This window comes from Ceratotherium simum, chromosome 24, assembly GCF_057802395.1.
Source record: "Ceratotherium simum simum isolate JZ-2026a chromosome 24, ASM5780239v1, whole genome shotgun sequence".
In the NCBI taxonomy this organism is placed as follows: Eukaryota; Metazoa; Chordata; class Mammalia; order Perissodactyla; family Rhinocerotidae; genus Ceratotherium; species Ceratotherium simum.
In genome coordinates this window covers 12622237-12672952 of record NC_141923.1, presented here as the reverse complement: position 1 = coordinate 12672952, position 50716 = coordinate 12622237, and the positions used below count along the sequence as shown (strand labels likewise).

The window sequence follows — 50716 nt, the reverse complement described above, 5'->3', positions numbered from 1 at the left end:
GGGTGAGCTTGGAGGGTCTCCCAAGAGATGGCCACAGCCCTGGCCGACACCTCGGTTGCAGTCTTTCAGAGAGCCAGAACTGCCCAGTTAGTCCCTCCCAGATTCTTGATCCACAGAAACTGAGAGATAACAACTGTTTCTAAATTTTAGGGTAATTTGTTGCACAGCAATAGAGAACAAATACAATAGCTGTTTATTGCGTACGTAGCAGGTACAGTTCTTAGCACTTTACATTATTAATTCGTTTGGTCTTCACAATGACCCTATCAGTAAGTGCCATTATTGTCCCCATCTTCAGTTGAGGAAACTGAAGCATAGGAAGGGTTAATAAACTTGCTCAAAGTCGCAGAGCTGGAGAATCTGAATTGAGGCGTCTGGCACCAGAGCCAAGCTCACATAAATAATGATAAAAAAATAGCTGCTCATGTTTCACTGGATAGAATTGCATTATTTGCCCATGGCTGAAACAAGCAGTTTGGCAAAGGTTACTGAATCATCTTAGACTAATCAAGAGTTAGCACCCCCACTTCCTGCCCAGCTAGGGAAAGGCTGGGCTTCCTCTAAAATTCACAGTTTTGTAAAGCTGGCGAACAAATCTGGTTTTAGCTACAAAGGAGGCAGAGGGCTAACGGTCGCTGGGTGGTGCTCACAGTGTTGTCTCTTCCAGCATGAGCTGGGTTGTATTACTATCATTTATTTTTGGAGGGAGACAGCGGGGAGTGGTGATGGATAGGGTTTCAGGCTATATGGTCAGAACTATTTCGCTAATGATTATTTTCATGTATTCAAACTCGCTCTTGAAGTGGTGCTGATTTGGTTCAGAGCCAAGATGCTCCTGGAGGCTGTCTGGCACAGTGGTTAACGTACTGGTTCTGGAAACAGACATATCTTGGTAGCTTCTAGCTGCGTGAGTCTGGGCAAGCCACTTTACCTATCCAAAGGTCTGTTTCCTGATTTGAAGTTAGGGATGGTAATATACCCACAAGGGTTGTGGTCAGAATTAAAGGAGGTAACATAGGTAAAGCATTTAGCATCACGCCTGGCACATAAGAAGCGCTTAACAAATGATAGCCATGATTATTATTACATATGATAAGGTACAGCCGAGCACGACTAATTAGTTAAGAAATATTTATCGCCTTCCAAGTATGACACACCATGTTGGCTTATATGGGGATATAATACCTTGATATCAAGGGGAACATAGAATCTAGTTGGGGAGTTAGAAAGCACATTCATCAAACGATATCCTGATAATATTGGGGAACACATGTTATGCGACAAATATTAGGCATGTTAAGAACTTAGAGTCAATTTTTAAATTAAGGATATTCACATAAAGATAATTAGAAGATCTTTTGTGTCACAGTTTTAGAGCTAAAAGGGACCATAGATTTTGGAGGTTAGTAAACCAAAGTCCAAGAGGAATTAAGCACCTTTATTTCAGGTCATAGAGAAAGCTAGAGGCAGGCTCAGATTTGGGTTCAAGTTTGGGCTCTGCCACTAACTAGCTATGTGTCCTTGAGAAGCCACTCACCTTCTCTGAGCCTCACTTGCCTCATCTGCAAAATTCTATTATTTCAGATCCCTGCCTTATGACTCCCAACCCACCTCTCAGGGTGGTGACTAAGAGCCTTATGACCCTACTTGACACTGAATTATTTGATATACTGGTCCAGTTTATATGGTCATCCACATGTACATAAGAAAATGAACACCTCTAAAAACAGAGAGTTAGGCTTGCTGGTCACAGAGGCAGGAGAGTGTGTGGGAAAGCCATGATAAGTAAAGAGTACTTTTGACCTAAATGTCATTTTCTTTAAAATAAGAGACTTTCAGAAGTTGATCTCTAAAACCATCTAGTTTCCAATTTAATGAAACGATCTGGCTGGCAGTGAAGTGGAATCACTAAGGATGTTCTCACTTGTAGAGACGGATCAGTCCATTTTCCAAGGCCAGGCCTCTCTGACAAGCTAATTAGAAGATTCTAGAAGTGTCATGGACCTAGAGAGGAAGTCACTGTCCCAGATTGAGTGAGGTTTGAGAAATTTTCCAGTCTTTGAGGTGGGCAGGGATGACGCAGTTTATCTAAGAAATAATCCCTTTCCCGGCTTTGGCCTGGCGGAGGCCTAACCTGAGTGCTTACCGCCACCTGGTGGTGTTCGGATGAATAACCGTTTTTAGGAAGGGCGGGCACTCCGGTTATGCACACCCTAGTGACTTATTTCACTGGTTGGCATTCCAGGTCACTTGGTATTTGCTTGGGTATGTGTGTACGTAAGTATCTATGTATGTATTTCAATGAACATTTTACTTTTGAATAGTTTTCGACTTACAGAAAATTTACAAAGATGGTACAGAGAGCTCCTGTATGCTCACCTAGTTTCCTTGTATTGTTAACATCTTACATTACCGTGGTACATTTGTCACCTTCAAGAAACCAACACTGATATGTTACCATTTACTAAACTCCAGACTATATTCGGATTTCACTTTTCAGCTAATGTCCTTTATCTGTTTCAAAATCCATTCAGAAAACCACATTACATTTTGTTATCACGGCTCCTTAGTCTCCTCTGCTCTGTGACAGTTTCTCAGTCTTTTTTTTTTTTTTTTTTTTGGTGAGGAAGATCAGCCCTGAGCTAACATCCATGCTAATCCTCCTCTTTTTGCTGAGGAAGACCGGCTCTGAGCTAACATCTATTGCCAATCCTCCTCCTTTTTTTTTCCCCCACAAAGCCCCAGTAGATAGTTGTAGGTCATAGTTACACATCCTTCTAGTTGCTGTACGTGGGACGCGGCCTCAGCATGGCCGGAGAAGTGGTGCGTCCGTGTGCGCCTGGGATCCGAACCCGGGCCACCAGTAGCAGAGCGTGCGCACTTAACTGCTAAGCCACCGGCCGGCCCTCTCAGTCTTTTCTTGCTTTTCATGATCTTGACAGTTTTGAGGAGTGTTGTTCAGGGATTTTGTAGCAAGTCCCTCAATTTGGGTTCGTCTGGTGTTTTTCTCATTATTACACAGGTCATGGGTTTTAAGACCATGGAGGTGAGGTGCCCTTGTCATCACATGGTATCAGGGGAACATGCTATCAACGTGACCTGTCACTGATGCTAACCTTGATCACTGAGCCAACCTAGTACATGCCAGCTTTCTCCACTGAGAAGTGACTATTTTTCCTTTCCATACTCTATTCCTAAATTCAGCCCAGACTTAAGGGGGGAAGGGAATAAACTCCACCTCCTGAAGGGGAAATATCCACACAAATGATTTGAAATTCTTCTGTAAGGAAAATTTGACTCTTCTCCCACATTTATTCATTCACTCATTTATTTATATTGCATGGATATAAATATCATGGATATTTTGTATTTTGTGTTATAACCCAATACTGTGCCATTTGTTTGGTTGCTCAGTTATAGCTTTGGCCAGTGGGAGCTCTTTCAGGCTGGCTCCTGTGTTCCTTTGACATGCCACCTGGCTTTTGCTTTTTGAGCACTCCCTATGCATATTTATTTTTCGTTTAAAAAACAACACATTTAGGAAACAAAAGAAAACTAAATTACCTTTATAGTCCCATCATCCCAACACAACTACAGTCATGTGTCGCTTAACGACGGGGATACGTTATGAGAAATGCATTGTTAGGCGATTTTGTCGTTGTGTGAACATCATAGAGTGTATTTACACAGACCTAGACGGTATAGCCCACTACACACCCAGGCTATCTACTAGTGCTAATCTAATGGGATCACCACTGTATATGCAGTCTGTCGTTGACCGAAACGTTGTTATGCAGCGCCGGCCCTGCAGTTAGTATTTTAATGTTCTCTTTGCGGTTCATGATTTTGAAACATACCTTTCAAAGACCATACATTTTTATTACTTCACATGATTTCATAAACATAACTGCCATTTTTCACAGTTAAGTAGTGTTTACCAGAGGTTATGTCAGAACACCTTAAGAAAAGCTTTCCAGGGGCCGGCCCTGTGGCGTAGTGGTTAAGAGCGTGCGCTCCGCCACTGGTGGCCTGGGTTCGGATCCCGGGCGCGCACCAACGCACCGCTTGTCAGGCCATGCTATGGCAGCGTCCCATATAAACTGGAGGAAGATAGGCACAGGTGTTAGCCCAGGGCCAGTCTTCCTCAGCAAAAAGAGGAGGACTGGCATGGATGTTAGCTCAGGGCTGATCTTCCTCACAAAAAAAAAGAAAAAAGAAAAGCTCTCCAGAGTCAGACTACAGGCCCTTGCCCCTGGCACTGAATCTTCTGAGCCTCAAGCCTCTCGTCTGTAAAACGGGGGAAATGATAGTATGTTTCTCACAAGTTTCTGCGAGGATTTAACAAGGCAGCATAGAACAGAGGAAGAGCAAGGACTCTGGAAATAGAGGCCTGAGTGTCAATCCTGGCCCTGCCACTCATTAGCTGGGAACCCTGGGCAAGATGTTTAACTTCTCTGTGCCTCAGTTTCATCTGTAAAATGGGGACAACAAAAGGACTTACCTCTCAGTATGGCTGGAGGACCAACCGTGTTCAGTGGTGCTCAGTGCCTGTCCCATGGCAGGTGTTCAACGTCAGCTATTATTATTGACTCTGGATAGACCTCCAAGGCAGGGAGTCTCCCAGACTCCCCAGCTCAGTGCCTTGCATATAAGAGAGGTGCAATGTTTATTAACACCTGTGTGTGCACACCCACAGTGTCTATCAGCAAAATGCAGCAAAATGCTTCCCACTACTAAGGTGGCAAATGACTATACACATATAAACAAGATTGGAATTACACCTTCAAATTTATCCAGAGTCCATATGTTATCACATATCAGCTTCTTTTTCCTCATCTTTAGTGAAGTATAACTGATGAGTAAAAATTATATATATTTAAGGTGTACAATGGGATGGTTTGATACGTATTTAGCTTTCCATAGTGGAAGAACTTATGGAAACTTGTAAAGAATGAAACCATGACATTTAGTCATAACAGAAACATTAGACTCAGCCTTTGAAACTAAATCAAACATGTACATCCCCAATTTGGTTCTTTTGGGTATTTTTATTAAAGATAAAAGACTTGATCCTACATTTCAGCAATTTTCAAACTTTCATGCTGACTTTTTTTTTTTTTAGGGATCAAATCACTAATCCAGTCTCACCCTCCCAGCTGCCCCTAGGTCTTATAGGTTCTCATACTCCCATTTCTTTTTTTTTTTTTTAAAGATTTTATTTATTTATTTTTTCCCCCAAAGCCCCAGTAGATAGTTGTATGTCATAGCTGCACATCCTTCTAGTTGCTGCATGTGGGACGCAGCCTCAGCATGGCCGGAGAAGCAGTGCGTCGGTGCGAGCCCGGGATCCGAACCCGGGTCGCCAGCAGCGGAGCGCGCTCACCCAACCACCAAGCCACGGGGCCGGCTCCATACTCCCATTTCTAATAGAGTCTAGTTTGCAGTAGTGATTCTGCATAATGCACTTCACACTAATGCATTCAAGATGTGCATTTATGAAATGTGGTTAACATCAGCTCTGCCTCCCTTGTGAGGCTGTTGGGTACAGATACCCTTATGATTGCTTCTCTTTCTTGGCAGTGGAAAGAATATGGGCCTTGCAGTAAGGCAGAGGATAGAACTCTGAAACTAGCTGTTTCATCTCGGGCAAGTTCTTCTTAACCTTTCTGTGCCCATATCCACAAGTGAGAAACTGAGTTTTCCTATATTGCAGAATTTTTAAGAGGATTGAGAAAGTACATGGAAAAATGTTTAGTCCAGCCTGCCATGCAGTGGAATGCAACGTCCATTTCCTTCCTTTGACCCTCCAAATTCAATGCACTGATGCATCTGGACCCACTGCTTGCACTAATTTGTGTCTGTCTTGTTTCATTCCATGTACTTGAGGAGAAGGTCCCTCCAGCAATCTCACTTAGAAAACTACTTCCTACCCCCTGGGCATCATGAGGAAAAGGGTTCAAGAGACTAAGATTGTGTAAATTCAGCGGTTTTCAGATTCATGCTTTTGGCACCCTTTGTTCAAAGGAACTCTCTCTTGGAACTCTGATATAAACAAAACAGATAAAAGAGGTCATTTTAGGGCCGGCCCTGTGGCTTAGCGGTTAAGTGCGCGTGCTCCGCTGCTGGCGGCCCGGGTTCGGATCCCGGGCGAGCACCGAGGCACCGCTTCTCCGGCCATGCTGAGGCCGCGTCCCACATACAGCAACTAGAAGGATGTGCAACTATGACATACAACTATCTACTGGGGCTTTGGGGGAAAAATAAATAAAATCTTTAAAAAAAAAAAAGAGGTCATTTTATTAGCATTCCTTTATTTTATAAGTTCACACCTATAGTTTTACAACACTTATAAAAAACGATATTCAGAACTAGATGTCCGGATGACACATATCAGAAATCCGGGTGTTAGAGATAGCAGCTGCAAACTTATCAACTTCAGCATTTAATTCTTGTTTTGATTGAACAAAATCAATAAAATTCTGATTCACACAGAAAATAACTTAGTATCTTAACCACTGCTCACGATCTTCATGATAAATGGAGGGCAATACATAACTAAAAACTATCTGATACAACATTATCATATCCGACATGCTACACTTGCACCTGTTCACACAGCTGAGATCTCAACGAGATCCAGTGAGCCTCTGCACCTGAGCCTCGTGGTCCTCTCAGAGCATCACACATATGTAGTGACAGACCTTTTGTACAATTTCGTATGATAAAAAATTCACGGGGGTGAAAATAAATACATTAATACCAGTGCAGAACTATAGCCTTCCTAGTCAATGACACATTTAAGAGACATTAAATAGGCATAGAAATGACAAAGAATTTATACTGAGAACTGTACAAAAATGAGTTATTTGGCAGCACAAGGTAGGGACTGGGTAATGTCTATCACTGGAGTATATGGACCGTTCTACCTCCATGCTCTGCTCACCGTCCGATACCCCTTCCTGGTTTCCTAAGATTCAGGTGAAATGCCCCTCCAGTCCTGCCTGGAGAAGGGCCGCCTCCTCCTCAGCTGCCTCTTGATCCCTTATCAGTGTCAGTAACTGCAATAAGCCAGGGGCTGGGCCCTCCTCTGGCAGAGCAAGCTTCCTGCGCAGCCTTCTGTGGACTGCTCCAGCAATGACTTGGTCCAGGCGGGCCTGATTCACAACTTCTCTCTCAATTGCTCCTCTCTCTACCAGCTTTTGTAATAAAGGCTCCAGCCTTAGTACATAAGCAGACAATTTTTCTTCCTCCTGGTAAGTGGTTAGATATTTGACCTGCAACTCCCTAGGATTATCAGTAACCCCAAATACCTGCTCAAGAGCCTGCAGGCATTCAGGGACCGTAATTAACGGATTGTTTATCTTGAGGACACGAATGACATCAAATGCTGGGCCTCTAAGGCTCTCCAGCAATCACCTTCTTTTCTCTGCATCTGAAACCTGCCATGCCTTCATCATTTGAGTAGTATGAATCAGCCAGGATTCAAATTCTTCTTAGTCTGGTTCTGGAGGATCACTGCCCGAGAATATTCTCAGCTTTGTGTATTTCAGGTACTGCAGGGCAGGCTGAAGAGCCTCAAGTAATGCCTGTGCCAACATAGGGGCCCGTATTTCTGGGCTCATGTCCTGGTCTAGGTCAAAAAGGTCGTTTCCATACCCAAGAGCTCTGGTGAACTCACCCAATGTCATGCCCTCTCCCTCTAAGAATTCATTTAATCTGCTTAAAAATGCATCATCTGGGTCAGGGGGCTTAAAGATCACTCTCCAGACACGCCCTTTCCCGGGTATCTCCTTAGGGACCAGAGCATGACTAGTCTCCTGAGTAAGACCTATTAAGGCTACATTTCTGTTCTCGTCCCTCCTAAACATCCTGCCGAGCAGTCTGTACTCGCCCAAGGGAGCTAGGCCAGCCCGCAGGGCCTCCTCGATCTCCGCCACGTTGCAGGTCTGGGGGATGCCGGCGATCAGCAGCGCTTTCCGAGGGCTCACATCCATCTCCCTGCACCAGTCTTCCAAGATCCTCAGCGTCATGGTGCCCCAAACAAGAGACTGAAATGTCGGGGCACCGATGCCACCGCACTTCCTCCGCGGTACCCCAGGTAAGTCCCGCCAGCGTCCTGAGCTCGGCGGCCTGCGGGGACAGCGCGGCCGGGTTAGTCGCAGGGGTCCAGGCCCGGGCCCGAGAAGCCCCGCGCACCGCGCCGGCCCCACCGCGGCCGGCAGCCATCTCACCCGCTCCTCGGCCTGGGGCGCCCGCAGCCGACGGCGGGGCCGCGTCCCCTCGCCGGTGATCTAGTCGCCGGTGTCTGCGTCCGCCGGCGGCCAGGCCCGAGGAGCGGGAGCGCGGCGTCTCCTGCACTCGACGGACACTCGAGAGGCTCCCGGGGCCGGGCAGAGGCGCGGAGGAGGGCTGGTGCTCTCCGCGGCGAGGAGCGCCGGGCGATCAGGGCGGCGAGCGAGGCACCAGGGGGCGAGCCCGAGGAGCGCCGAGGCGGCGGGGCGCACCTGAGGGGAGGGGCCGCCACCCGCGCCGCCGCAGCGCCCCCGCGTCCCGACCCGCGCCGCCGGCGGAGGCCCGACGTCACGACGGGGCGGGTCTTTCGGGGCGGGGCGCGCGCTTCCGGCTCGAGCCGGAAGCCCCGACTGCGGCAGCGTCCGGGACCGCGGGCGGGCGGGCTAACCGGGACAGGAAGGTGAGATCCGGGACCTGCCAGCCCTGCAGGCTCGGCCGGCGGCGGCCGCCCGGCACGGGGCTCCCGGCGCTGCGAGGCGGAGAGGCTTGGGCCTGGCGCCGCCCGCGCAGCCTGTCGCGGCCGGCCGGCGCTGCAGCGCGGCAGGGGGCGGGACGGCCGCAGGGAGGCCCGGGTGGCTGGGGAGCGTCGGGCCGGGCCGGGTGACACGGGCTGGGGCTCCGGCGGTGGCGGCGGCGGGGTCCGGGCCGCCGCGTGACCGGCCGCAGTCACGCTCTGCTTAATCACAATTAGCTTGTGCTCCAGGCTGGCCGCGCTCACCTTTCTCCCAGCCGGTGACCCCGGAGATTTCTTTTATGGTGGCTTTCTGTGAAATGCCAAAGCCACCCGATTATTCAGAACTGAGTGACTCTTTAACGCTTGCCGTGGGAACAGGAAGATTTTCGGGACCATTGTAAGTGCTTAAGAGTTACTGTCTTAACTTGGGGGCCTTGACGTTGGTTTGACTTGTAGAACTAAGTGTTCACGTTTGAAGCAATACTGTTCAAGTATTTTAACTGTAAAAGTGAATTGTTCCATAGGAAACTAGTTTAATTCCAATTTCTTAATGGAAGATGTGCTGGACCTATTAAGCTGGATATAGTGATTTATTTATTCTGTGGGATTCACATAAAAAGCAGACTGAATACTAAAACTTTACTTCCTCTTATTACATAAAACAGCAATCTGTAAGTTATTTACATTTCTTTGTAAATGTAATTTATTTTAAACCTTAAATGCCTTAGTGGGGTACTTTAGAACTCCTTGGACATAAAGCAAGTACATTTGGAATAGTTGCCGTGACAGCATTACTAGATCCTAACTTTTTTTTTGTTTTAAAGGCACAGAGCATGGAGAATGATGAACTTCCGTCAGCGGATGGGATGGATTGGAGTGGGATTGTATCTGTTAGCAAGTGCAGCAGCATTTTACTATGTTTTTGAAATCAATGAGACTTACAACAGGCTGGCCTTGGAACACATTCAACAGCACCCACAGGAGCCCCTTGAAGGAACCACATGGACACACTCTTTGAAAGCTCGGTTATTCTCTCTGCCCTTTTGGTTTTGGACAATTATTTTTCTGATACCTTACTTACAGATGTTTTTGTTCCTTTATTCTTGTACAAGAGCTGACCCCAAGACGGTGGGCTACTGTATTATCCCCATATGCTTGGCAGTTATTTGCAATCGCCACCAGGCATTTGTCAAGGCTTCTAATCAGATCAGCAGACTACAACTGATTGACACGTGAAAGCAGTCACAGTTTTTTCCTTATGATTACAAAACTGCCATATGGAACTTGATCACAAGACTGCACTTTCTTCACAGATCTCAGGAAGTTGTGGTGGGGCAGAGGCTTTTTAAAAAATGCGACTAGGGGGCTATCTTTATCTGAATAATAATGAGAATTTTTAGGTAAAGCCTGAGATACATACTACAAAATCATGTTGATGATTTCAGATTTTGGAAGTAAAATCGTGTCTGTTATTTGCATTCTTTAGCAACTTGAATAAGTACCTGAACTCATATTTTTATTCTACTGTGCAACATAGTGATGGTTCAGAAATTTTTCCTTTGGGGAAAAAATGAGTATGAACATTTCCATTGTGTTTAATGTAAAAAGGTCCAAACATGGTGATAAAATTTAAATTTTATACAATTACTTGGCTTGCTTTAAAATTCTTCAGACTAAAACACCAACTATTTATGCTTGCTTGCTATCAGCTTGTGAGAAATTGGTATAAAATTACTGAGGTGATAGCTGTCTGGATAAGCAGAATTGGTTCCTCCTTTTGGTAATGCTACTGGTATTATTAACTAGCATTATTAATGCTACTGGTTTAAAAAAAAACTACTTGGGAAGAGACTGTTTGCAAGTTGAGAAATCTGACACAGAGGAGATGGAAACAAGGTGTCCAGTGAAAATATTTAGTCCAGTCCCTGTCAGATGTGTGATCCTGCTCTAAAAGATACCAGCAAGTCATCATCCTTCCGATTCTCTTTTCTGGCCTAAGGTCTGGTCTTCAGACAACAGGTTAATTGCATGAAGATGTGATCCTTGTACTTCCTGCTTTGCATTTGTACGTACTACCTCATGTCTGGTGCCAATACAAATAACTAAAAAATGGAAATATTAGATTTTAGGATTTTTTTTCTTTTTTTCTGGTTGAGCTCAAGATATATTTTTATACAGTTATGTCATTAATATCAGGGAAATGTTTTACAGTGATAGGTTTTAATAATAATCATAATATTTTGGGAGGCTTACTCTGTTGGGCCCTGTTCTAAGAGCTTAAATGAATTAATTCATTTAATCCTCCCAACAACCCTATGAGATAGCAGTTATTATGCAGATTTTACAGATAAGGAAACTGAGGTGGAGAAGATAAGTAACTTGCCAAAGGTCACACAGCTGGTGAGTAGCGGAGCCAGAGTCATAACTAGGCATGTGACTCCTTTGTTCCTAACCACTGAGTTGTTAGTGCTTCTCGCAAATGACAGATGTTTCAGCACTAGGTACTGTTTGCCTAGCCATGTCAAAGAGTGGAAATGGCAATAGTATTGAGAAGGCTTTTCTCAATTTGTAAGAGCTACTGAAAATCTGAAAGTTTTCTGGCAACCTCAACCTTTAAGTCTGATTTGACCAGAATGGAGGGCTGAGCATTCCACAGCAAGCTTTTACTTGAAAAATAAAGCAGGCATCTTTGTAACTGAAAAGGAGCACGATTAAATCCTCCAATTAATCTCATTTCTTGAATACCTCCAAAGGTCTAATTACTGAAATGATACTTTTCGCTACAATACACTGAATCTTCAAAGTAAGCAGCAGTTTGAAATACCTGTGTTTCTGCGAGGGTCAGATAACCAAATCCCTTGTATCTTTTGGGTACTTAGTGATAGTAGGCACGCGGCAGGAAACATTTTCTGAATGGTTTGCATTCATTCCCAGCATCCTGTGAGGCAGGCTGTACTGGTCCTGGTGCCACTTTACAGAAGAGGAAAGGTGGAAACCTGAGGCACAGGAATTAGTAACTTGCCCGTGGGCACATAGCAGTAAGTGGGAGAGCCAGGATCTGAGCCAGGACGTCTGGCTTCACATCTCCAGCTCTGTCATTCCACCATACTGCTTCTCAAAAAGAGAGGGTAATTTGAGGAAAATCATGGAGCAGTTTCTTGTATTTGATTAGTTCTGAGGCAGTGATAGTTTGGAAATTAAGAAAATTATTTCAATTATTTTTTGTTTTGTAAATGCTTGATGTATTGCGAGGTTGGTGACTTTGCCACTTGTAAAGTAGTAATTCCTTTTTATGGAAGTAGACTTTCTCTCTTATACTTCAAATTCTAATATTTGGGGATTTGGTGAGTAAATGCTCAGTCCCTCTCTCTTTCAAGATCAAACTGCCTTGGTAGAAGAAATATTAAAATAATTAGAGTAGGAGTAATGCAGTATTCTCAGATGTAATTACTGAATTTCAGATTGCAGCGTTAATCTATTTTTTGATTCTTTAGGAATTAATTATCCAAGTTGTGGATTATTCTTATTTTGTCTATGGCTATTTAAAAGTTCATGGGGGGCCGGCCCCGTGGCTTAGCGGTTAAGTGCGTGCGCTCTGCTACTGGCGGCCTGGGTGCGGATCCTGGGCGCACACCAACGCACTGCTTCTCCGGCCATGCTGAGGCCGCATCCCACATACAGCAACTAGAAGGATGTGCAACTATGACATACAACTATCTACTGGGGCTTTGGGGGGAAAAAAAAGGAGGAGGATTGGCAATAGATGTTAGCTCAGAGCCAGTCTTCCTCAGCAAAAAAAAGATTAGCATGGATGTTAGTTCAGAGCTGATCTTCCTCACAAAAAATAAAAAAAATAAAAAAAAGTTCATGGGGCCGGCCTGGTGGCATAGCGATTAAGTGCGCATGCTCCGCTTCGGCGGCCCAGGGTTTGCGGGTTCGGATCCGGCGTGCACACCAACGCACCGCTTGTCAAGCCATGCTGTGGCAGTGTCCCGTATAAAGTAGAGGAAGATGGGCACGCATGTTAGCCCAGGGCCAGTCTTCCTCAGCAAAAAAAGGATTGGCAATGGATGTTAGGGCTGATCTTCCTCACAAAAAAAAGTTAAAAGCACTCTTTTGGTAAAGAGGGAAAGGTGAAATTAACCTCCTAGCTCTGTTAGATTTGAGGAGGAGGTTGAAATTGATGGATAGGAGACCTGTGTATTATAGCAGATCATCACTTATTTCATGTTCACATCACAATACAAAAAGCAGTGAAAACAAGACTAGGTAGTGAGATAAATGGCAAATATAGGGAGTGCTTTAGGGATTTTAGGGAAGGGGCAAGCATCCTAGGATCCATAACTAGTCAATGATATTTGCTTCCATATATGAGAAAAATAGTTATATCCCACAGTGGTTTAATGAGTCATTTTACTTCCAGCTACACTTGAAGTAATCCTGTTGAGTGTTTTTCATGGAAACATGCCAGATATTTTATTTTTTTAAAAGTGCCAGGATAGGGAATGGATAACTGAATCACAGAAACAAACATCTAATTCATAGAGCTTTAGTCAGCACGTAAATTTTCTGGTTTTAAAGATGTTACCAGTTTTTCTTTTTTTAACATTTTTCCCAGTTTTATTGAAAAAAATTGACATACATTACTATATAAGTTCAAGGCATACAGCATGATGGTTTGACTTACAGATATTTTGAAATGATTACTACAGTAGATTCAGCTAACATCCATCTTCTCATACAGATATACAATAAAAAGAAAGAAAAAGAAGAAAATTTTCTCTTTGTGATGAGAACTCAGGATTTACTCTCTTAAAAACTTTCCTATATATTATACAGTAGTGTTAGCTACAGTCTTGTTGTACATTACATCCCTAGTACTTATTCATCCCATAACTGGAAGTTTATCCCTTTTGACCACCTTCCTCCAGTTCCCCCTCCCCCTACCCTCTAGCTCTGGTAACCACAAGTCTGATCTCTTTTTCTATGAGTTTGGTAGTTTTTTTTTTTTTTTAGATTCCATATGTAAGTGAGATCATACAGTATTTGTCTTTCTCTGATTTATTTCACTTGACACTACCAGTTTTAAAGTAAAAAAATGTGATTCCCTAAGTTTAGAATTTGATTCTACTTCAAAGCTTTTATAATTAACAAAAGCTTCTCTTTGGGGAAATGGAATCATCAGATAAAGTGTTCCTATGAGAGTAACTGCACCCATAAAATAATCAAACCGGAATGTTTGTTCACCATGAGTAGCGTTCAAGTCTTTATTAAGATTATCTAGTGTTGACTTCCTTCTTGATGGATTTAACATTCTCAATGTCCAAATCACTGGCAGAAAAGCTTACCACAATACCACAACTCATTTTTGCATCAAATATATGCTATCACTTTATAAATTCTGTGACACATTTATAAAGTTCCATATAATTCTGGACCATGATTGGGAATCATCATGCATTAGTATTTTCGTTTTTTTTTGTTTTTTTTTTAAAGATTTTATTTATTTATTTTCCCCCCCAAAGCCCCAGTGAATAGTTGTGTGTCATAGCTGCACATCCTTCTAGTTGCTGTATGTGGGACACGGCCTTAGCATGGCCGGGATCTGAACCTGGGCCGCCAGCAGCAGAGTGGGAGCACTTAACCACTAAGCCACGGGGCCGGCCCAGTATTTTCGTTTTGGTCGAAGGCAGTGAGTGGGTCTTGAACTGTGGCTGTATACTAGAATCACCCAAGGAAATAAAAAACAAAGCAAAACTCACATAAACAATGCCAGGGTCCCTTCCCAACCAATTACATCAATCTCTGAGGGAAGGGCCCAGGCAATTGTATTTTCAGAGCTCTTCAAATGATTCTATTAGGGTTGAGAATCACTGGGCCATGGGTTTTTAGGCACCACAAAGACTCAACTGTTAGTCATGAGAGCTGTGTTTGCCTTTGGAACAGCTTCAACAAATATTTTGTGGTAAGTTCACCCCAGCTGTTTGAATTGCAAATCTTTAAAGAGATGTCTGTATTTTCTTTCTTTCTTTTTTTTCAAGGTTTAAATAGACTTTATTGTTACAAGGGGGGCCCTCCTGAGCAGGGCCTTATAAACCAATATACGTAGTCCCAGGATGTCACCCTGGAGAAATCAAGAGGGTCATGATTGCAGAAGAGGTCACTGTAACTGAAGGCCATGATCTAGGGGAGACCAGCCAGGAATGCAGCAGACATGATCAGGACAGGCCAGGAGTGGTCAGGTCACAAGGTGAGGCAGAGGACAGCCTTCACTCCCCTGCTTCTGCAGCTCTCCAGGTGTGACAAAACCCAGCCCCATGGCAGAAGGAAACAGGAAGCAGGAGGTGAGCACAATGGCAACCTTCATGGTCCTGAGCTGCTCCTGCAGCCACTTGAAATGGATCTGGGCACGCAGCACCAGGAGCCCCGGGCTGCGCCTGTCAGGCCCCCAGCAGCGGCAGTGTCAGCGTGGACGTGACCAACACGACCTGACCACACCAGAAGACTGCACACAGCTGCCAGGCGAAGCCCACAGTTGCAAACAAGGTGTCTATATTTTCTGATTCCAATTCCTCTCCTCCACTTTATCCTGAATACACTTCTATGAGGCTTTTGTCTCCCACTCTACCAAAAACTCTCTCTCGTCAAGAGGTCGTCAGTTACACATACCTAAATCCAACCGCCACGTCTTAGTCATCAAGTTACTTCTCAGCAGTTTTTGACACACTCCCTGTCCCTGAGATCTCTTCTTCAGTTGGCTTCTAGATCAGCACTGCCCAACAGAACTTGAGCAGTGACGGAAATGTTCTATGTCTGTGCTGTCCAAATCAGTAGCCACTAGCCACATGAAATGAGCCCTTGAGATGTGGCTAGTGTCACTGAAGGACTGAATTTTAAATTTTAATTAACGTAAAGAGCCACATGTGGCTAGTAGGTACTATGTATTAGCCCGGTTCTAGATGCTTTCCTGGTTTGACGCTGATGCTTCTTCCTCACCAGGTTCTCCTGTCTCCTTTGCTGGCTCCTTGGGGATCTGCCCAATTTCTAAATGTTGGCATGGCCAAGTTCTCTTTTCTACACTTACTCCCTTATCTCATCCAGGCTCATGGCTTTAAATGCCCAAATTTATATCACTACCTTGCATCTATCGCCTAAGTCCCAGACTTGAATACCTAACTGCCTACTTGATATTTACTAAGATGTCTTACCAGGCACCTGAAATTCAACCGGTCCAAAACCAAGCTGCTGATCTTCTCTCCATCCACCAAAATCTGCTCTTCAAGTCCCCCAAGTCTACTAGCAAACAAGTGGTGAGGGATCCTTTAAAAATATTATTCCTCTCAAAAATCCTCCTATAGTTTCCCTTCTTAGAATAAAAGCCAAAGTCTTAACATGGCATACGAAGTCCTAAATAAGTGGCCCTTGACCTCTACTTCGTTTTCTAGTACTCTTTTCACCCCTCACTCCACTCCAGCCACACTGGTCTTCTTTCTGATTCTAGAACACACCAGAAAAACCTGTTTCAGGGCCTCCGCACTCGGTGTACCTTCTGCCTGGATGCTCAGCCCTGGCCTGCTCCATTCCCACCTTCAGACCTTTGCTCAGCTGTCAGCTTAGCGAGGCTGCCTCTGACTACCCTGTTGAAAATGGAGCATCTTCCTTCCCTGCTGTTCTCCACAGCACTCACCATCACATGACATGTTATATATTCTGTCAGACTCTAAACCCCACGAGGGGAGAGATTTTGTCGTTTGTTCACCACTGTATGCCCTATGCCTAGAGGAGTGCCCAGCATATACAGGTGCTCAGTAATTGTTTACTGCATGAATGATTCTTATTGCCACTGAACACCTCCCTCAATAGACTACAAACAAGCTAGTTCACTCTCCAGAGATGACAAAAGTTAAAGTTAACATTTACTGCTAAGTGCACAGCATAATCTGTCACATGTCCAGATAAGTTTGGTTATTAAGCTCTTTCAGGTTTCAGCATGTAGTGATGTATTCTTTTCAAGGCCAAAATTTAAAATGAGTCTCAATTTATTTTTGCCAAAAGTTCTTGTGATGTTGGTTGTCTTGGGATTTTCCTTACTGATGCAAAAAAAAACATATACCACATTCACAAACAAGGTTTTAAGTGGTGGTGACAGCCTTGAGAAATTCTCAAGTTACAAGCATGAAGATTATGGTTTCCTAAGCTACATAACATATGCCCCAAGTGCCATGATGACCTCTTAGAGCTACAGCACACAATTCAGTACTCTGATGTTCAAGGCAATACCTTGGCCCCATAAAGCACTCATTTAAACTAGTAATGTGTTTCTAGAAGTTAATTCTATCCCCAGCAGAATTTTTGACATCAGAGTAAATTTCTATTTAAAACCATACCCCAGTGGCCTTGTTGCTGCCCCAATGTGAGCTGCTACTTTTTAGAAGATTTAAATAGAAGCTTACTGACTAGCATTCACTATTTCCTGGGCCATGTCTTTAAATAGAGCAATTCTGATCCCAAAGGTCACCTGAGAACTGGAATAGTTATAGCAACACTGTGAAATTCATTTTATACTTTGAGAATAATGCACTGGCTAGAGGGCAGTTTTTTCAAGGTTAAGGCTACATCAGTTTTAAAAACACCTTCTCCTCTTTTTATGGTACCCTACCTCATATTTAGCTCAGCTCTCCTAACCTCCTTAGAAGTCGCATTCTACTCTTCCTTCTGACAAAGTATTAGTCAGATGGGAAATGTGCATGTTTTGTTTTTTAAGTCTGGATTGGTTAATTTTTGCCCTGAATTACATGACAATGTTTTAAACTGTTAATATGGCTGATTTGCTCTTATTAAATTTAAAGCATGACTTTTTAAAATAAAAAATTCTTTGAAAGTTTCACTTTTTCTGTATTTGTGTTGAAAAATATATAACATACAATTTTTAATATTCCATTGTATATATATACCACATCTTCTTTATCCATTCATCTCAATGGACACTTAGGTTGTTGCTTCCATATCTTGGCTATTATAAATAATGCTACAGTGAACAGAGGGGTGCATATATCTCTTTGAATTAATGTTTTCATTTTCTTCAGATAAAACCCAGAAGTGGAACTGCTGGATCATATGGTAGTTCTATTTTTAATTTTTTGAGGAACCTCCATGCTGTTTTCCATAGTGGCTGCACAAGTTTACATTCCCACCAACAGTGCACATGGGTTCCCTTTTCTCCACATCCTTCCCAACACTTGTTCCTTTTGATAATAGCCATTCTGACATGTGTGAAGTGATATTTCATTGTGGTTTTGATTTGCATTTCCCTGATTCCCTGATGATTAGTGATATTGAACATCTTTTCATGTTCCTGTTGGCCATCTTTGTGTCTTCTTTGGAAAAATGTCTATTCAAGTCCTCTGCCCCTTTTTCAGTCGGGTTTTTTTTTTGATATTGTTTTTTTTTTTTTGAGGAAGATTGGCCCTGTGCTAACATCTGTTGCCAATCTTCCTCTTTTTCTTTTTTCTCCCCAAAGTCCCAGTACATAGTTGTGTATCATAGTTGTAGAGTTGTAGCTCTTCTATATGGGATGCTGCCTCAGCACGGCTTGATGAGAAGTGAGTAGGTCCACGCCCAGGATCCGAACCAGTGAACCCTGGGCCGCAGAAGTGGAACACGCGAACTTAACCGCCATGCCAGCAGGCCGGCCCATGTGAGTTCTTTATTTTGGATATTATCTCCTTATCGCATGTATGACTTGCAAATATCTTCTCCCATTCAGTAGGTTGTCTTTTCATTTTGTTGATGGTTTCCTTTGCTGTGCAAAACTTTTTTCGTTTGATGTGGTCCCATTTGTTTATTTTTGCTTTTGTTGCCCTTTCCTTTGCCCAATTCTATTGTCTTTCTCTGACTGGTACACATGAGATTTATAAAAGAAATTAGTTCTTAGTCATTTGTGCTGAAAATATTAAATACTTTTCCCCTCTTTGTCTTTTAACCTTATTTATAGAATGTTCAGAATTTTCATTATTATGTAGCTGTACTTACTAATCTTTTCTATCATGGTTTCTGGATTTTAAAAATCTTGCTTAGGAGCTTGCCTGGTGGTGTAGTGGTTCAGTTCACATGCTCTGCTTCGGCTGCCCAGGGTTCACAGGTTCAAATCCCAGGCATGGACCTATGTACCACTTATCAAGCCACACTGTGGCAGGCCTCCCACATATAAAAAAAAAGTAGAGGAAGATGGGCACGGATGTTACCTCAGGGCTGATTTTCCTCACACAGACACACAAAAATCTTGCTTAGGAAACCTTCCTCACTCTGAGACTATAAAAACTATTACTCCATTTTCCTTTAGCACTTTCATGGTTTTGTTTTGTACACTAAAAATCTTGAATCTACCTGAAATTTATTATGTTCTAAGTAGTGAGAAAAGTATCCAAATTCATCACAAAAACTATCCAACTTTTTTTTTAAAGATTTTATTTATTTATTTTTCCCCCAAAGCCCCAGTAGATAGTTGTATGTCATAGCTGCACATCCTTCTAGTTGCTGTACGTGGGACGTGGCCTCAGCATGGCCGGAGAAGCGGTGCGTCGGTGCGCGCCCGGGATGCGAACCCGGGCCGCCAGCAGCGGAGCGCGTGCACTTCACTGCTAAGCCACAGGGCCGGCCCTCCAACTTCTTATTTGTTAAAATAAAACCAAGTGTTATTTTATAAATATTCTCTAATATCTGTAAGAATTTTACACTCTACTCTTACTATATACTTAAATATCCAAGAAGTAATGATCACAAAATGATTGTAGTGTAATTAATTTCCCCAAACATGCTAATTTTATTTGTAATTATCACCAGCTACATTTATGGTAATAGTTTTGAACTTTGCTGTGCTCAACTACCAACCACAATAAGTTCAAACAGGAATTTCTTTTTTTTTTTAAGGACATCGATTTTATTTTATTTTATTTTATTTATTTATTTATTTAAATTTTTTCCCCCAAAGCCCCAGTAGATAGTTGTAGGTCATAGCTGCACATCCTTCTAGTTGCTGTATGTGGGACGCGGCCTCACCATGGCCGGAGAAGCAGTGCGTCGGTGCGTGCCTGGGATCCGAACCTGGGCCGCCAGCAGCGGAGCGCACACACTTAACCACTAAGCCACAGGGCTGGCCCAGGAATTTCTTATAAACACAGGGCTGGCCCAGGAATTTCTTATAAACATTTTATCACAACAGAGTGGTTGACAATTGAGTTAAAAAGCCTAGGTTTTCAGGACGTCTTATGCATGAATCTTACTGCAATATATTATATAAGAAATGATATTCTACATTTTTTTAAGAGGTTTATTATTATTATATTATTTTTTGTGTGTGTGAGGAAGATCAGCCCTGAGCTAACATCCATGCTAATCCTCCTCTTTTTGCTGAGGAAGACCGGCTCTGAGCTAACATCTATTGCCAATCCTCCTCCCTTTTTTTTCCCCCAGAGCCCCAGTAGATAGTTGTATGTCATAGTTGCACATCCTTCTAGTTGCTATATGTGGGACGCGGCCTCAGCATGGCTGGAGAAGCAGTGCGTCGGTGCGTGCCCGGGATCTGAACTCGGGCCGCCAGTAGTGGAGCGCGTGCACTTAACCACTAAACCACGGGGCCCGCCCAATATTCTATATTTGTACAGCTTGAACAATTCCATTGAGAAATAGGTGTATCTTTAATAGACTAAATAGGAACTAGATTAAAAGTACTACATAATAAACTGAGAGCCACAGATGTCTCCAACTATTTTCTCATTTGGAAGAAAACATAAACTTCATTTCCTTTAAAAGTACAAGCCTTCTCAATAAAAGTTAAAAAAAAATTCTGAGGAGCTGAAGAAAAAATTCTAATCAAGTACATTTTGTAATATGAGGGGGGAGGCAGGTGCCACAGAGACACAGCACAAGGACCTAACTTTGTCTAGGAAGCCGAGACAGGTCCCCTGGAGGGAAAGTTTAACTTGAAACCTAAAGGACGAGAAGAGCTAAAGACAGGCAAAGGAGGTCACCAGGATTCGAAAGGCAACTAGTTGCAGAAGTGTAAATCCTCTGTGAACACTATCCCTAAACTGGGGGCAAAAACTGATTTCCTCCCATACTTTTTTCCCGTATATTTTTTTCAAGGTAAATTTTTTTCCCCAGGTGATTTTTTTTTAAATGTTCAAACTTCTTAACTAATATTACAGCCAAGCAACAGCAACCTATTATAAAAGAGTAAAAGTTCTTGTCCTTGGCCACAGAACTCTACTAAAATAAGTATTTCTTAATGTGACACAAAAGCACTTACTTCTAGAAAAGACATCTATCTTGCATATGTCCGTTTATTTCACATTTTAAACTCCATATGTTTCACATTTTAAAAGATTATTTATCTAACTCTAGTGTCAAGTTTATTTTTACGTAGGATTGTTGGGTTGCTTTCTTGTACAAAACGTAAAGTTGGAGCTGTTTCAGAGATTAATTGTGCTCTGCTTGCCTGTGGCTGTTTGTACCCTTAGAAGGCAGATTAGAAAACCAGGCAAGGCATTTCTTTTATACTAGTCTTTAAAACTGATCCTTTTTGTCACACATGTGGCTCACTTATGAAGAAGACAGTATTAGAACTAGAATCAGTACTAAAATTAAGGAAAAGATCTATCAAACTTATAACCCAGACCTCAAAACACTGGACCACAAGCATGAATATCTTGAAATTTCTTCTTTATAAACACGTGTACTAAACAAAGATGGAAACAAAATGTTCAGGAGCAAAGTTCAGCTATTACTTTAAAAATAAGAACTGTTTTAACTATACAAGTTTTTTTAAGGGTTGTATAAAAAGATTATAAATCAATAACCGAATTGAAGTCCCAATATTAGAGACACTATCACAAACTGAACAAACAAGATAATTTCTGACCATTTATAAAACTTTTTTAGTTGGTATTGTTTTGATTACATAAGAGTACTTAGCGGAAGACTAATGTTCCAAGTAAAACAATTCTTTAAAGATATGAAAAGATGTGTAAATTCAGTTTCCTTAATAGCATGTACTTTGTTAAGCTATAGATTTCAGACTGTGTAACTGGGAGAGTACTACAGTAATCTTTTACAGGCTACGTGTATAACCCAACTCTGCCAATGGCTGCTCTGTAACTCTGGGCAAAGACCTATTCTTTTTTTTTTTTTTTTAATAATTTTATTTATTTTCCCCCCAAAGCTCCAGCAGATAGTTGTATGTCATAGCTACACATCCTTCTAGTTGCTGTATGTGGGACGCGGCCTCAGCATGGCCGGAGAAGCGGTGCTTCGGTGCGAGCCCGGGATCTGAACCCCGGGCTGCCAGCAGCGGAGCGCGCACACCTAACCGCTGAGCCATGGGGCCGGCCCAAAGACCTATTCTAAGATTCAATTTATCTCTGAAATAAATCATATAAGCTGTGGAGTTACTTCCAACTCTAAAATTCTATGACTATTTGTATTTCATTAGGTAAATGCTACTTGATTGCTTTCTATTTTAGCTATCTCAATGAACCAGGAAACATGCACAGTAAAAAAAAGCCTTAGTCCCACTGACGAGCAGAAAGGAAGACACACACACATATTTTAGGAATATATATTTTAAAAGATTCAATAGTCCTTTGTTAAGCAAAATCACTACTACAGGCTACAGGATGAGAGAAGACATCTAAGTTATAGTTAACAGATTGTTTACTTAAAGACTTAAATTTGTGTTTATATAGATAACATATCACAGCATAAAAGCACACCCCATCTGGCTGTGCTTTGTTGAGTGGTATCATCTCTGGATGTCCGTATATTGAGTGTGAGTTTGGACTCAAGGTTTCCTTGGGTCTCTCTCAAGGGGTCTCCTTTCTCTTCAGTATTTTTATTTCTATCTTCCTTTCACTTATACAGAACTGCCATTCTAATTTTTTTTTTCCCCTTTTTCTCTCCAAAGCCCCAGTAGATAGTTGTATGTCATAGTTGCATGTCATAGTTGCACATCCTTCTAGTTGCTGTATGTGGGACGCGGCCTCAGCATGGCCGGAGAAGCGGTGCATTGGTGTGCGCCCGGGATCCGAACCCCGGCCACCAGTAGCGGAGCTCGTGCACTTAACCGCTAAGACACGGGGCTGGCCCCCTGCCATTCTAATATTTAATACCCAATTTTCACCACTTGCTTAAGTCAGTTCTTTGAGATGTTACTGCCCCTGAACCATGACTGTACTTTTTATAACAGAAGCAGAAGCTGAAAGATGTAGACATCACACAATTTAATTCAAAGATTAAAAAGTAGAAAACAATAAAAATTCAGTTGCCAACTTAAGAGGATTTTACACATTAAGTATTGTATTTTATTTCCATGATCTGAAACTTATTTCTCACTCAAGAAAACAGATACATTTCTAAACATTTATTATATCTTTTTTTGATGGAAATAGACGAGACAGTTCCTTGACAAAACTGTCCCAGGAGAACAAAACAAATGCTTTTCCAAATTAGAGCACAAGTCTTCTTTAAATGTCAGTATGAGATAACTAAGTTATAGTAGCAGTCTTTTAAACTTCATAAAAGCTATTGTTAAGATGGTGGTTTCGGCCGTTTTGCAGATGGTCCATCTGAGTTAGTTCTGTTATCAATGTTATTTTCATCTTCCACATCATCTTCATCATCACCTTTTAAAATAAATATTTGTTGTATGACAATATGTTCAGTGCTTGAAAGAAATATAGATAGCTAAAATGGTTGATAATGAGACCATTTCACTTTAGGGATTAATAAAACCATGCATATATCAGATCTGAAATATGTATGGTTAAAAAGATTTCAGGAATTTTGGTGTTTAAAACCTTTCTTTTCTATCACTGTTTTTGGCGATATAATTCATATACCATAAAATTCACTCTTTTAAAGTATAAGGTTTATTGATTTAGTATATTCACTAGGTTGGGCAACTGATCACCACTAATTCTAGAACACTTGCATCATCCCAGAAAGAAATCCCATACCCTTTAGCAGCCACTTCCTATTCCCCTCAGCCCTTGGCAACCACTAATCTACTTTCTATCTCTACAGATTTGTCTATTCTGGTCATTTTATATAAATGAATCATAAAATATGCGGGCTTTTGTGTCTGCCTTCTTTCACTTAGCATGTTTTCAAGGTTCATTCACATTGTAGCAGTTATCAGTACTTCATTGGTTTTTGCTGCTGAATAACATTCCATTGTATCAACATGCATTTTGTTTATCTACTTATCAGCTGGTGGACACTTGTGTTGTTTCTACTTTTTAGCTATTATGAATAATGCTGCTATGAACATTCATGCAAACGTTTTTATGTGAACGTATGTTTCCAGTTCCCTTGAGAGAACTAGGAACGGAATTGCAGGGTCAGACAGTAACTTCATGTTTAACTTTTTGAGGAACTGCCAAACTGTTTTCCAAAGAAGGTACATTTTACATTTCCACCAGCAATGTATGAGAGCTCCAATTTCTTCACATCCTAGCAACACTTATTGTTCTTTTTGATTATAGCCATCCTAGTGGGCATGAAGTGGTATCTTATAGTGGTTTTGATTTTCGTTTCCCTGATAGCCAATGACGTTGAGCATCCTTTCATGTGCTTATTGGCCACTTGTATATCTTATTTGGAGAACTGCCTATTCAAATCCTCTGTACATTTGGTAGATGGATTATTTGTCTTTTTAGTGTTGGGTTCTGTCACTTTTCTTTAGTAAGTCTTATAATTTTAAAACTTGGTATATTCATATAAGATAAAATTCGTCATTTTAATCTCTGTCACTTTTAACAATGGAAATCCAAACCTAAGCTTTATGGGGACTTCTTTAAAGATACAAAAACATGTCCATCTATACAAAGATATTACACCATTAACAGAACAGGTGGCAGTTATTTCTGCAGTAAGTAATGACAGAATTTTTTTTTAAATGGCTCTAACTATATTCATTCTCATGCCAATGGTAATATTTTCAACAGATTAGGAGAGGTATTTTGGAAGCAAGAAACAGGATTTCACTCTCATGGAAACAACCTATTGTCTGAACTTGGTGTAATGTTCTGAATTGGCTCCTTCAAATTATCTGGAACTATCAAGATGAAAACAAGATGGAAAGAAAAAGTACAGTACAGTTTAAGCTCCTCTACAAAAAAGCTAAGTCCTGACTCCAATATTCAGTTTTTAGGTTCTTCAGCTCAGGGCAATCAAATGTCCCTATTTTTGTATTTAAGATGAGACTTAAAAAAAAATTAATGCAGCTAAATTTCCCGCTTTGACTTTCAAACTGCACAAACAAAACTGAGAAAGGAAAGGAGTCCCTGCGAGTTCAGACTTGCTCAACTGAAATCTGTTCCAATCTTCGGAACCTGCTCCTATTCTGCGATAGATGGCAGCCTTCCAAACATGTTTGTAATTTCACACCTGGGAAAACTCCCTGTCATCCTTCAATAGCCAGCTTAAAAGTCACGCCCTCTCTGAAGCCTTCCGGGGTTCCCTGGGTTTGCAACAGTTACAGAAGGCCCTGGGGTCACACTCGCCCTTTTTACCCAGAGTGTCTACCTGTCTAACCGCTCACCAGAGTGAGAGTTTCGCAGGTAAAGGAACTGAGTCGCCTTCACCTCATTCTTCCTCCAGGGCTCAGCTCCATGCCTGACACCGAGCAGGAGGCGTGCAGCACGTTTTTTGTGATATAAATGAAGAATCGCGAAAACGCTTGGGTAAGAAGCAGCCCAGATTAATCAGCCCAAATACAGCGGAAAGTGCCAACGTCTTTTAGGAAAAACTTCTTCCCCTGAGGCTCACTTTCTCCAAATCTGCCACTCTCCACGGGCGCCCCTGCCCCGCCCTCCTGTCGCTCCACACCGTCTCAGAGCTCACCGTCCAAGGCCTCGTCCGGTGCCACCGCCTCCCTGCCCTGCGCTTCCCGCTGTACCAGGGGGCCGAAGAGCTCGGCCACCAGCTCCCTCATCTGGGCCACTCCCGACAACAGGTTCTGGAAAGGGTCGGCGTCGCCGGGCGCCTCACAGGGCACCCGCAGCTGCCGCTGCTGCCCGTCCTGCCCAACATACTCGCCCAACAGCTCCATGGCGACTGCTGAGTTTCCAGAGCGCGTCACAAGGATGCGCCACCCGGAAGCGGAAGCCAGCCTGCGGCGGGCGCGGGCGGGAGAAGGGAGGGGAGTAACTTCCGTTCGTCGGAAGTCGCTCCTCCCCCTCCCTTCACCTCCTTTCTTTGGGATTGGTTCCTGGGACTCAGGCCCCGCCTCCTCCGGCCACGCCCCCTCGAGGCTGCTTTTCCCGCCTCCGCAGGGACAGAGCGGCGGTCCTGGTGACAGTTGAGCATGGCCGGAGCGGAGGGGCATGCTGGGCGGCAGTCGGAGCTGGAGCCCGTGGTATCGTTGGTCGACGTGCTTGAGGAGGACGAGGAGCTAGAGAACGAGGCGTGCGCCGTGCTGGGCGGCAGCGACTCCGAGAAGTGCTCCTACTCGCAGGTGGGCGCGTGGCCCGGGCGTGGTCTCCCCCGGGCTCCGCTGAGCCTCCTTTTCCCGACCGGACTTGCCCTGTTCCCGCCTGCCGCGGCCCGGCTCCCCCGTGCTGGTGCGGGGCCGCCGTTCTTCGTAGGCTCCCCCATGCCAGGCCCAGCTGCCCTTTTACCCTCAGCCCCTGGGCCCCCTTTCTCAGCCTCTGTCCAGCAGAAGCCCCCTCGTCCATCGGTCTGCCTCCGTCCGGCCCCTCAGGATTCCCGAGGCTCTGGCCCTGGAGCAGCTGCTCTGTCCTTCCTCTCCCGTCTCTTCTCGGCGCCCGGCTGCTTTTTACGAAACCATCCCCGTGACCTCTCAAAATTCAGACATCTTTGTCCCTACTTTTCCCATCCTAAGAGTATTTATTGGGAACCGAATGGGAGAGTGAAAGCAGAGTTAAAGGAGAAAGGTCTGGATTTGAAAATCTCCCTGTGTGGGCTGGGCTCCTTGACAGCTAGTTCCTCTGCAATTTAGTTTGACAAGTGCTAGCTGGTAGCTTTTTGGCGAGACGACGCAAGTACTGTGTCTGGCTGCCGTCTGCCCCCCATGGGGATGGACCTGAACCAGGACAGCAGGTGGCACTGGCAAAGGAGGAGAGGGGAAGAGGGAAGGAGCTACTTGAAGAGGAAATTTGGCACTTGGAAGATGTGAACAAGGATTTGAGGGGGTGTCATGTAGTGTTTGGTGACTCATCCGATATTTCTAGGTACAAAAATGGAGAAAGGTGGGTAGAAGAAAACTAACAAGGGATGAGAATTGGTAGGAGGAAGAATGTTACTTTCCAGGGGGGTGGAGTGGAACATTGGGGGATGAGGAGAGAGACTTGGGGTCATTATGTGATGTGGACTGAGATCATAATACCAGTTGTCACCGTTGGCCAGTCAAGCTTACACTGCCAAATGGTTAGATTTTTGAAAGCACCTGGTATCTAGAGATAGTCCCAGGTGTTGGCTGGTATTTTAAAACGTTTGGTCACCACCAAAACAACGTTTTCTCTGCTTTCCTTTTTTAAAAAAAGCCTGTACATGAGCTATTTTTGAAATGTAGTTAGCTTTGTAAAACAGACTTCCTTAACGTTTTCGTTTTTTATTGTAGTAAAATGTATGGAAAATTACACAAAACATGTGTAGGGCTTGAAAAACAAACACACACATGCAGTTACCTACCACCCAGATCAAGAAATAGAACATTACTGGCATTCCAGAAGCTTCCTTGTGTCTCCCTTCTTCCTAGAGGAGGGTAACCATTGTCAAGATTTCTAAAAGTTTTGCCTGTTTTTCCTTCAGCTTTTTATTTTGAAACATTTTAAATCTACAGATAAGTTGAAACACCTTTGTACCTCTTACACATATTCACTTTTTAACATTTTACCACATTTGTTTAATCTTTCTCGTCTTCGTAATATACTATTTCCTGCTGAACCATTTGAAAATAAGTTGCAGATATCATGACACTACACTTCTAAATACTTCAGCATGCGTCTCCTAAATATCAAAGGGATTCTTTTTTTTGTGTAAGATTAGCCCTGAGCTAACATCTGATGCCAATCCTCCTCTTTTTGCTAAGGAAGATTGGCCCTGTGCTAACATCCGTGCCCATCTTCCTCTATTTTATATGGGATGCCGCTACAGCATGGCTTGACAAGCGGCACCTCGGTGCGCACCCAGAATCTGAACCAGCAAACCCTGGGCCGTCGAAGCGGAGCACTAGAACTTAACTGCTACACCCTCAGGCCAGCCCCTCAAAGGGATTCTTTTAATGCATTGACTTTCTCTTTGGTGGAATCACAGCATTTTCCGAAATTAAAGTGTGGTGTTACTTACATAAACCTACACACATTCTCCTACATTTTCATGTGTTACAGTGACTAAACAGACCTGCTTATTCATAGCTGACTGAGAATATTAAACTTCCTATCACTTTAAGAAAAAATTGTATGAAAACAAGCACTAGTGTAGTAAATATATAGTGATCTGAAACATGCAACAATGTTTTGGTACTCTCTCGTGTAAGCTTTCTTATTAGTCTTAGTGGTTTTTACAGGAAGATCTTGACCACACATAATCTGATTTCAGTTATTTCTCAGATCAGATTATGGGTATTAGGTAACCATGCCATATTTAATTAATTTATTCTCTCTCTTTTTCCATTTTGGGGCTGTCTTTTAGGGCTCAGTAAAGAGACAAGCACTATATGCCTGTAGTACTTGCACTCCAGAGGGAGAAGAACCGGCAGGAATTTGCCTAGCTTGCAGTTATGAATGCCATGGAAGTCATAAACTATTTGAACTATACACAAAAAGGTAAAGACAATTAGAGATTGGTGCTGAATGCTTTTTAAATGTTTAGATTCTTTCCAAGCTGCATTTTTTTCTTAATCTTGCTTTTCCATTCAAAGTAATTGTGCATGGGTAAAATTTAATGTAATTGTTTTATATAATATAACTGGGCAGAAGAGTTTTTCCAGAGGGCTTTTTAAAATACAATTATGGAACAAACTGAAACTACTCATCCTTCTATGCCATTATTTTACTCGTGTAAGTTACAGATATTTGTCTTTATGCATGTTAATTTCAAGAATTATTAAATCTTTTATCGTTATGTGCTTGGAGAAATTCCAAATTGGATACATGAACAGCAACCAAGGCCACTTTTTAGATCCCAAAAATGAGTTGAAAGGGAAGAGGCTATGATATGAACTTAAAGAGTAGGTCATTAGATTTAAAAGAAAAATTAAAATTGGCTCTTCCTCCTTTGTTTCAGAAATTTTCGTTGTGATTGTGGAAACAGCAAGTTTAAAAATTTGGAATGCAAATTATTTCCTGTAAGTAAGCACTGTAACTATAGATGCATTGAAAGTAGCTGAGATTGATATTTGCCAGAGTGGGTAAAAATCAAATATTTTCCACAAAGGAAGTTCTTATGCTTATTCTTGGCAAATGGGCAAATCAATATTAGACTGTATTCCAGTTTTTATCCTGTTGGGAAGCTAAGTAACCTGTTCAGAGCCTACAGTATAGATTGTAATTAATATGAAAGGTTTTTGGGCGAATGTTCTTTGAAGTGATTCAGGTTTAGTTATGTTGATTGTACTCATGCTCTAAGACTTTTAAAGCAGAGGGTATGACTAAAAACTGAATAAATATGGGACCAGACCCGTGGCTTAGCGGTTAAGTGTGTGCGCTCCGCTACTGGCGGCCCGGGTTCGGATCCCAGGTGCACACCGACGCACATCTTCTCCGGCCATGCTGGGGCAGCATCCCACATACAGCAATTAGAAGGATGTGCAACTGTGACATACAACTGTCTCCTGGGGCTTTGGGGAGAAAAAGGGAAAAAAAGGAGGAAGATTGGCAACAAATGTTAGCTCAGGGCCGGTCTTCCTCAGCAAAAAGAGGAGGATTGGCATGGATGTTAGCTCAGGGCAGATCTTCCTCACAAAAAAAAAAAAAAAAACTGAATAAATAAAATTTGATAATAATGAATATGGGCTAGTTGCACACAGGAGTTTTTACTGCTTTTTGGCTAATAAAAACTATGCTTATATGATAAGTTTTAGTGAAATAACAGAAATGAAAGAGAAAGTAAGGGATTTTGCATTGTTCGATCATAATTGCCAAAACTGTCATGCTTTTCCCCTCCTTTGAAAGTTATTTTTAGGCAATTTTCTTGCCCGCTTTTTACCTCCTGGTAACCTGGGAGCTTTGGCTTTCACAGCTGGGCATTAAGAAGCGCTTTCAAATTCTAGGCCAACATCAGTTTACATAGGTTGATAATTAATTAATACTTATAGTTAACTTGTGTCACCATTTTATTAAATGGGTGTATTCGGTTTCCCCCAATTGCTACAAAGAAGTTACAAAAAATAAATTTTATTTTTGCCCTGTATCCTGGAAAAAGTATCCCTTTAATAGGCGTGAATTTTTTGTACTTTGAAAGTTAAAGACCAGCTCCTGGGGGGAAGATATTTAATGCAGAAATTTACTGAATGCATAAATTTCATGATGCCTGAAATTATAGTTAAAATCAGAACATATTATATATTGAAATTAATATCTTACAGGACAAAGCAAAGACAAATTCTGGCAATAAGTACAATGACAACTTTTTTGGATTGTACTGCATTTGCAAGAGACCTTATCCTGATCCTGAAGATGAGGTAAGAGCATTGGGGGCTGACACCTGGGACTGTGTCATCTCTGCCTTTGCTCCACAGCACCTTTCATTTCTGGGCCTCTGTAGCTGATCAGGAGGGATTTGGGGATTGTGAAAGGATTGAAGGTTTATTCCTTCCTATGAATCGGGGCTGGATCTGTAACTGGTACAGATCTCAACTGTTCTCATTCTTACATCACGAGAATAAAATATTGGACAGTACTTGCCCAAGGCTAGGAGCTTTTTCCTTCCCCTCCCTGTTTGCCTGCCTGCCTGCTCCACTCCTCCAAACACTTTCCCAAAAATGACCTTTGACTTCTTGCGTCCCTGGAAGAAAAGCAATGGAGTGTGCAAACTGGATCCTCTTAGAAATTTCAACTAGAAGTACACACAAAATTTAAAAAGAGTTTTTCTTCTTCCTCACTGCTGCGCCTTCTTACCTCCCAGGCGTAACCAGTGTTAATACGTTTTGATGTATATATTTTTAGACCTTTTTCTGTACACATATAAGTGTTTGAGTGAATGTGTATTTCAATTTGCAGTTTCCTTTTAACAAAAGTGAAAATTCTATACATTCACTTCTGCAACCTGCTTTGCTCACTTATCAGTATATCATAGACATCCTTCCATGTTAAACAATACAGTCTACCTTGTTCTAATCAGAGTATTCCGTAATTTGACATGCCATAAGTTAGTTACCTGAGTGTTCTTCCATAGCAGAATGGTGTTGTCTGATTTTTGAGTATTATAAAGAAAGCTGCAGTGAACATCCTTATACAGTAATACAACTGAGTATACTCCTGCAAGTATTTATATAGAACAGAAACCTAGAGGTAGAATTGATGGATCAATGGATATTTGTATTTAAAATTGTGATCTGTGAGAAGCGTTCAGCCACCAACAGTATGTGATAGTGTTTTTTCCCCAACACTCTTGTCATCCCTATGTATCCCCATTCTTTTAAAATTTTGCCACTCTAGTTGATGAAGAACGGTATTTTTAAAAAATTTTCCTTTCTCTGATCATGAGTGAGGTTATGCATCTTTTCATGAATTTATCGGACATTTGTAATAACGTTCTATCTGAATTGTCCTTTCGTATCCTTGGCCCATATTTTGATTGGGTTGGGTTTTGTTTATGTATTTACTGATTTGAAGGAGTCTTTTTGTATTTAGAGAAATTAGCCTCTGTCTTCTTTCTTGCTTTCTAGTTGTCTTGGAATTGTAATTATTGAACCAAATTATGTAGAGGAACAAATTGAAGATATCTTTGAGTTAACAAAGATAAAACCTTAAAACTGGATATTTTAAGGTATGGGGTAAAGTGTTATAACACTGTTGAATCAAAAGACAGAAAAAATAAGATGGTGAATAAATTGATCAAGGCAGAAGAAAGAATAAAACTGCTATTTATATATATATATAAAGCACTTTTTTTCCTTTAAGAAACCATAATAGCGAAAGGACAGAACAAAGTTGGAATGTTAATCAGTAGATATGAAAGCCTTGGAATAAAAGGAAAATCATTCTAAAAATAGTCTATGCCTTTTGGTATATAATTTTCCTAGGGCCAGAATCTTATTAGTTAATTAATTAATTCAAATTAGGGAAGTTGTTTTGTCCATATTATCAAGATTTTGCTTGTAACATTTACTTTTCAGTTACTCAGCAGCATGGTGTGGTAAAAAGTCCCAGTTGTCACATTCTGGATTGGTCAATTCATATTACCTCCCTGGGCCTGGGTTTATGTATAAAATGAGAATATATTACTTATTTATGAAGTTTTGTGAGAATCAGATATTAAGTAACTGATGTGAAAGAACTTTGATAGTTGCTTGCAAAGTGCTTTTCTCAAATGTAACACCAGTTCGTGTGGAATGAACTTCTTTGGCCCCTTGATCCACTGTTTCTCCCTGTCCCCTTGACTGCTGACATGTGGATAGTGTTCTCACAGATTTGGTAGAGAATTATTTAATATCTAATTCTACTGTGTGCCAGATTTACTTCTGTGTCCCAGGATTCACTGTAATCATTAACATACGAACTGCTTTTCCGTGTTAGATTCCAGATGAGATGATCCAGTGTATAGTCTGTGAAGACTGGTTCCATGGAAGGGTAAGGAAAGCTTTTCCCTTTTAAAGCCGTTGTCTTCACAAGAAGAGAAAAGATCTTTTTTTTTGTATTGTGTTATATTTTACATTATAATTACTCTTCTAAAAATCAATTATAAAGATGTCAGTGTACTCTTGCAATATTTGTTTGTGTACTCTTGCAATATTTGTTTATGAAAGAGTGAGCATTTTAGACAACTTGGAAATTACAAGGAAAATATTGGGTTTTCTGTATTCACAGCATCTTGGTGCCATTCCCCCTGAGAGTGGGGACTTCCAGGAGATGGTGTGCCAGGCTTGTATGAAACGCTGCGCTTTCTTGTGGGCTTATGCTGCGCAATTGGCAGGTAGGTGTCTCTGTGGAGTTGGTGTGCCACAGAGTTGTGCTTGTGAAATTGTGTGTTCAGTCGAGAATTTTTAGCAATTACTTTTAAGTAGACTCTGAGGTATACAAAAATGCGTAAGATATGTTTCTTGCCCACAAGGTGCTTGTAGATTGGTTGGGAGACTACCAAGAACAAATCTGTACTTAAATGGCATGGTGCAGAGTATGGATGAGACCAGAATTAGAGAAAATGAAGGAGGCAGTTTTTGAATGGGACTTCGAGAGATAAATAGAACTCAAAGAAGTGTAAGACATGCTATGGTTGGGCAGGGGCTGGTAGGTTGTATAGTATGTTACCTGGTGCTTTTATTATACACTAAGAAGTGACCCAAACAACTAATCAGCAGTGAATGGTCTTGAGGCATTAAATATTTTATTTTGTTGGTAACACTATACATATTTCTTAATTTATTTGTCAAGTGGCAGTTACTCATCATATCTGCTGCTCTGGCCCCATAATTTCTTGCCCTGCTCACCCTTAGGGAACACTTCACCATACAAACCACGAGCAGCAAGCCATACCTAAGATCTCACCCTGTGCTTTTGATTAGTCTCAGAATTCTCAAACCTGGTGCTCCCTCCTTCTGTTCTTATCCTCGCCACTTCTCTCTCTCTCTTTGCACTGGACCTGTATATATTTCTCATTCATTGGATTCTCTTAGTTGATCTTCCCGCTCCTCTTCATTTCCTTTCCTGTCAGCAGACGGCTTCACCTCCTCTTAAATTGAAATGCCACCATGCACCATGAGCTTCCTTATCGTTTCTCTTCTCTCCTTTGTCGTATTTATGCTTCTCTACCCATCCTTTTTGATTTCCTCCTTGCATAAAGGAAAGCTGGTGGTTTTTTCAAAACCACCCCACTCACTGTTTTTGCAGTTAACTCTCTTTCTACTGCCCCTTGCTTCTTGAGGTGTCCCATCTCTCTTTAACGTCTGTGGTATTTTTCTTTCTTTTTTACGTAGAAAGTGCTTAAGTAGTGATTGATATTTGTAAATGAACTGTTCAATTATGTGAACTCTTTGGATTAGGCAGGCAGAACCTAAAAAAGTGTTGATATTTCCTTTCTCATTATTGCAGAGATTAAGGTTGACTTTCTCTTTTCCAGATTCTGAAATATTTTTTAATCAGACCAAGTGCTTTCGTTGTCTAAGGGTCTGTGGATATGTGTGTGTGTTTTCATTGAACCCACAGTAACCAAAGTATCTGCTGAGGATGATGGGTTGGTGCTGAATGTTGATGGAATTGGTGATCAGGAAGTTATCAAACCTGAAAATGGAGATCATCTAGATAGTACCCTCAAAGAGGATGTTCCAGAACATGGAAAGGATGCTGTCAAAGAAGTTAAAGCAGAGCAGACTAATGAACCATGTACCAGCTCTAGTTCCGAATCGGATCTCCAGGTAACATATGAAATGTGAGCCATAAGAGAAATAAAACTTAAGCAAAATTAATTCTGTAAGCTCTATGGCTTTGGATTTCAATTGTACCCTCTGCCTAAAGAAATCCCTTTACAAAATCTGAACTATGAAAGCTATGATAGTTAAAAAAATACCCTTCAAAACTTAATTTTATTTCAGACGGTGTTTAAGAATCAACACCTCAACACAGAGTCACAGCCTGGCTGCAGACTTCAGGAGCTTAAAGCTAAGCAGTTTGTAAAGAAAGACACTGCCACCTATTGGCCCCTGAACTGGCGTAGCAAGTTATGTACCTGCAAAGACTGTATGGTGAGTAAGTACCTGATCAAGTTCAATGTTAGCATGTTTTGTGGAATGATGCCTAAAATAAGAACATCTGGGGTCCGGCCCCGTGGCGTAGCGGTTAAGTGCTCGCACTCCGCTGTTGGCGGCCCGGGTTCTGATCCCGGGCGCGCACCTATGCACTGCTTGTCAAGCCATGCTGTGGAGGCATCCCATACAAAAAAAAAGTGGAGGAAGATGGGCATGGATGTTAGCCCAGGGGCAGTCTTCCTCAGCAAAAAAAGAGGAGGATTGGCATGGATGTTAACTCAGGGCTGATCTTCCTCACCAAAAAAAATAAATAAAAAATAAAATAAGAACATCTGAAAAGTTTATTTATGAAATTGATGTTAGAGAACTTAAAAAAATTTTATATTAAGCAAATTTATGAAATAATATTTGCAATCTGAATGCTTGTAGAAGAAATTGAGAATTATGCAATACTTTTTATTTACTTATCTTCAGTTAGTGTAAAATAGCAATTCTTAGCTCTTTTATAAATCATAGGTTAAGGGGCCGGCCCAGTGGCGCAAGTGGTTAAGTGCGCGTGCTCCGCTGTGGCAGCCCAGAGTTCGCCGGTTTGGATCCTGGGCGTGCACCAACACACCGTTTGGCAAGACGTGCTGTGGCAGCGTCCCATATAAGGTGGAGGAGGATGGGCATGGATATTAGCCCAGGGCCAGTCTTCCTCAGCAAAAACAGAGGAGGATTGGCAGATGTTAGCACAGGGCTGATCTTCCTCACAAAAAAATCATAGGTTAATTTATATTAATTTATATCATAGAATTGCTTGGAAACACAAATTGCTTGAAAGTTACAGTAAGTCAATGGTTTTCAAATAAAGACCTCTTAGACCACACAATATCTACTAGGAAGTTGGGAGATTTCTAAAAGAGATTTGGGCAAAAAGAATAAATAATTCAAGCAACTCTGTGCTGAAAGGCTCAGGTTTTTCTGGCACTTAATCTAAAAAAAATTAAATAAATTTTTAGTGCTTCTCATGAGGTTAACTTTCTGAGAATGACATACAGTTCTAATGGGGAAACTGGTTTTATTTTTTAAAGAAAATGTATGGCGATCTAGATGTCCTGTTCCTGACAGATGAATATGACACAGTTCTGGCTTATGAAAACAAGGGCAAGGTCGACCAGGCGGCTGACAGGAGGGACCCTCTGATGGACACCCTGAACAGCATGAACAGAGTCCAGCAAGTGGAACTGATTTGTGGTAAATACTGTTTGAGTGTAAAAATTCATGAAGTTCATAAAGTTTCCTTCACTATTGAAAAAAAAAATATATATATATAAGGAGGACACCTAATGCCTATATTTTAATTTCATACAAAGAAAGTTTAAACTTGGATTTATACAGTAGACCTCAGCTACATTTGCTTAATTGTAATGTTGCTGGGGATTTAGCCTGTATTACCGTTTAATCAGGGTGATATGCTAGAATAATTACATTCTTGAGAAACCACAACGTGCTATTTTGACTAAGGGTGGATGTAGGAGTAACGAATATTAGAAAGTCCATTTCTTTTTCCATCCATTGAAATAATTTTCATTGAGCATTACATGTCATCTTTTTGAGCAAAACATGTCATTGTCTTGACAGTTCTTGACGTTGCTTCAGTGGTTCAGAGGAAGCCACTAGAGGGGAAAATTCATTCATTGTGGGCTTTTACGGTTTTTCCCCCAGTATGCCCAGCTTCTTTTAGTGATTTCTATCTCGGCCAGTTTCTGCTCGGATGTCATTACCTTTGTGCCCCTTGTATGGCATGGGTCATTTCTGGCTTTTATTTGTAACTATTTCATTAATTTCCTTTTGCCTTCATTAGGCTAAATGCTTTTCGAGGCTGGAGGCTGCATCTAAAACATTTTGGTAGCCCTCAAGATGCCTCGTACATAATATAAACTGTTGAGTGAGTTCACGAGTTTTAAAACTTAATGTTTGACGAGTGCAAGGTTATTTCAAGTATTAGAATTCCAGAGAGAGAGGAAATCCTTTAAAAAATTCTTAGCTAATCTTTTTGAGAGTGAGGATATTTCTGTTTTTTAATGAAAAAGGGTCCCAGATATCAAAATGAAAGAATTTGAGAGAAATTGGGAACAAGTTTTTATGCAGGTTTCACTTAGAAATTTAAACTATTAACATACTCAAATGTCAACGGTAAAGAAATATTTTGTTTCTGAAAGCAAATGGCTTATCTAAAGTTTAAGTCCTTTTTTTGTTGTTGATTTAGAATATAATGACTTGAAGACTGAACTTAAAGACTATCTCAAGAGATTTGCTGATGAAGGCACGGTATGTTGAGTTAAAGAATTTTAATCATAGCCCTGTATGTTTTGAATAAACTGTTCATTTTCTTTGATGAAAAAAATGACTGTGCATCTTAAACTGGATACTGGAGAGTTTAGTGCAGGCAGAGCTAAGAGAAATCAATCAGAGGCTGTGAAGCACCAGCGGACTGGCCACAGTGGGAGTCCTTCCCAACCCTGGGGTGGAAGGGATGAGGGCCGGAGCAGTCACACAGGATCTGGAGAGAGGAGTCATAGTCTAGGAGAGCGCCATTGGATCAGCCCTACTGATTCTGCCCATCCTGACCTTCAAGCAAGGATCCCTGAGGAGGAAGGAAAAATGACCAGGCAGGAAAAAATGAAATCCAGACCCCTTTTCTGGGATTTTGGGTTCTATAGTTTAGAATAAAAGAACTTTATCATTGGAGGCTAAAACATTTCTCTTGCTGGTTAAGAGAGCCTAGATACTTTAAAGGGTCACATTGACTCTATGATATGTAATGTTTTAAAACAGTCTTCCAGATGAGTTTACAATACTTCCTAGCTCTTTACTACTCCTATGTTGGACAGAATTTTTTTCTAAAATACCTTTCTGGGGGCCAGCCCCGTGGCTTAGCGGTTAAGTGCGCGTGCTCTGCTACTGGGGGCCTGGGTTCGGATCCCGGGCGTGCACCGACCCACTGCTTGTCCTGCTATGCTGAGGCAGCATCCCACATATGGCAACTAGAAGGATGTGCAACTATGACATACAACTAGCTACTGGGCCTTTGGGGAGTAAAAGGGAAAAAAAAAGAGGAGGATTGGCAATAGATGTTAGCTCAGGGCTGATCTTCCTCACAAAAAATAAATAAATAAATAAAAATAAAATACCTTTCTATCTTCCAAAGGCAGATATAAAACAAAATTTAACTTTTCTTTCCATGGCCTAAGGTTGTTGTTATAGACGGTTAAATGTTTTGCTCTGCTACAGCCAGACATAGAAATCAAGTCAGACGTGGTCTGATGGATACTCAGGAAGTGCCCTGAGACTTGCTGTCTTGGAAGGAGTCTCTACCAGCCTACTTTAGGTCATTTTCTTCTTTCTCAGAGAACTTGCAGCTGCCTGGACAGGGTCACAGTGCTACCTTTCTGCAAAACAAATTGTGATGTCAGAAGTTAAAAGAGCCTTCTCTTAAATAGTATCCTCATTTTTTAGAGAATGTTCTTCACTGTCACTATGAATGTCTTCCTCCTTCCCAGCAGTTCTTAAACTACAGTTATTTCTTGTTTCTGTTGCAAAGGCTAAATTCTGGTTAATGCAGACTCGTGCTTCTCTCTCGCTAGAACTAAGAATGTTCATGGGTGTAACTGTTTTAACCTCTGCGCTATTAGTGGACATTCGAGGGTTTCAGATGTGTCAGAGCACATGCTCTTGGCTCTACTCTTCAGCCTCTGCTCTTGTACAGTTTGTCGTCACAGTGCTCTTTCTTAATTTTATTACACACAAACACTTAAAATCACATAAAAGAAAAAAATTAGGTATGTTGTCTTTTTCCATTCACATCTGATACCATTTTATTCAGTCTTCATATGTATCTTCAACATGTGGATCTTTGTTATCACTGGAGCCGCTCTTTATGATTCTTCATGAGAGAGTTTTTTTTATCTGATGTGATGATTTAAAACGACAGAAAAATATTATTTTTTATTGTTTGTTCCATGACATTACTAACTACATCTTTCCAAAAATAACAAACAAAAACCTTAAGTTGCCATAAGAGTTATCTGCTTTGGTTGTATTTGTCTGCAAAAGATAATGCTAATAAGTTCTAGATGTTCTCAGATGATGGACTGCCTTTTATTTAATGTTTGTGTCTGACTATTAAAAAAAAAACACTTAGAAACTACAGATTTTCTGCGACAAGCCGATCAAATGATTTATTATTGAACCCAAGTACTTTTTCTGTAACATTTCTACTCTGCATGTTGGCTGTGACCATGTGAGGGCGTCTAGAAACTAAAAATTGCACATTCTAATTTGTGTGCTTTCAGGTCTCCTCCCACAATATCCTGGCAGGAGAGATTTTTTCCTTTTATTGCCTTTTAGTGTCTAATGTTTGTGATCCAAGGTAAGGATGGATCTTTCATAGTGGAACTCCCAAGTATCCTATTTATTGGCATTTTATAAGTGTAAATTTCCGAGCCTTTTAGCCAAGTACATTAAAGCTTTGAGCTGTAGTTATTTATCTCAGAATGTGTTAGCCATCTAGACTTTGAATCTGTTCGGCGTTCTCATTCCTCACCGGGTGACCAGCAGTTTTATTCTTGGTGCTTGTGAAACTGGTGTATTAGCTACTGGACTGTGGTGGAGAACGGACAAAATGTTCCGTTCTTCCATTGGGAGGATTAATAAGTAATTATCTCACCCCCAGAAAGTGATTCAAGTTAACATTCCATTTGCAGTTGTTAGCAGCACTTAACCCTGGGGAGGGAGAGGCGGGGGATTTCACTTTATACACAAGTATTTGTCCTCTTTCTTACTTTCTCTTTTTCTCTCTCTCCCTCTTGCTCACAGGCATTGACGTGCTTTCTTTTTCTCTCTCTCTCCCTCTCCCTGCCCCACCTTCATTCCTTCATGACAGTAAGCATGTGTTGCCTTTGTAATTAAAAAGTAAATTAATAAACCGTCTCTTGCGATTTCCGTAAACAGCTTTAGATCAGGTCAGCTGGCGTAGGCTCACTCTGGGGTGGGCAGGGTCTCCTTCCTGGTCGCCCAGTTTACTTTTTTATCCGTATTTTCCCTTTGTCTTCTTTTCTTATTTTTAATGCTTTATTTTGCTAATATCTTAAACACCTTTGTATGATGCTCCACTCCTTTTTCCTATAAAATGGAAGACAAATTTCTCATTTTTATTGCATAAAATGGATATTCCATTTACTAAAAGTAGTGCTGCCGTAGCTTTTTAGCTTTTACCAATTATTTTTCTGTTTATATAGCAAACATCTTTAATTTTAGAGTCTCCAAGAGGGAAAAGTTTTTTGGTTCCTTTTTTCAGTAAAGGAGAAAACACAAATCTCAAAGCAAAACAGACTTTGTTTTCTGTGGGTGCTTATGCAGAGCTGGAGGACATCCCCAAAAGATGGCTGTGGCCGTGAGAGAGCAAACAGCAGTCTTAGGAGACTTTCAGGGGTCTCAGTTTTTTGCTGGCTCTGCCACTTTTCTTTTCAGCTAATATTTATTGAGAACTTTCTATGTGCCAGGCAGTGTTCTGCAGGCATTATATCTCATCCGATCTTCAGTGACCCTGCTTTTATCTCAGTTTGTTTGAGGAAACTGAGGTAGGTGTGGAATCTATGCTCTGCACCATGATGCTCTTCTGCCTGGCTGTGTGACTCTGCACAGGCCCCGCTCTATGAGCCTGGATGAGCTCTCGTATAAAATGGAGATAGTAAATTAATTACACACTAAAATAATTCTTATCAGCAATATTGTTTGACTTGCTTGTGAATGTTATGACTGGTTATTGCTGTCCTGTGATGTAGTTCTCTTTCCTAACGTTTGCTTTTCATCAACAGGTTGTTAAGAGAGAGGACATCCAGCAGTTCTTTGAGGAATTTCAGTCAAAAAAGAGAAGAAGAGTGGATGGGATGCAGTATTATTGCAGCTAGAGTGGAGTGTGGTGCCTTCTCCTCCAGGCCAATGAAAATGCCGCTTACTGTTCCAGGAATAAAAGAGGCAGAGTTCACATTTGGTCCTCTTTCCGTCCTGTCCCTGGAGAGGCCTCCTCCTCTGGCCTTGAGCTTCCTTCACTCTCAACTACAGTAGCCACAACGTTTATGCTGATTTCACAACCAGCATTCTTTCTGACTCAACTAAATGCAACTCATTCCACAGACTTCAGCTCCCCATCCCCCAGTCTATCCAGGGTTGTTTGCTTATAAGTTTTAAGATGTTTGATTTGGTTTTGAGAAAGTAAACTAGTTTCTTTTCTAATGATTTGTCCTTTAACTCCTGAATGTGTCTTCTCTGCCACAGAGCTGTTGTCGTCCAGGACCTGCTCTGTGGGGCATCGCAGAAGTTCTCTTCCTGTCAGCTAGAACCTCTATAGTCCCCTCACCTCTGTGATCCTGGTGCCTTGGGTCAAATCTTCCTCAAGCCTGATCTGCTTCTTCTCACACATCCCTGCTCTCTGAGGTTTGGTCACACTTTGGAAGGGATCTCGGAACTTGTTTCCTCTGGGCCCAACCTCCAGAGTAGCCAGAACTGATGGTTTTCTGGCCTGGATGACTGTCACAGGCAGGGAGATTGGCTGATGGCAGGATTGAGGAAGCCAAACTTTGTTACAAATTTTACTAATAAATTTAAAGTGAAAATTTCATTCACAATTCTGCTGACACTAGAATATTAGAATTTCAGTACTGTAGTGCTCACAGTCCTTCCTGGGAGAAAATTTGCCAGTATACTAGTCCCTCTTCTGCTGCCTAAAAATAGACCGGGTACTACCCTGTGAAATCTTGGTGGTTTACAAAGTCCTCTGGATTTCTTTATATTATCAGGGATATTCATAAGCGTATATTAAAAACAGACCTATTTTGATATTGTTCTATTATGAAAATGTTATTAGAACCCCAATAAATTATTATTTTTCCCCTTAAATCTGTGCTGAAGAAAAAAGATACTGGCTTAGGTTCCTTGTAAGCAGCAGGGCCGTGAGTGCCCTGTTTTGGAAGAGGCAGACTGTGGAAAAGATTCCGAACGAGGCCCTGGGCTGCATGAATGATGAGCTTTATGTATATAAACGTTAATGTCCACAGCTGGTTCCCTAATGACTATGAGATCTTCTTTGGAAGAACCTCATAGAATGTTGTATAAAACCCCATGTTTGAGGGGAAGTCCTTTCACTTGGTATGAAATCTCTTTAAAGACCCTCGGTCTCTGTGGAAAACACCTTCTGATGAACACAGAGCCCTCCGTTGCTCTCTCCCTCTGGAGGAGCGTGGTGTTTCCTACAATAATGACATACTGTGAGGTATGTGACTGTAAGCATTTGAGGCTTTGGGGCCACACATGTATCTTACTCCTTTGTGTGTGCAGCAGTCACTCCTGAGTGCCCACCGATCCCTGGAGGAGAGGAACTAGACTACAGCAAGTCAAGGCCTCAAAGAAATGGTCCAACCCATGTTTTTCTGCATCAAACCTCTAATTACAGATTCTCCTGGAGAGTGGTGTGTGGAGCTGGAAGGTCTTGTGGCCACAGGAGATGCTTGTGTGCCCCGAGCTGGCATTGTAGAAAAGGGAAACAGGCTGAGTTGGAAAGCTCAGGGTGTCTTGGAGAGTTTGCAGTCCCCAGCTTGGGAACTCTTCCAGGTCTGAGGGGTTTTGAACCCCTCTGCAAGGTTGCACTAGCAGTGTACTGTTGTGGCCTGAAAGTTGATATCTTCTCAGACGTTTGATTTAACTACCAGAAAGTTCCTTACTTCTTGCGACAGGTCAGGACCAAGTCTCAGAGGCGATGCATTACTGTGCAGCACAATAATAGAAATCAGCCAGTGCTGAAGGGCTCGTCCTATGAAAGGTACTGTTCCTTCTCTTGCATCAACCAGAAAACCTCTTTTTTTTTACCTGTTGTTCACAACTAGTTTTCTTATTGACTATTGGACCGTCTCTTCTTGTAGAGACAGATTTTGGCCAACATGTGGCAGTTGATATTAATGCATGTTTTATGCAAAACAAGAATATGATATTAGTTGCTTTTAAGGAATTCTGGCATTGTATGTGCATTTTTGTAGAATTGTTACTGGACTTATAATTACATATTAACTCCAATCAGGTTTCTGTAAAATTTAAATAAAACCAATTCAAAATAGTGGCTTTTCAGATTGTTTGTAGTCGTATTTAAGTGTACACAGCCTCCCCTTGCAGGTTATGAGGAAGTGAGTAGAATGTGAGTATACTCCAGCAGCCGTTCCTGCCCCCGGTCCTGCTCAGGCGGAGGGACTGGTTCACTTCTCTCCTGCCGTTTGATAAGATGTGGCCTGATCTGAGGTCCCACCAGCAGAGCCCCTCACTCCTCGGGCTTTACAACACCCGGAGGGAGGTTCCATAATTCCCGTTGGGCCCAGATGAACGGGAGAACAGAGACATGGGCTTGGGTTGTGACTGATCGCAGTGTGTCCAGGCGCTGCCGTGTGCAGATGGAGGGAGGGCTGGGAGCCCACAGTCCACGGACAAGATGAGGTGCACCTGCATGGTACCATTATTTCAAAATGTGAAAACACCCCAGAAAGCCAATGTGGAAGCCCATCTTTGGCCTCCTCCCCGCTCTTGCTTCCTTGGAAATTATTCAGTCTCTGGTTGTCCCAGGGTGAGTTGAGCTCAGATGAAGGAAGTGCTCTACAGCCCTGCTGCTCATGTGTCTGAAAATTCAGGATTATGTCATCATCAGTGCAGGAACCCTGCAGCTCTCCCACCCCCAGCTAAAGGACCCTCGTGGAGCAGAAGAAAATTGAAAGAGCAATCCAAGTGATTATTGGACCTTGGCGGTGACCTCGTTCTGCCTCCCATGGAAGATGGGTGCGTTCTGGGAAAGGTGGGACGTACAAGAAACCAACCCAGCAGAGCTCCCAGGAGCCAGTGAGGCTGCCTCCCAATCAGGTCACCTTGAAGCAGCTGCCAGACACAAGCTTTGGTCTGAGAGGGCATCTGGCATTTGGCACTGGGCCAAAGCCATGGTGGTACCTCATTTGTCCCCCTGAACCACTGGGCATTAGATAGGTGCGTGCTCCAGACTTATGATCACAGGATCCCTAGGTGGGAAGGGACCTGAGAAGTCACCCCGCCTCACCTCCTCAAAGGACAGGAGTCCCCCTCACAGATGATCCTCACAGGGGGCTGTGCTGCTCTTGGCCACTCGGCTTCCATGCCTCTATGCTCTCGGTGGCAGTGCCCCAATTTTCAGTTAGCTCTCTGCCCCCCACTTCCATGCCATGCGATCTGAGGGGCATTGGCCACGCCTCTCTCCCAGCTGCTGGTATAAGTCTTGTGAGCACTGGAGGAGTCAGCCTCGGGAGAGAGTCAACACCTTGGAAGGCAAAGGGGAAAGAAAGAAACCAGGTCTTTGGTGCTTCAGGCCTTCAGCTGCTGGATTAAGCCTTGCCTGAAGCTTGTGCAACTAGTAGACTTTTCCATAGCAGAGAACACTTCTACGACTCTCTATCTTCTGCTTCTGAACACTTCTAGTAACAGAGTGCTCACTACCTCCTCACACGCACTCATTCCCTATTCTCCCAGTTTTGGTGTCTTTTCCTATGGAAAAAGGCTAGATGCTTCTTCTGGACTTTTCCATTGGCCTCCCATCCAAATCTTGGCTCTGGTCTTCTCCCAATGATGCCTCTGGCAGGAGTGCAGGCTGTTCATGGTGCTCTCTAGCACCTGCTTAGCAGCTGTGCCCTGACTCCCCCACAGCACCTCACATGTGGGGAAAGGGTCTCAGCTCCCTCAGGAAAGCTCACCCCAGTTAGCAGGCCTGGTGCTATAAATAAAATGGGGCAGCAACTCGGGAAAAAGTTGCTGCTTTAGACTCACAGGTGCACCTTCCCCACACACTTCATTCACAAAGCCGCAGAGTCAAGAGTCACTAATTCCATTCCCAGGTTCTCTTCTTGGTCCATTTGCAGGTCAAATGCTGCTGATGGAGGCTCTCCTGCTCTCCTTTTCCTGCCTGGCATCCCCGCCCCTCAATGACCTCTTAGTCAAGGATGGAAAGATCGGAGACATTCTGGTGTGGCTCATATTGCAATGGTTATTTCCCTTTGTAAGAGCACTTAGCCCAGTCCATAATGATAGATTTGTGGGTTCATTTGCCTAATATCTGTACTGACTATACCATCAATTCTGTGAGGCCGGGCACTGTCTCTGCAGCTCAGTATTACAGTGCTGGAAGCCGGCCTGCTGGCTGCCCCATGACGGGTGCTCCACTGTTAATACACGAAGGGGAGTGCTCATTCGTGCATCCAACAGTCTGCTGGGCACAGCCACGAGCTGGAAGCTTTGTGTACACGATCTCATTTCATCCTCACAACGACCCTAAGAATATTATTGTCTACCCCCATTGTACAGATGTGGGATCTGAGGCTCCGAGAAGCTGAGGTTCCGCAGCTGGTCACTGGTGACTCCCGGAATCAAACGCACTCCCGCCTGATCCCAGGCCCTGGTTGTTTTACCCCACCAGTCCCGCCTCACTGAAGGGGGCACCCGGGAGCAGTTAAGAATCTCAGGGCAGAAGTGAAGGGAGATGCTGATAGCTTTTGCCTCAATCACAGAATGTCATATTTTGCCCTGGGTTAAGAGGGACATCATTAGCAACCTAAGTGCCCATCAAGGGATGAATGGATAAAGAAGCTGTGGTATATATACACAATGGAATACTACTCAGCCATAAGAAACGACGAAATCCAGCCATTTGTGACAACATGGATGGACATTGAGGGTATAATGCAAAGTGAAATAAGTCAGAGGGAGAAGGTCAAATACCGTATGATTTCCTTCATTAAGTAGTAGATAATAACAACAATAAACAAACACATAGAGACAGAGATTGGATTGGTGGTTACCAGAGGGGAAGGGGGGAGGGAGGAGGGTGAAAGGGATAATTCGGTACATGTGTGTGGTGATGGGTTGTAATTAGTATTTTGGTGGTGAACATGATGTAGCCCATGCAGAAATAGAAGTACAATGATGTAAACCTGAAATTTTTACAATGTTATAAACCAATGTTACCGCAATAAACAAAAAATTAAAAAAAAAAAAAAAAAGAGGGACATCATTGACTCTTTTTTGGTTTTGTTTTGTTTTGGTAAATTAACTTAGACTTACATGACAGAACTGGACTCACTTTCAGCAACCAACCCACTCCAGAGAGGTTTCTCTCAACCTCCCAAGCAATGTGACTCCAAGCGAGAGGCTGGGAAAGGAAGGTGACCCCAGAAGAAGAGTGCAGTGCCTTCGCCCGCCGGGAGTGTCATCGAGAAGAGAGGAGAGGGGAATGGTGGCAGCGAGGCAGCCAGAAGCAGGGTGAGGGGGGCTTGACTAGTGGTGCAGACTTGGATTAGGGCACAGCAGCCGCTTCGTGGCTGGAAAATGGAACTGCTGGGCTGTGGGAAGTAAAAGGAGGGTGTCGCCCCGCCCCATGGCTCAGGCCCCAGGCTCTGTCAGGCACAGGGACTGCTGCGGGCAGCAGAGCCCTGGGACCTCCCACTGGCGGTGGGCGGGGGCAGGCAGCTCCGTGGGAAAGAGGCCTGAGTTGGAGAGAGAAGCTGCTGCTTACCAGCAACTCTGAGGGAAGGAGTAAATGAGTGAACATCCTTTCTAGATGGTGAGGCTTAACATGACTCCCAGTGGCCCTCACTTCCTTGCCTGTGACGAGGGCAGTGGTGCAGGGGTCAGTGACAACTCCACTTATGAGGTTGGACAGACCTGCTCTCAGATCTCCAAGTTAGTCTCTGTGCCTCAGTTTCCTCATCTGCCATGTCGGGGAATAATATTTATGCCCCTCACCGGGTTGTAGTGAGAATTAGGGGCCTGGCACAGAGTAAGTGCCCACTAAGTGTGAACCATTATTATTACCACTACGCAGGTAAGGAAACGGAGGCTGAGGAGCAGAGACGAGCCCCAGGTAACTGAGCAAGATGGTGCAGAGCCCAGGTCTCTTAATATGTATTCGATTGGCTGAGTTTTTTATAGAGGATGCCGAATCAGTGAAATAATCAGGGTGAAAATATTTTGTGGGGCCAGCCTGGTGGTGGAGCGGTTAAGTGCACGTGCTCCGCTGCGGTGGCCCGGGGGTCGCAGGTTTGGATCCCGGGCGCGCACCGACGCACCGCTCATCAAGCCACGCTGTGGCGGCGTCCCATATAAAGTAGAGGAAGATGGGCACGGACGTTAGCCTAGACCAACTCTTCCTCAGAAAAAAGAGGAGGCTTGGCATCAGATGTTAGCTCAGGGCTAATCTTCCTCACACACACACACACAAAAATATTTTGAAAATGAAAACATTCCACACCAAGTGCCCTGACGGCAGGGACTGTTCCTGTCTTCACCACTTTATCTGCAGCCAGGGGGCGGCATACAGGAGGCGCACAGTGAGTGTTTTTAAATGAACGAATGCACACCTCTACAGAACAGTGCGGTACCTCCACCATCCTGCCCTCTGCTTGGGGGGCAGCTGCTGTCATATTTAGCATTTGAACCTTTGTAACTCAGAGCCGGACTGAACCCAGGAGGTCATGTTTCCATAACCTTTGACCCTGCATCCTGTGTGTAAGTTCCCACCGAGAGTTCCCCCTGTGTGTTCTACAAACACAGGCAGGTCTCCCTGGTGGAGAAGCGGAAGGGCCTCATGGAAGAGAAGGGGCGAAGTGCTTGTCAACATGATGGAAGCCCTAGTCCCAGAAGGAAGCTTGCTGGGGGCTGGAGGCCCCTGCCCAAGGCCCCACCATGATTAACTGGGAGGCTGTTGACTTCCTGGAGCTCGTTGTGTGCGAGATATGGGGACATGGGTCCATCCGAGCCCATGGTGTCCAGGAAGACCACATGTCTGCTAGTGACTTGGGAGTCCTGGTACGAGACTGCAGGCTCTGGGCTCTCCACCTCCAGTTGTAGGCTGAGGCCGTGGAATAGAAGAGCCTGGGGACAGACAAAGTGTTCTGTGGTGGCACAGGGTAGGTTTGGGAGGACAGGGGAGGGGCTGGGTTGGGTGGAGGTACAGTGCTTGCTGGGCATTGGAGAGGAGCTGTTGTCAACGGGTCTGATGTCCAGGGCCCAAGGATGGGGATAGACTTGGGCATAATCAGCACCCTTGGTAATTGTAGCCATGGGGATGAATGAGCTCTTCTCCTGCGGGGAGGTGTGTGAAGAGTGAGGAGAAAAGACGCCAAGGAACACCAACATTGAAAGGATGAGCCAAGAAAGAAGCAGCCCAAAGGCAGCCAGAGAGGTGGGAGGACATCCAGGAGCTGTTGCAGAAGCGAGGGGTGTCATGGTGCCAGCGTTGCCAAGTCATGTAAGATGAAATGCGTCTGTTGTGATTTAGACAAATTCTAAACCAAGTGAGAAATGAGACTGAGGTGAGACAGCCGGATTTCTCCACCCCCCGCCCCTTTATGTCCCATAAAGCTGATTTGGGCCATGTGGCTTCCTCTGCAGTGTCGTGGGCTCCCGACCCTGAACTCCAGGACTGGGCAGACTTACCCGCTGGCAGGCACCAGCCTGCAGAACAAACAAGGAGACCCCTACTGCTCGGCTCCCCTGTTGGCCACTCCAGCTGCTGCCATCCTTGGGCAGCCGGTTCCCAAGAGGAAGGAGAGGAGAGGAGGGAGAAGGGCGGGCAGAGCCTGCGTGCCCCCTTCAACTCCCAACAGGCGGAGGAGCGAGAGGGGCGGAGAAGCGGGTGCTCCGGGATGCGGGCCTCCACGTGGAGGAGAGCGAGGGCGGGCCCGGCGCCCCTGCGGGCAGCGGCCACTCAGTTCAGTGACCTGAAGGTGGTCGGCGACCTCGGCGAGAGCAGGTCCCGTGTGTGGTGGGTGGAGGCCGGACGGCAGCGGCAGGAGCGGGTGGGGGCAAGCGCGGACTGCCAGAAGGGACTGTGGGAAGCCATTTGTGAAGGAACGAGGGGAGGATGGCGCGGAGGACCGTGGGTCTAGGGGGTTGGGGGTTAAAGATCAGAGACACACTTGGGCGACTACGTGCTTGTGTGAGGGAGGCGATACTGAGAGGGAAGGCGGCCATAGGTGAGAGCATCCGGGATCAACTAAGAGCTGTTGGCAGACGGGACAGGGTGGATTCTGGAGCAAAGGGGGACAGAGGAGGGCCAAGTCTCCTTCTCCTGGCACCAGAAGGGGTGGGGGGGTGCAGGTGAGGGTGCTGGTCTGAGGGCCAGAGTTGAGGAGTGCCCATCTGAAGGCGTCTGTTTTGCCTGTGAGGTGGAGGGGTGAGGAGCGAGCTGGAGGGTGGCACCGGGCAGAGGAGGCAAGGCTGGAAAGTGGCCGGGAGCACGATGAGGGCTGGCCAGAGGGCCTGGGCACGCCGAAGCCAAGAGCCTGGGGACCATGGGGACTGTGGCTGGGCAACTGTCTTCAGCTGTCTCCCAAAGCTAGGTCCAGGCCGTTGATGGACACGTCCACTGTTTATGCTAGAGTTTGGCCAGGAGGATGGGCTGACAGGTGAGCAGAGTGAGGAGGCTGACACCTAGGGAGGCTGGGCTGTCCTGGAGAGGAGAGTAGGGAGGTCAGAGGCCAGAGTTCCAGAGGAAGACACAGGAAGGGCGTCTGGGAGGACCTGGACTGGGGGAGCCCGTGGCCTGAGAACAGGAAATGAGGTTCAGATTTCAAAGGTGGAGCCCTTCTGGGGACAAGGGAAAGGGTGTGTCATGGAGCGATTGGCAGAAATGGACGAGCGGGTAGCTGGAGCCGGTCCCGGCCACCACTCGGGATGATGGCCAGGCTTGGAATGGCGAGAACAATAGCGAGACTGAGCCAAGGCCTACAGGATATGAAAGGAGTGACCAGGAGTGACAGTCACAAGGGTGAGAAAGGGACAGCTGGATGGAGGGAGCCGGAGAGCTGCCCGGGTGTTACAAGGGGAAGGCCGCCATGCACCGCCCGTCCTGACCTCAGTCCACGGAGAGTGCGAGGAGCCCCGTTCTTGGAAGAGGGCTGCAGGGTGGGAAGAGAGCTGGGACTCAGCTAAGGCGAGAGGCGGAAAGGGCGGAGGGAAGGTGGAGGAAGGACACCTCAGACAGGGTGGGGAGATTTGGGAGGGCAGGGAACAGGGCTGGGATCAGGGCGCTTCCAGGGCACTCCAGAGGGGCTGGATCACGGGAGGAATCCAGAGACCTCTGCAGATGACTCAAGAGAGCGGGAACCTCAGGGACAGGGGTCAGCTGACCGCAAAGCTGCAAGGAGCACAGTCCCGACAGCCCCTGGGGGACGGAGGGACGTGGGGGCACTCGGCTCTCAGGGATCACCTACACTTGGACTAACCAGAGAACCCTCAGGTGTTTGGGTGGATCTGTGGGAACATGGAGAAATGGGAAGAACAAGTGCTTTTAGTTCAGTCACGGAGGGTGGGGAGGTATTTGGTCCGTCTAACAGAAGATTCCAGAAATGGAGCATATTTACGTAGGTAGGTAGGTTTAAGGGTGAGGGATTTCAGGAGGAGAGTGCAAAAGGCAACAGGCGTCCACGGAAGCTCACAGCAGCCCTGTAGGGCAGGTGCTGAGGAGGGGTTTCTTCACCCAAGAATGGACCACGAAGATTGCTGCTCAGGGTGACTCGAGGATCATGAGGCAAAATAAGTGAAGCCCAAAGAGCTCAACAAGTGAACTACTGTCACCCTGTTTAAGGGTGAGGGCCCTGAGGGTTGGGTGCTTTGCCCCAGGCCCACAGACCCAGATCTGCCCTCGTGGGCGCCCTGGTGACGGTCCTCACTAGGCAAGCCCTCCTCCAGAACATGAGCCCTTCCTGCTTTGGGTTTCCTGGCCTCGGCTTCCTCACTCTCTCCCAAGCTTGGCCACCATCCGGCAGTGGTCACAAGCATGCGTGGACACCAGGCTTTGTAGATGCAGACTCCCCAAAGTTTAGAGACAAGTGACACTGGCCCCCAAATCTGAGGCTCTGCAAGGAGCGGGGGCCCACATCACTGGGGAGACCTCAGAGGAGGCCAGCCTAACCCTGCTGCTGGCGCAGAGGCTCGGGGCTGGCATCTGA

At 43.8% G+C, this 50716-nt stretch overlaps 4 protein-coding genes across 7 annotated transcripts; 2 read left to right on the top strand and 2 right to left on the bottom strand.

Moving 5' to 3' along the window:
- Window positions 1–6812: 6812 nt before the first annotated feature.
- MOAP1 (modulator of apoptosis 1) lies at window positions 6813–8030 on the bottom strand. The gene is given in 1 exon segment (XM_004444065.3): window positions 6813–8030. A coding segment is annotated over 1 exon segment (1056 nt). The 3' UTR covers window positions 6813–6974.
- Window positions 8031–8034: 4 nt separating this feature from the next.
- On the top strand, window positions 8035–10393 carry LYSET (lysosomal enzyme trafficking factor). Of its 4 annotated transcripts, none has more exons than XM_087448027.1 (3): window positions 8035–8098; window positions 8996–9143; window positions 9571–10393. In XM_087448027.1, the coding sequence occupies exons 1-3, from the start codon at window positions 8068–8070 to the stop codon at window positions 9980–9982; spliced, it is 591 nt and encodes a 196-aa protein (XP_087304153.1). In that variant the 5' UTR covers window positions 8035–8067; the 3' UTR covers window positions 9983–10393. The 4 variants fall into 4 exon arrangements, with proteins under 4 accessions (XP_087304153.1, XP_087304156.1, XP_087304155.1 ...); XM_087448028.1 differs by lacking the exon at window positions 8035–8098 and adding an exon at window positions 8652–8692; XM_087448030.1 differs by lacking the exon at window positions 8996–9143 and having other exon boundaries at window positions 8040–8098.
- A 12612-nt stretch (window positions 10394–23005) lies between these two features.
- GON7 (GON7 subunit of KEOPS complex) lies at window positions 23006–25887 on the bottom strand. Its single transcript, XM_004434220.3, has 2 exons — window positions 25646–25887; window positions 23006–23424 (listed from the first exon to the last, which is right to left on the bottom strand). Exons 1-2 carry the CDS (start codon window positions 25851–25853, stop codon window positions 23330–23332), a joined length of 303 nt encoding a protein of 100 aa, XP_004434277.1. The 5' UTR covers window positions 25854–25887; the 3' UTR covers window positions 23006–23329.
- Window positions 25888–26075: 188 nt separating this feature from the next.
- UBR7 (ubiquitin protein ligase E3 component n-recognin 7) lies at window positions 26076–42830 on the top strand. The gene is made up of 11 exons (XM_004434221.3): window positions 26076–26258; window positions 28457–28590; window positions 29051–29111; window positions 30351–30446; window positions 32503–32556; window positions 32794–32899; window positions 34129–34337; window positions 34515–34664; window positions 35741–35903; window positions 36919–36980; window positions 40529–42830. Exons 1-11 carry the CDS (start codon window positions 26109–26111, stop codon window positions 40619–40621), a joined length of 1278 nt encoding a protein of 425 aa, XP_004434278.1. The 5' UTR covers window positions 26076–26108; the 3' UTR covers window positions 40622–42830.
- Window positions 42831–50716: the final 7886 nt, after the last annotated feature.

Excerpts from the sequence above, each read along its gene's own strand:
- LYSET (XM_087448027.1), top strand. The coding sequence starts at position 8,068 with ATGCCACCGCACTTCCTCCGCGGTACCCCAG. Across the intron at positions 8,099-8,995 it reads CTTCCTCCGCGGTACCCCAG|GCTGGCCGCGCTCACCTTTC; the intron begins GTAAGTCCCGCC and ends CTTGTGCTCCAG. Across the intron at positions 9,144-9,570 it reads GGAAGATTTTCGGGACCATT|GCACAGAGCATGGAGAATGA; the intron begins GTAAGTGCTTAA and ends TTTGTTTTAAAG.
- GON7 (XM_004434220.3), bottom strand. The coding sequence starts at position 25,853 with ATGGAGCTGTTGGGCGAGTATGTTGGGCAGGACGGGCAGCAGCGGCAG. Across the intron at positions 23,425-25,645 it reads ACCGGACGAGGCCTTGGACG|GTGATGATGAAGATGATGTG; the intron begins GTGAGCTCTGAG and ends TTATTTTAAAAG.
- UBR7 (XM_004434221.3), top strand. The coding sequence starts at position 26,109 with ATGGCCGGAGCGGAGGGGCATGCTGGGCGGCAGTCGGAGCTGGAGCCC. Across the intron at positions 32,557-32,793 it reads AAGACTGGTTCCATGGAAGG|CATCTTGGTGCCATTCCCCC; the intron begins GTAAGGAAAGCT and ends CTGTATTCACAG. Across the intron at positions 34,338-34,514 it reads GTTCCGAATCGGATCTCCAG|ACGGTGTTTAAGAATCAACA; the intron begins GTAACATATGAA and ends ATTTTATTTCAG.